This window comes from Carassius auratus, unplaced genomic scaffold, assembly GCF_003368295.1.
Source record: "Carassius auratus strain Wakin unplaced genomic scaffold, ASM336829v1 scaf_tig00041487, whole genome shotgun sequence".
Taxonomy (NCBI): Eukaryota; Metazoa; Chordata; class Actinopteri; order Cypriniformes; family Cyprinidae; genus Carassius; species Carassius auratus.
In genome coordinates this window covers 76,870-148,958 of record NW_020526652.1, presented here as the reverse complement: position 1 = coordinate 148,958, position 72,089 = coordinate 76,870, and the positions used below count along the sequence as shown (strand labels likewise).

At 40.3% G+C, this 72,089-nt stretch overlaps 2 protein-coding genes and 1 pseudogene across 2 annotated transcripts in view; all 3 read right to left on the bottom strand.

Moving 5' to 3' along the window:
* The window catches only part of LOC113085425 (beta-1,4 N-acetylgalactosaminyltransferase 2-like), a 10,979-nt gene extending 1,227 nt beyond the window's left edge, over positions 1-9,752 (bottom strand). Inside the window, exons 1-6 of the mRNA XM_026255127.1 lie at positions 9,700-9,752; positions 9,496-9,602; positions 9,031-9,068; positions 8,515-8,695; positions 3,034-3,120; positions 1-170 (exon numbers count right to left, since the gene is read on the bottom strand). The exon at positions 1-170 is cut by the window's left edge and continues 12 nt beyond it. Coding sequence (XP_026110912.1) covers positions 1-170; positions 3,034-3,120; positions 8,515-8,695; positions 9,031-9,068; positions 9,496-9,602; positions 9,700-9,752 — 636 coding nt within the window. The remainder of the gene's footprint in view (positions 171-3,033; positions 3,121-8,514; positions 8,696-9,030; positions 9,069-9,495; positions 9,603-9,699) is intronic.
* Positions 9,753-15,266: 5,514 nt separating this feature from the next.
* LOC113085424 (sialic acid synthase-like) lies at positions 15,267-42,986 on the bottom strand (annotated as a pseudogene).
* A 27,985-nt stretch (positions 42,987-70,971) lies between these two features.
* LOC113085423 (beta-1,4 N-acetylgalactosaminyltransferase 2-like) overlaps positions 70,972-72,089 on the bottom strand; it is a 22,497-nt gene continuing 21,379 nt past the window's right edge. Inside the window, exons 10-11 of the mRNA XM_026255126.1 lie at positions 71,573-71,798; positions 70,972-71,221 (exon numbers count right to left, since the gene is read on the bottom strand). Coding sequence (XP_026110911.1) covers positions 71,040-71,221; positions 71,573-71,798 — 408 coding nt within the window. The 3' untranslated portion in view covers positions 70,972-71,039. The remainder of the gene's footprint in view (positions 71,222-71,572; positions 71,799-72,089) is intronic.

The following is a 72,089-nucleotide window of genomic DNA, read 5'->3' as shown; positions in this document are numbered from 1 at the left end:
CATTATGTAGTGCTCTATATTGTCACCGACCACCTTCTCTGGGTTCAGACTGTCATCAGCAACAATGATCTTTATTTTTGGGTAGTTCACACGGATACTGTTGATGAGGACATTTAGTTCTTTGTAACGCAGAAATGCTTTTACTAGCACAGTCACCTGAGAGTTCACATCTACAGAGAGAGAGAGAGAGAGAGAGAGATAGACAATTATTATGGTGTTTGTGTTCACATGATAAAGACACTGTGATTACACTGTAATATCAATAAAAATGACAGAAAGTCCATAACAAAATCACTAAAACTAAAATGAAAACTGAATATAAAAATAAATGCTATTAAAAATATTAATAAAACTATAATAAATAAATGATAATAAAATAACTGTTTAGAAGCACACACTGCACTCTATAAGAACGGTGTAAAAATATTGATGAAAAAAAGTTCTGTGATCTAAACTTAATATAAAAACTGTAAAGATTTAATTGGGATGTTTTATGTAATTAAAAAAAAAATGGCTGTGAAAAAGAACAAGACCCAGAATCCCTTCTATGAAATTTCACAATTAATGGTTTTTGATTGAGACATTTTTTATTATTATTATTATTATTATGTACATTTAGGTTTTTTGTTAGGGCTTTTGTTGTTAAATTGGACCCTCTTTATTAAGTGTCCCTACCTGTGTGCTAACACAGTAACTGCATATGTCCGTAGTATGTAACCATAGTGTAAGTACACATAGGTACATAGCATATACAGCTGTAATATTTCTGTAGCAACATCCTCAGATGGTTTGTGTAAGTACAAATGTGTAACAGGACATTGGTCACAATACTTTTTTTCACTTCACTAAGTACTTGTGTAACAGGAATTTTATAACTACATTTTGTAACAACAATATTTATAAGAGTAATTGGAACCATTTAATCCAAGGGGTGGAAATGGGATCCGGGGGGTGGAAATGGGAAGGTTTAGGGGTGGAAATAGGATCCGGGGGGTGGGAATGGGAAGGTTTAGGGATATGTAAAGTAAGAGTAGTTGGATCTCGAGTTGGAGTTGGTGCACCACTGTAATACCAGTGTACTTGCATGGTAACTCCTCATGAACTGTACACTTAATATAAAGTGTAACATTTTTGGCACCAACCACAATTTCTATGTAAAACCTAACTTACTGGCTGCTGCTGTGTAACATCAGAGTAATTACATGATACATTTAATGTAAAGTGTAACACTTTCTTTACCAAAATGTGCTGTTAGTCATGTTACACATTTGTACTTTCATTACCAAAAAGTGTTGTTACCAATGTCCTGTTACACATCTGTACCATTCAGTGGCTTGTTACATATGTGTAGTTAGACAAACATTACAGCTATTTTTACTTACACTGTGGTTACATAATATGAACACATCTAGTTACTATGTAAGTACACAGGTATTAGGGACACAATATAAAGTGGGACCAGGCTAAAGATTTTGGTAAAGATTATGCTGCATGAAGATATCTTGTAAATTTCCTACTGTAAATATATAAAAACTAAATTTTTTATTAATAATATGCAATGATAAGAATTCATTTGGACAACTTTTCTCAGAGGCAATATTTTTTTGCACCCTCAGATTCCAGATTTTCAAGTAGTTGTATCTCTGCCAAATATTCTCCTATCATAACAAACCATACATCAATGGAAAGCTTTCAGCTTTCAGATGATGTATAAACATAAAAAAATGGACACATAAGACTGGTTTTATGGTTCAGGATCACATATAGCTTTCTCAGTATCACCTGTGGTTTTATGGTTGGTACATTATAAAGATAGGTTGGTATATTAACATCATATCAGTTAATTAAATGTACCGTATTTCAATGTAAGTCCTACAAATTGTGGCTACCATATTTCTTCAGGTACATTTCTGCTGGTTTCCCATACCATAAATTTCACAGATTATTATTATTATTATTATTATAAGTAATAGTTCTGTTTTATTTTATTTTATTTTATTATATATATATATATATATATATATATATATATATATTATATATATATATATATATATATATATATATTGTTTTATGGTGTCTCCTTTATTTATACACCTTTTACCTGTTTCTTTATTATTCTCAGGTAGGTAAGGAAAGTCGACCCTGGACAAAACTATAAGCATTTCAAAAATACTTACAACTTGCACAGTAGACTTCCCTGTGGTCAGTTCTTGCTTACGGCTCTTAAATTACTACTCTTGCAGACCATAACTTGTCAATAATAAAATACAAGTTTTATTAAAATTAACAAAAGTTATATCAAAGTACAATAGTAAAGTTACAAAATCAAGGTATAATCAGCTGGTATCAGGCGTCGAGGGATACTGTGCTTGTTCAGTATTTTTGAAATGCTTATAGTTTTGTCCAGGGTCGACTTTCCTTACCTACCTGAGAATAATAAAGAAACAGGTAAAAGGTGTATAAATAAAGGAGACACCATAAAACATGGCGCATGGTGTCTCCTTTATCTATACATAAAGTGGGGCGCCATGTTTTATGGTGTCTCCTTTATCTATACACCTTTTACCTGTTTCTTTATTATTCTCAGGTAGGTAAGGAAAGTCGACCCTGGACAAAACTATAAGCATTTCAAAAATACTGAACAAGCACAGTATCCCTCGACGCCTGATACCAGCTGATTATACCTTGATTTTGTAACTTTACTATTGTACTTTGATATAACTTTTGTTAACTTTAATAAAACCTGTAATTTATTATTGACAAGTTATGGTCTGCAAGAGTAGTAATTTAAGAGCCGTAAGCAAGAACTGACCACAGGGAAGTCTACTGAGCAAGTTGTAAGTATTTTTGAAATGCTTATAGTTTTGTCCAGGGTCGACTTTCCTTACCTACCTGAGAATAATAAAGAAACAGGTAAAAGGTGTATAGATAAAGGAGACACCATAAAACAATATATATATATGTATATATATATATATAATAAATATATATAATATATATTTTTTCTACAGTGTAAGTATTTGAGCTCACCTTTTCCCATGTCAAACAGAACAGGAACTGACAAACGTCTGATCTCAATCGGGAATATGACCTCATGATTCTCAAAAGAGAAGTACGCTAAGGACATGAATGCATTTGTAAAGTCAGTACATTCAGATTGATGTTTAATGAAAAAAAGTATATGTCTTATGAAACTTAATAGTATCATAAAAGTTGTCCTTGTGTGAATCATTATATTCCAAGGGCTTGTCGAAATACCACATTTTTGGTCTTGGCCATTTAAGAGCATGCGCATGCAACTGGAAATAAAACAACAAAGTGCAGCAGCCTTAATGCATGCTAAATCTACACTTGAATCTTGAATACTTCTCTGGAGCGGTATTTGAGTCTAAGAGTATCATATCGTGCATCATGCTCTGGAAATAAATCATGAGACTTTTGCAGGGATCTCAGAAGGTTTTGCGGAAATCTTTACAGTTAAATGTGATAGATTATTAGATATTAATTTGGTAGTAAAACAAAGTATTGCACATTTTAGGATGAGTATGTTTATTTTGTACAACATTTGCAACTGCTTTTTATCACTTAATTAGAAGCACCACTATTACTAAACTGAAAAGACATTTACAGGTGCTGGTTATATAATTAGAATATCATCAAAAAGTTGATTTATTTCACTAATTCCATTCAAAAAGTGAAACTTGTATATTATATTCATTTATTACACACAGACTGATATATTTCAAATGTTTATTTCTTTTAATTTTGATTATTATAACTGACAACTAAGGAAAAATTCCAAATTTAGTATCTCAGAAAATTAGAATATTGTGAAAAGGTTCAATATTGAAGACACCTGGTCTTCACAATCATGGGGAAGACTGCTGACTTGACAGTTGTCCAAAAGATGACCATTAATAATAATAATAATAAAATAAGCTTTCTTAAACCGAAAGCGCTACAGTAATTAAGTAATAAATAAAATAAAACAAAACACCAAAAGCAATACAACAATTCATTAGAGAAAGACAGTCTTGAATAAATGTGACTTAATCAACTTTTTAAAATCACACAACATTGGTGCATTTCTGACCTGCAGAGGAAGTACATTCCATAGCTAGGGGCTTTATATGAAAAGGCTCTTTCCCCCATGGTCTTTAGCTTACATGATGGCTGGTGAAGTGAAAGAGTTAAGGCTGGTTCACACGGCAGGATAATTAGGCCGATTTTAGCCGCTCCGATCTCAAATTGGGGATATCCAACATGTTGGATTTATTTGGCCCGATTTCTTCTCGTGTGTGGTGTCTCCCGAGGACAAACAATCACGCAGCCTGTGGAATGTGGCGTGTAGCCAATCAGAAAGCGAGGTGACGAGGCGATGAGGAAGTACCGGGAAACAAAATCAAAACAGCCGGCGTATATAATATAACAAATATAACAAATACAAATAAAGTCGATGGGCATAACTACATCCACAACTGCAGTCCACCAGAGTACATGGAAACGAATATATGAACGTTTATTTCAACGGTTATTAATCTGTGTAGTACGTAACAACATTTCTATGAGATAAAACAACAACTTACCTCCATATCATGATGTAGCAAGTATAGTCCATGCTCGCGTTGTCTCCACCTCTTTGACCATCGCCTTTTCTTGTTTTTCTTATGTTTTTTTTCCGTTAAAAACAAAGCACAAACTATGGCCACTGCATCCTCTTCGTCCGCCATGATTGTTTACTCTGAAGTCACGTTTGATCTCGAGGGATTTTGCGAGATTTCCTGTCTGACCTGGGAATGCTCGGGAGTCAAATATGTTCGTGTGTGATGTGTTGATTTTGCCGTGTGGCTGCACACCACACACTGAACGACCAAAACTGTTAGACCCGTGATTTTTTTTATCGCCGTGTGTTGGGTCTCTCAGGTTTGGAAAATCGGCCGACAATTTTAAAATTGTCCCGTGTGAACCAGGCCTTAGTAGAGCGAAGAGAGCGTGATGGAATATAAGGACTGATGAGATCACAAAGATACTCAGGTGCAGTCCCATGAAGTGCCTTGTATGTTAAAATAAGAATTTTAAAATCAATTCTCGCATTTACGGGAAGACAGTGTAATTGTGAAAGAACCGGTGTAATGTGTTCATGAGAAGTACAAGTGAACACACGAGCGACAGAATTTTGCATATACTGAAGCTTGCTCAACGATTTAGCTGGAAGGCCAGAGAACAAGGCATTACAATAATCTAACCTAGTTGTTATGAAGGCATGTATAAGCCTTTCTGTGTATACAAAAGAGAGAAAAGGTCTAAGTTGAGCTATGTTTCTCAGGTGGAAAAATGCAGTTTTAGAGATGTGTTTTATGTGTGCTTCAAATGATAATTGTGGATCAAAAATGACAAAAATGAAGATTTCGCACCTGTGAAGTGGGGATTACCGTACAGGAATCAACAATCAAACTGATCTGCTCGGCCTTACGAGTAGCTGCAACTGTACCAATCTGCATCAGTTCAGTCTTGGAGCCATTCAGCTTCAGGAAGTTGTTATGCATCCAGATACTGATCTCTGATAAACAACCACGCAAAGCTATTAATGAGCAATGGACATCAGGACTAGTGGTGATGTAAATCTGCGTATCATCCGCATAGCAGTGATACCCAAGACCATGTTTCCTAATGATCTGCCAAAGTGGAAGCATATAAATATTAAATAATATTGGACCCAATATTGAACCCTGAGGAACTCCCTGTCGAACAGGCACGGTATCTGATTTGTAGTTACCCAAACCAACAAACTGGGAACAATTTGTTAAATAAGACCGAAACCAATTGAGGACAGCTCCAGAAAGACCCAACCAATTTTCCAGCCTGTCAAGCAGAAGAGAGTGACATATAGTGTCAAAAGCAGCACTGAGGTCTAACAAGATCAAATACTGCATGCACCTGAATCAGCCATGATAAGAAGATCATTTACGACCCTAATTAAAGCGGTTTCAGTACTATGCCCTCTTCAGAACCCATATTGGAAAAGTTCAAAGAGACTGTTCATAGCTAGGTGATTATTTAACTGAACAGCCACAACATGCTCAAGAACTTTAGCCATGAATGGGAGGTTAGAAATCGGCCTGTAATTGGATAAATCAGATACATCACAACCAGTCTTCTTAGGGACTGGTGTAATGGCAGCTATTTTTAGTTCTGGAGGAACAATTCCAGAAGTCAATGACAAGTTCACAATTGAAGTCATAAAAGGGCAGATTGATGCAAGGCAGTTCATGATGACCGAGCAGGGAACCGGATCTAAAATACTGGTTGTAGAGTTCATGGACTTCACTGTACTTATAATAAAATAATCTCCGACCATTTCAAAGTTTGAAAAGGTAGTAGTTGGGAAGTTTGAAGTCTGGATATTAACTAGCTCAAGAGGAGTGATGGTATTTAAAGTGCTATATATACCCTCAACCTTACCAGTGAAATAATGAAGAAACTTATTACACTGGTCAACAGAGGAATGAACAATGGCCTTAGTTGGTTTGAAAAGATTGTCAACAGTCTTAAACAGCGATTTAGAATTTGTTGTAGCGATACCAATGATGCTTGAATAGTAGCTCTTACGTGCAGTATTCAAGGCAGAATGGTAAGCAGACTGTTGTTCAGTGTAAAGAAGCCTGTGCACCGTCAGGCAAGATTTTTTGTACTGCCGTTCTAATTGTCTTCCGGCAGCTTTCATTAAACGTAAATCCAGGGTAAACCATGGACAGGGTTTCCTAAAAGTAACAAGCCGTTCTCGCACAGGTGTGAACTCATCCAAAAGTGAGGAATTATAGTGCTCCACGGAGTTAGTAGTGGGAAGCCCAGAGACAAAAGTCGAAAAAAGAGTGAAGTCCATGTGCTGTGATGTTACGGAATTTGATAGTGCGCTCAGAAATGGATTGTGAGGACTTAACATTTATATCAAAAGTAATAAGTCTATGGTCACTTATACTCATATCCAGAGATTGGATACCAACACCAGCAGAACATACCACATCCAATATATGGCCCAGCCTATGGGTCGGAAAAGTAACATGCTGTTTAAAGTCAAAACCATCAAAAATGTCCAAAAAGGTAGCAGTTTTGACACTGTTTGGATTATCAATATGGAAATTGACATCACCAGTCAAGACCATAGACGGACAGAGTGGACTAAGAAGTGTCAGCAACTCGGTAAACTCAGAAAAAAATAAAGGATTAGGTTTTGGTGGACGATAAATGAGCAGCATAAGAACAGTTTGGTCTGAGTGGTCCAAAGTTATGTTCTCTGATGAAAGTAAATTTAGCATTTCCTTTGGATATCAGGGTCCCAGAGTCTGGAGGAAGAAAGGCACACAATCCACGTTGCTTGAGGTCCAGTGTAGAGTTTCCACAGTCAGTGATGGTTTGTGGTTCAATATCATCTGCTGGTGTTGGTCCAAGGTGTTTTCTGAGGTCCAAGGTCAACGCAGACGTATACCAGGGAGCTTTAGAGCACTTCATGCTTCCTGGTGCTGACCAACTTTATGGAGATGCAAATTTAATTTTCCAACAGGACTTGGCACCTGCACACAGTGCCGAAGCTACCAGTACCTGGTTTAAGGACCATGGTATCCCTGTTCTTAACTGGCCAGCAAACTCGCCTGACCTTAACCCCATAGAAGATCTATGGGTATTGTGAAGAGGAAGATGCGATATGCCAGACCCAAGAATGCAGAAGAGCTGAAGGCCACTATCAGAGCAACCTGGGCTCTCATAACACCTGAGCAGTGCCACAGACTGATCGACTCCATGCCACGCCGCATTGCTGCAGTAATTCAGGCAAAAGGAGCCCCAACTAAGTATTGAGTGCTGTACATGCTCATACTTTTAATGTTCATACTTTTCAGTTGGCCAAGATTTTTTAAAATCCTTTCTTTGTATTGGTCTTAAGTAATATTCTAATTTTCTGAGATAATGAATTTTGGATTTTCCTTCGTTGTCAGTTATAATCATCAAAATTAAAAGAAATAAACACTTGAAATATCAGTCTGTGTGTAATGAAAGAATATAATATACAAGTTTCACTTTTTGAATGGAATTCAAATCAACTTTTTGATGATATTCTAATTATATGATTAACACCTGTAGAATGCAAAGTGCTGAAACACTGTAAACACTTGGATTTTTGTAAACACTATAAGAGTGACCCATCGGGGTAATGAAAAGCTCTACACACATGTCTGGTCTTCATGCTCACTTTAACACTTGGATCAAATACAGGAAATATATCATGCATGTAAACAAGTGGTCAAGTGCAAAGACCTAAAGTGTGGGTTTTTGGACAAGCCCCAAGTCATTTTGAAAAATTAATTTTTTTTAGTTGGGTCCAATGTTTTTTGGAACCTAAAAATCTTCAACAAAAATCTGTGTTCCGCAGAAGAAGTCTAAACAGGTATAGAATGACATGACAATAAACAATGATAAAATTCAGGTGAACTATTCTTTAGGTCACAGGTTACGTACCGAGGTCTTCCGTCTTGATGTGGTAGATGGTGCTGGTGTAGGTCAGTCTGCTCAGCAGGTCGTTGAGCTGTTGGAGGCTGCTGGATGAGATGCTCAGATGTTGCTCATTCTGGCCCTCCACCTGCTCTCCTTCCTGGACATTCATCACTGAAAGCACTCCTTTATGCACCCTTAGAGAAACCTGGAGAGATTTCATATAATTTGACCTCATTTTATACATTTCACACGTGATGAATCCTTTTGAAAAACACCCAAAATAAAGGCAGGGTAGGTGATTTGGTTCAAAAACATGCTGATTGAAGGACTCTTAATGTCCCAATAGTAATCAATAGTTAAGTGGTCTAAATGTTTTAACAGCCTTTAACAGCTTTAGATCAAAAGCTCACAAAGCATCAATTAAAAAAAGGAAAAACAGCAGACCCCCATTCAGAGACCGTCTGAAACAAACCAATGATTACGATCAATATAACAAAACCCACCACCTTTAGTGAGAACACCATATTCAGCAGGACAAACCTTGTAAACCGCTCTCTTTTGTGTTTGCAGGGCTAGACCTTTAATAGTGATACATTTCTTGAATTAATTAAATGGTTAAAGATGAATAAAACAACTGACAGTCTTATATTGTATAGGTGATCGAAGGATTTGATGAACAGAACATTCAAAAGAGGAGCATTTATTTTAAATAGGCTTCTTTTAAAAAAAATCATAAATGTTGGTACTTTTAATGAATCAATTTAATACAACCTTTATAAATTCCTTTTCTTTTACTTTTTTAAACTTGCTTAGCCTAAACTATTTAATGGCAGCAAATCAGAATGATTTCTGAAGGATCATGTGAATAAGAATAAGAGACTGCATTCAGAACCATTTTTTAAATCTGAGAGGTTGTGCATGTCTCTCTGTAATCTTCTGGAGATGCATTTAAGAAACCTGAGATCATTAGCAATCAAATAAAGGACAGACAGAAATCAGACTCACCAGGAATGAGTGTTTTATTCATGGGAGTCACTCTGAATCCTCTCATCGGATACTGGAGCGGTGTGTTGGCCGGGACGAGAAGAAGAAAATCATTTTCTTTACCTGATCTGAAAGACACATGCCATTTTTTTTTTACAAGCAGTTCATTCAGTCTGAGGAATAAGTGTGTGCCACACTAAAGAGATCTGAGGAATTGTGGGTAACCTGATCTGGTGTTGTCTGAACTCTTCTGCCCGGCGTTTCTGCAGGTCATCCATATCGTCTTCTGACACAAACTGGTTTGCTAGATTAGTGTTTTGGCAAGTACAGGGTGCTGGATTCTCATTGCGAAAAGGCCCGATACTGAGATGTGTAACAAGCAACAGGTGAAAATAAACAAGGAATTCACTGCTTCAGGGTCATTCATAAAAATAAATTGTATCTACTTACTTTGGTTTGGGAAAGTCTGGGATCTCTGAAACATGCTGACAATTTGAGAGTCTTGAGAAAGTTGTGTGAGTGGGGGAAAAATAAATAAATTTGAGAACAGTTTGCATGGACTTATTGTCTATAACCAAACTTTAAACAGGAGTGAATTTTATCAAATATCTTCCCACACCAGAATTTAATCACTTTTGTTGTATAATAAAGATAATAAGGGTTACCTGTAAGAGTTAACATTTTAATTAATGAGTAACATTTTTATTTGTAGCCTATACACTTTCAATCTCCTGGGTTAAAACTGCCTAATTTGGGTTGTTTTTAGTCCACAGGCTTGGTAAATATGATACAGAATGCATGGTGGGCTAACCCAAAAACTTGAAATATACAAAGATGATATACAAATATTACTAAGAGTGGAACAGTTTTGTTCAGTTCAGTTCAGTTCCCCCCATCAGGTCTCCTCTGTAAGAATAGAGTTAGCTATGTGGTACTGTCACAAAAAATAGAGTCCTAGAAATGCAATCCTGCAAGTCTCCGGTATTGCAGGAATACCCTACTCGTTCAGTCAGTGTACGTGTGGTTAAAACTGCTCATATGCATTGGCTGGACTGAGGTGTTGCAAATATGGCTTTCGAGTGAACAGACTTTCTTTTAAAGGGCATTTGGTTTCACTCAAAGCCAAAAGTAGCTGTGACCGACACTGATACCCACTGCCCATAAATAAACAGTGCAACTTATCGATGGAGCTGAGTTGCTATCTCCTGAAGAGGATGCAAAATACCTGCACTCAACCGGCTGGGTTACATACCGGTGGAGGAGGGGTGAATTTGTTTTCGGCTGTCTGTGAGACTGACCAAGCACCTGACTAACACAAAAACTACCCAACATTGAAAAAAAAAAAAAAACAGCCCCAAGAATGACCCAACAGGCTCAACCCAGTTTTTGGGTTGAAAAATAACAGCATTTTTGATATCATAATATGGTGCCTGTATACTGTCAAATAAAATAAAAATCCATAAAATTTACAGTAAAAAACTGGCAGCTGTGGTTGCCAGAGTTTTAACTTAAAAAAATACAGAATGCACTTGTGGGTGTTGCAAGTCCTGCGTGAGAAGGTTCAGTCAAACACTCCCAAATATGAATGAGAAAAGAGAAGAACTACCAAAAAATAAAGTGGAAAGTCAGTAAAATTTGTTGAAAAACAAAACAACACCATTTTAATAATAAAGTAAAATAACAAAAATATATTTGATCATTATTAACAATATGAAATATTAATTAAAAAAATCAAATGTGATACAAACTTGTACCAGTTAGACTAGTTGTACGTGTCTGCTTTGATATGACACAGCTGTTCCATTTGCAGCGCTAACAAAATTCATGGTTTAGTTTCAAACACCAGTGTAATGTTACAATTTATCCTATAGTTCAGGTTAGTTGTAACATACACAGGGTGAAATGTAACATTATGAAATAAGCATTACGAAAAAAAATAATTTAATAAATAAATGGATTAAAGTTGTATGTATGTGCATGTAAGCATGTTTCTGTCATTAATGGCAACTGGCCATAATAAAAGTGAAGTTTGTTTGGGAGCATGTTTGCTACTTTCATTTAAAATTCAAAATGCTGAGAGACATCACTCAGTTTGTTTTTCTCTTCCAAGCCTTAAAAGAAAACCTACTAATCAAACTAAAACTTGCTTGGGGTAGGTGGCAAATCGTTTCATTGATGTTACAACTAACCCCAAGCCCTGTAGCAATGAAATAGCTCACCTTAAAGCTAACTACATTAGCATTAACAACTTGCATTAAACATAACTTCAGACACTCTAATCCTAGTTTAGCTTTGACGAGTTCAACTACAAAGCAGGCTTTTCGGTCACAAAATAAGGACTAAGCTTAGCATGAGTCGAGTGAATCTGATTTGTGACTTGTTCCTGATTTGAGAAATAGGAAGTTTTACAACTGATCCTCATTAAAACCATCCCACAAGCTGTTGCATTTAAAACCATAGCATCATGAATAACCCTTTTATACTGACTTGTGTCTCTCCACAATGTTATCTCAGGGATCTTTTGATAGTGTCTTGCCACCCACAGCTGACTGTTTGCTCCAGTTGCACTACCTTAAGTCTTTTTGGATATGATTTTGCACATCAGCATTTGGCAATTATCTGCCAATCTTGACTTCACCACTCACGCACATTTTCAGGTTTCTCCAGAAATGTTTGATTAGGTTAAAGCTCAGACTGTGGCTGCATGGGCCACTTAAGGACATTCACAGAGATAAGCCACTCTTGCTGTGTGCTTAGGGTAATTTTCCTATTGGAAGGTGAACCTTCTGCCCAGTCTGAGATTCGGAATGCTCTGGACTGGGATTTCATTAAGGCCATCTCTATGTTTTGGTGTATTGAGCTTTCCTTTTACTCTGATGAGTCCCTCAGTCCCTGCCACTGAAAAACAGTCCCTCAGCATGAGGCTTCTACCACCACACTTTACTTTTGAGATGAGCAGATCTGGTTTCCTCTAACATTATACATGGATTTGCATTTCATCAGACCAGAAAATCTTGTTTCACTACTGTATGGAGTGTAAACTGATGTGGAAAAAAGTAATTTAAAGCATTATAACATAAGGCAGCAAAATAACAAAATGTGAAGAAAAAAAATGAAGGTGAATTTTTTGTAACTTGTAATGGAGTCATTTTCACTGTATGATATCTGAACTCAATTATGGTTTTCAGGTACTCTTCACCAGGCAGAACTTATCCCTCATGAGCTCATCAATGTTAAGTTGTTCTGGGTTTCCTGTCATTAAAAGGATGCCACGTCACTGTAATGGAAAATATTTTTTTTTGCCTTTGTCTAACCACTTGTGCGTTACGTTTTCTTTGTGCTTTAGCTTCGCAGGGCGTTGTTCATTCGTCGTGCACTGTTACCTTTCAAAGCTGGAATGAATATGAAATCTATTAAATAGTATCGAAAATATTTTTTTTAATTGATTGACACGGACTCTGTAGTATTCTGATAATGACGAGAAAAAAGGTACACTGTTTTATATATCCATATAGGCTACACAAAATATTTCTACGTTATATTAAGCATAAAAAAATTTCTCTATTACTATTAGATTAATTTAAGTCAGAAGTAGGCTATGACTGTATTTGACAGAACCATTCGAAATACAAGTGAGATACTATATGATTTTATTTGGCTGAATACATCAAAATACATTTGGTCACGACAGATAATTAAATAAATAAATAAATAAATAAATAAAGTTGTACAAGGCACTTACCTCATTACCGGTAGTGAATTTTTACTCCAAAAAACCATGCCAGCATAAAATAAGGCTAAAAGGAAGCCCATTAAAACAATGACGAGGAATAAAGTTCTGCGGGATCCGTACATGATTAAATCTGTCGCGATTAAAAACAATGTAATATATTTAATTATAGGCGGTCTATATCTACATCAAAATGAAACTTTGAAACTCAAATTACGCTAATAAGCGTCTAAATAAAGACAGGACTATTACAGATGCTGTATCGGATGCTACCTGTTGAAGAGTAACAGGTGAATGAGTGACAGAGCCTAGAGGACGGATATGTGACTGTTTGGAGCTACATAAGCGATCGCTTTTATTAATAAGAAAAGATTTTCACATAGAATTTCTGTAATTTGGGTGCGTCTTGCTTAATGTCAAGCAGTTTGCTTCGTGCATCCTCTTTATCAGCATTCAAGAGGTCCAATTTATTATTACGAACTGTGTATGCATTTTAAACACCTACATTATGATATACTTCCTCCTTCCATGTCTCTAAATGAGCGCCGTTTTATAAAAGCACATTTAATGCTCAGTGGTAGCCTATGACCCGTTTCAGGGGTGACCAATTACTATTCAAAATCATTGAGAAAATCAGTTCCACCTTGTTTCGACATCCTCCAATGAGGTCAATACAAACAATTAATTAGATTTGAATTAATTCTCTAGGACCACAAACATAAAAGCATAACATGAAAGATATAGGCAAAATAATTTTTTGTCAACTGAGTTAAAATGCTGTCATTATAAGAACATGACATATAGGAGAATATCTGGCTTAAATAATAATAATAAAAAACCTTCAGAAAGATGGTTACTTCCAGCCTTGACACATTTACTTTACATGTGGGAACTTACAAAAAATAGCTTATATGTGTATATAATGTATGGATAGTTTTTTTTTAGGAATCTGTTAAATACAAAAATAAATAAATAAATAAATAAATAAATAAACTGTAGCACCAGCCCTAAACCAGAATTGGCACCCATTTTGTCCAGAATGACATTTAATAAAAGACGTATTTAAAACATTCTGATGAAGTTTCCACTTGACTGGAAAACCATGCATATCAATAACCTGTCAGACCTGTCCTTCTCTACTATCCATCTGTGACTAATGCATCATAAAAAATACTTCCCAAAGAAAAAAACATCTAAGGCTTTGACTGTTAAATACATGACAAGTTTGGTGCTTTTTATTTTTATTATGAATTATTAATGCCATAACCAAGAACAATACAAATGAGAATTATTCATTGCAAAACAGACAAAGACCGAGACCAAAAAACAAAACAAACAAACAAACAAAAAATACAATAAACCAGTGCCGTTTCATCTGAATTAAATGTTCCATATCAGTCCAGAATATTTTTGTATATAAGCAATGAAAAACTAGATGAAAAATAGTTTCCTTTTCACATTTACAGAAATGACAAGAGTAATCAATATCTAGTTAATTCTCTTTAATATATAATGGTTTGTTTTTGTACAAAATAGAGAGCTTGTTTATGAAATTTAGCAAGTATAATAATTACACTTTAATACAAATCAGGAAATTAAATCTTCCTCAGTCATTTTACCTTCATCTGAAATATTGTTTAAAAAGTCATTCATATCAGAATTTACAGAATTTGAAGTGTATAAACACTGTAAAACTGAGTAACAGTGTGATATCTTTTTAACACTCTCTGTGATTTTATTATTAATTAACAATTTACTTATAGAGGTTAATTCACCATTTCTATATTAATGTTCACGTGCAATATTATCATTCTATCCACGGCTTAGTCAGGACCTGACACATGAAATCTCCTTTTAATATAGCGACCCCTGCAGATCCAGTATTGCAATGTGAAAACCATATAATTCCTCCAGAACTTTATATCTTCTAAGAATATAATAAAAATCAGTCCCTCACTAAAATATTGAAGAGTGATTTAAAATCTGCCATATATATACTGTATTGTTATTAATATTTAATATTTTAAGACCCCTTGGGAGTGTACAATGGAGTGTACAATCATCAGCCATTTATCATGGCATCAGTGATGGTGCCATCTTTTTCCAGGTCCTCTGTGATTTTCTTGCAAACCAGTTTGAAGATGTTTTCTGGTCTCACACCCTGCGGTTCGGCCACTTTTACTGTCAGCATGTCGAGAGTTAATATCTCGCCCTTCTGCAATGGTTTCCGGGCCACTACCGACTTACCCAACTGCAAGAAAGGACACACACTGTTATATTAACACATCTGATCACTTCAAACGCCTTCTGCTGCTAAATCTGTCACAATGAGGGTTGTGTCTGACCTTGCTGTGACAGGAAGCCTCACAGGGCAGCATCTGTTTGATTGGCGAGCCCATTGCCATCTCAACCGTCCTGATGGCTCTCACCAGCTCCGCCAGCTCAGCCGGCTCCAGTGATGCTGCGTGGTCACTGCCTTTCCAGGTCTTATCCAGGGTCACATGACGCTCCAGGACCTTCGCCCCGAGTGCCACAGCAGCCACAGACACATGGATGCCCGTCTCATGTCCAGAGTATCCAATGGGAATGTCCGGAAACTCCTTATGGAATTTCTGCAATAGGAAATATGAAAAGGAAAGATTCCAAACTACTCATTAATTAGATAGAATTCTTGCTATATAAGGACTCGATCAGTGGGTCAGTACTCAAGATCAAGACAAATATTGCAAAATAAATGGCAAAATAAATCAATTGTATGAACAGATGTGCTATAGATGATATAGAGTGAGATGCAGGGAATGTACTAGTATAGAGGTGGTAACATATAACATGACCAAGATGGCGGCGCGAACACATCGCGAGGCTCAGCGTCTCTCCAGTTTTTGCAATTTTGCAGTATTATTCCTGCTCATCTCGGGTCTGTTCGTACTGAACAGCTTTGCTTTAACATCATACACCCGACAGGAGCTTTTGGATATCGGTGAGGACTTTACCAGCAGTTTTATCACCAATCTTCGACTCATCCCTGAGATCGCTACACTGTAAAAAATTTCTTGTTGTTTTTACAAAAACTTTTTGGCAGCTGTGGTTGCCAGAATAATTTTGTAAAAATACAGAAAACTGTAAACACATTTACGTCAAAAACTGTTAATTTTACAAAATAAAGCTGTAATTTACAAACAAGAAAATGTGAATATAAACCAGTAAATTCAACAACACACAAAATTAAATCTGTTTTGTACCTTGCAAAAAAACTGACAACCACCATAATAATAAAGATGGTACTGTATAAGAGAAAGCCACATGAAGTATCAAAGCTCATCACAAGTAGCTTCACCACAAGCAGAAGTATATATTAACATATAGAAGGTGCACATTTATGGAAACACAAAACACCATCATGGTAACACACGTGATACTTAAATAATGCAAAAAACTTTCATTAAGCAACAGAAGATGTAACATAAAGCTCAAATGTACATAACTGATAACAAGAACTATTTAAAAACATGATTATTTAAACAAAATACTTTCAAACGTGGAGTGTCACGCAGGGAATTCTGGGAATATCAGTTTACAGTTTTAGACTGTAAATTATACATTGATTTGTTCTTTTTTTACTTCTAAAAGCTGTATAATTAACAGAATTTTACTGTAAATTTACATTAAATGCTTTGTTAGATCTTTTACAGTTTTTCCCTGTATATAGTACGGGAACTTACTGTTAACCTATTATCAGTTTTTTTCCGTAGCGTTTTTACAAAATTTTACAGTTAAAATTACACTTATTTTTTACAGTGTAGAACACCCGAGGCTACGCACTCTACCCAGCCGGGCGGAAGTGCTCGCAGGTGGCGTCGAGATCGTAAATAAAGGCGGGGGAAGCGCGGAGGTCTAAGAGTCAAGCTAAAGCTAACACCGCTCCGGCTCTCTTTACCCAGCATTTTCCTCGCTAATGTGCGGTCACTGGTGAACAAAATAGATGAGTTACGACTCCGCATCACCCACAGTAAGAGACTTCTGGACTGCAATGTCATGGTTTTCACAGAAACATGGCTACACAGCGACGTACCCAACAATGCTATTGAGCTAGCCGGACGCTACACGCTCCGGGCAGATAGAACAGCAGATAACTCCGGCAAGACAAGAGGTGGTGGATTGTGCATTTATGTCAACAAAGCTTGGTGTACGAACACTGTCATTGTTGGGAGACACTGCTCAGCTAACCTAGAGTTTCTCATGGTTAAATGTAGACCTTTTTATCTGCCACGGGAGTTCACTTCCACCATAATAACCGCAGTCTATATTCCACCTGATGCTAATGCCAAGCTTGCTTTGAACGAACTTCATGCAGCCATTAGTAAACAACAGACTGCTCACCCGGAGGCTGCTTTTATTGTCGCGGGTGATTTTAATCACTGCAAATTAAAAACAGTACTCCCCAAATTTCATCAGCATGTTTCCTGCCACACCAGAGGAGACAAAACTTTGGATCATGTTTATACAAACATTAATGGAGCTTAAATCGCGAGCCCCCTCCCCCACCTCTGACAGTCTGATCACCTTTCTTTGTTTCACACCCCTAAGTATTCAGACCTCATCAACCGTGTGAAGCCATCAGTGAGGACCATCAAAGTGTAGCCAACTGGAGCAGACTCTTTACTTCAAGACAGGTTTCAACACACTGACTGGAGTATGTTTGCTTCACAGGCTGCCTGTGGCTCTCACACGGACATTGATATCTACACCTCCTCTGTACTGGATCACATCAACTCCACCATTGACAGTGTAACAACAGAAAAACAGATAACAACATACCCTAATCAGAAGCCATGGATGAACAAGGAGGTGCAACTTCTGCTGAAAGCCCGCAACACTGGCTTCAGGTCAAACGACACTCAGGCCTACAGTAAATCCAGGGCTAACCTGAAAAGGGGCATCAAAAGGCCAAGTACTGCTACAAGCTGAAGGCAGAGGAACACTTTTCCAACTCTGACCCCCGACGCATGTGGCAGGGCATCCAGATCATCAGTGACTACAAGTCAAGCAACTCCACACCAACGGTCACGGATGTCTCCTTCCTTAACGAGCTAAATGACTTTTATGCTCGCTTCAACAGCGACAGCAAGGAGACGGCCACCAAAATCTCAGCCTCAGCAGACCACCAACCTCTCAAACTCACCTCCACAGATGTCCACACTGCACTGAGCCGGATCAACGCACGCAAGGCTGCTGGCCCTGATGGCATTCCTGGACATGTGCTTAGGGCACGGCAGAGCAGCTTGCAGGGGTCTTCACAGACATTTTCAACCTGTCCCTCACCCAAGTAACTGTGCCAACATATTTTAAGTCCACATCCATTGTGCCAGTACCGAAACACTCCTCCCCAACGTGCCTCAATGACTATCGCCCCGTAGCACTCACACCCATCATTATGAAGTGCTTCGAGCGACTGCTCCTAGCACACCTCAAAGACTGCCTCCCACCCACACTGGACCCACACCAATTTGCCTACCGCAGAAATAGGAGCACAGAGGATGCAGTATGCACAGTGCTGCACTCAGCACTCACACACCTGGACCATAACAACACATATGTTAGGATGTTGTTTGTTGACTTCAGTTCAGCATTTAATACCTTCACTCCCTCCAAGCTGACCACAAAACTTGGAGACCTGGACATTAACACCTCCATCTGCAACTGGATTATGGATTTTCTGACCAACAGGCCTCAGCATGTTTGGTCAGGCCACACCCACTCCACCACAATCACACTTAACACTGGCGTACCACAGGGCTGTGTCCTGAGCCCATTCCTCTACTCCCTCTTCGCCCACGACTGCAAGCCTGTGCATGGATCCAACTCCATCATTAAGTTTGCAGACAACACCACGGTGATTGGCCTCATCACAGACAACGATGAGACTGCCTACAGGGAAGAGATACAGCACCTGGCCACATGGTGCGCTGACAATAACCTGCTCCTTAACACCAATAAGACTAAGGAGCTCATTGTGGACTTCAGGAAGAAGAAAGGAAGCACTCATGACCCCATCCACATTAACGGGATGGTTGTTGAACGTGTCTCCAGCTTCAAGTTCCTGGGAACCACTATCTCGGAGGAACTGTCCTGGGCCACAAACACCTCCAGCCTGGTCAAGAAGGCTCACCAGCGCCTTTTCTTCCTCAGGACACTGAAGAAGAACCAGCTTTCTTCAGCAATCCTGGTGAACTTTTACAGGTGTGCGATCGAGAGCATCCTGACCAGTTGCATCACAGTCTGGTATGGGAACTGTTCAGTGGCTGACCGCAAGGCACTGCAGAGGGTGGTGAAAACTGCCCAATGAATCACAGGGACACCGCTTCCTGCTCTTGAGGACATCCAGAGGAAACGCTGTCTATGTCGAGCTCGCAGCATTCTCAAGGACTCCTCTCACCCTGACCACGGACTATTTAACCTCCTCCCTCCGGGAGGCATTTCAGGAGCCTCCGGACAAGGACCACAAGATTCAGGAACAGCTTTTTCCTTAAAGTTGTCTCCTTGCTGAACTCTGCCCTCTGACACCCCTCAACACCCCCCCACACCACACACATAGACTCCTCCCCCTCTTCAACACTCTGACTGATTTATATATTTATTCACTTCAAGCAAAAAACAGTAACTTGTTATTACTTGCACTACTGCCTGTTCATCCAGGAACACTGTATGATCCATTTGCACACTTAAATATTTTCTATGCACTTTACTGTCCATTGCAATACTTTAAATTATGTTAGTAGTTCTGCCTATAGTGTACATACACTTTTACATAGCCCATCTGTATAGTATGTTCATAGTACACCTATCTGTATATCGTGCTTATAGTATTTAATATCTGTAAATTATGTCGATAATACTTACCTGTATAGTTATTGTACATATTATAGACCTTTATTCTGTACTTACTGCTTATTGCACTTCTGGTTAGATGCTAACTGCATTTCGTTGCCTTGTATCTACATGTGCAGTGACAATAAAGTTGAATCTAATCTAATCTAATCTAATATAAATATAAGGATATAAGTGGGGAACATTTAACTGTTCATGAGGTAGGTTGCCTGGGGGAAGAAACTGATCTTGTGCTTGTTTCTTCTGGTTATTGATAAAAAATATCCTTTCAATTTAGTCAATATCTGATTTTACTAAATTAAACCAAATATTTAAACATTTAAAAAATTCAATTTGCATATCATTTTTTCTGTCTTACAGGGATCAGACTGAGGTTGACGTGCTCTATCGGCAGTGGATAAGCACTGGTGCACTGCAAGAAAGTGAAATTGGGATTGTGCTTCTTAACAGTTTGGTAAACACATGGTCTCCATCGACTGCATTCCACTAGATATCACCATACTATGGCGTTACATTTTAGTCAAATGTTATGAGCGTGTAAGACATGCTCACGAGCACATTATGTTATTTCACACGCGCAAAAATTAACCTTCAGCTGGCATGATAAAAGGACTCGCGCACAAATTCAACAACCGAGAGGTGTACATGTAGCTGCGAGCGAGCGCCTGGCATACTCGCATAGGTTATCTCTGCTTGTGCAGTGGAATCCTGCTCGCGCGCAGCGGGCTTCTGCTCGCGGAGTGCTGTTTTGCTCGCTCAGCTGATTTCTGCTCGCTCGAGTCTACATGACTTTTGACAATTTGGGGGCGGAAACCAAGGAGGGCACTGACCCTCTTATGATTGGTCACTTTCACACAGGGACATCCTTGTACCTTGATTGACAGCTCTCATTACAGGAAGCACGGAGTTGGGTTAAGTTACCACCGAAGAAGAGTGGGAATGAATTAGAATGAGTTTTCTAATATACATTAAATGTTTCTGCACATAGTTAAATCAATTACCATCGATGTATATATTTGCGTTTTGTTAAGTTAACATTGACGTTACATATTTTTGAGCAACAAGTAATGTAACTAGGTAGCCTATTCGTTCTGAAGCTAACGCCTTAGCCAACACTTGTGATGCTGATCGACAGACACTCATTTTAAAACTTTTAATCTTTAAAAACTGCATCTTAGACAACTAACGTTAGGCTAACTGAATCATAACAATTGTTTTCACATGTAAAAGTACATGTGAAAACAATTATGTTATGATTCATTTAGGAAATATGTAACGTTAATGTTAACTTTCTTAACAAAACGCAGGCTTCATCGTTCGCTAATGCACTCTAAAAAAAGCTGAGTTAAAAATAACCCAATTGGCAACCCAGCGCTGGGTAAATATTAGACAGAACAGCATGCTGGGTTATTGAGAAAACCCAAGATTGGAATTTTTACTCTTTGTGTGTTTGCATTTTTTTGGTTCTGGGTTATTCTTGCTGGGTTATTCTCATAATTTCACTTTTGCTTAACAAAGCAATCATGGATTAATAAATAATGAAGAATACAGGTTATTTAGACTGTTAAAAATAATTTTAATGGAATCTGACATTCACAAATTTGTACCACTGACAAACAACATGCAATTTTCCCTTTTTTTTGTTTCCAGCAAATCCAAAAAAACAACAAAAAAAAAAAACAAAAAAAATACAGTTGCAATAAACAAGAAAATTATTTCGGAATGACCGGTGTCTAGCTGTTTAACTATTAAATTTGTACATGTTTAGCTATTTAAATACACAGTGAAATGGCATTGACAATTAACATTTTTTACATTTAAATGTAAAATCATTTAAAGATGTCCTAAAATGTATATTAATTATAAAAAATTTCGAGAGCTTTCAGACCAGGGTGAATAATTAATGACAATTTTCATTTTTGGGTGTACTATTGTCAAACACTTAAGATTTGAAGCAAAGATCTACACCTGAGAGCAGTGTACTCTGCTATAGAGCCTGTCAACGGAAGGATAATTTTCAAAAGGAATTGCAAATTATATTTTCAATTGTGTTTTCCACATGTGACACATTGTGACATAATCCAAATACAATTGCAAATCTTGAACAAAAACACTGTTTCAAAAACACTGAACAAAAATTACTGTTTCCGTTTTCATGAATGCACAGGGACTGCCAAATTTCAAATGGAAAAGCAAAGTCCGTTTGCAGCTGTATTTTCCATGTATTATGACTAATAAGCCTGTCATATTAAACAAATACTGCATCATAGCAGCTTTACAATATTAAATAGGAAAATAGTGTGTAATAATGCAAAGGGACAACAGTAAACACTCAGTTTTCAGTTAAGGTCAGTTCATCATTGATTCAGTGATGTATCGTCCCTCTGTGCAATCAAGTCAATGACATCGCTTGATATTAATTGTCCCCAACTAAGGAAAACCAAGGAACTAAAACTCCATCGGTGACAGAATGGAGAAAAAAACCTTGGGAGAAACCAGGCTCAGTTGGGGGGCCAGTTCTCCTCTGACCAGACGAAACCAGTAGTTCAATTCCAGACTGCAGCAAAGTCAGATTGTGCAGAAGAATCATCTGTTTCCTGTGGTCTTGTCCTGGTGGTCCTTTGAGACAAGGTCTTTACAGGGGATCTGTATCTGGGGCTCTAGTTGTCCTGGTCTCCGCTGTCTTTCAGGGATGTAGAGGTCCTTTCTAGGTGCTGATCCACCATCTGATCTGGATACAGACTGGATCTGGTGGCAACAGTGACCTCGGAATAAGAGAGAAACAGACTAATGTTAGCATAAATGCATCATAAGAACAAGAACATGAGGTTTTATGAATTACCATGTCTGTTTTTTCACTGTGTCGCACATGTTACCTGCCAAAACTCAAATGGAATTGCAATTACTTTAGCATCTGAATTTCCAATGCCTCACATTAAAAGCTGTCAATTTTTGTCAGAGGTGGGACCATACTATGGAGAATGTTTGTATTGGGAGGTGACGTTACTCAAAGACAATTGTGCAAAATGCTTTTCACCTGATGAATAAAATATAGGGTAAGATGCAAATAGGTAAATCAGAGTAGAACTGCAATGTTGTTTTGCTGACGTGCATCAGAGTGGAAACAGTGAGAGATTTGGGGTAAAAACTACTAAATATCTCCCAATACAAACATGCCCCATTTTATAGTCCCACCCTTGACACAAATTGACATTCTCAAAAATTGAGATAGTCGTATTCACTTATTTGAACTCATTTGACTCACTTAAATGTACACAATGTCACAAACTAATTTTCCCTCTATTTTCACAGGTATTCGCATATTTCAGCCATCCGTCACTGTCTGAAACTTAATAAAACTGTATTAATCTGTCGTCTTAGATACCTTAGCACGATTATGTGAGTAACGTTACGTAGGTTGCCCGTTTGAGGTAAACTGTTCATCATTTAACGTAAATAATGTTGGCCTATAGAAGTTTAACAGTAATGTTGCCGCAAAAAAAGTTATAATTCTGCCAATTTAAATTAATTATTACAGAAAACATTAAATAAACTTACCTTAAAACCGTTGAAAGCCGTGGCTTTGCCCCGTTGTTCTTCCAAAATGACAGTTGGGGAGCGATCTTCAAGGCGCGTTAAATAACCCCAGCGCTGACCTGAAACAACCCAGCGACGCAACCCAGCAGGTTTAACCCAACACGTAGTAAATTTGAAACTACCCAAAAGTTTTTAAAAAGAAATAAAATAACCCAACAAAATGACCCAACCGTTTCTAGAGTGTATATTCATCGATGGTAACTGATTTAACTATGATCAGCGCAGCATTTTATACGTGCAGATACATTTAATGTATATTAGAAAACTCATTCTAATTCATTCCCACTCTTCTTCGGTGGTAACTTAACCCAACTCCGTGCTTCCTGTAATGAGAGCGGTCAATCAAGGTACAAGGATGTCCCTGTGTGAAAGTGACCAATCATAAGAGGGTCAGTGCCCTCCTTGGTTTCCGCCCCCAAATTGTCAAAAGTCATGTAGACTCGAGCGAGCAGAAATCCACCGCGCGAGCAAAACAGCACTCCGCGAACAGAAGCCCGCTGCGCGTGAGCAGGATTCCACTGCACAAGCAGAGATAACCTATGCGAGTATGCCAGGCGCTCGCTCGCAGCTACATGTACACCTCTCGGTTGTTGAATTTGTGCGCGAGTACTTTTATCATGCCAGCTGAAGGTTAATTTTTGCGCGTGTGAAATAACATAATGTGCTCGTGAGCATGTCTTACACGCTCATAACATTTGACTAAAATGTAACGCTATACTATGGGACGACCTACAACAAACAAGCCAAAAATATTAGCTTGGTTATGCGCAGTCATCTGCAGAAACTAACTGAAAAATGAAATGAAAATCCAGAAAATCTGCCCCAGGATTTGTAGGTTTCATTCTCTCAGCTCTCTGGCCAATCAGCACTAAGAGATTTTGCTGGTAGCCTTCTCCAGAATAACTGACTTCAAAATGCACATGGGAAGCTACTGTTATTCAGTTCTCTGTTTCTGCTTGAACTTTTCTTATATTCGCACAGTTTGGATAGCTTCTTGTGACATTTAATTAATCTGAGGAACATCAATTTCTGAAAATCTCTACTGATTTTTCATTACAAAAGGCTGTCAGCTTCAGTGAGTTTTACCTTTTTTGGCAGTTTTCTCCAGGTAAGGGATGTTGTTGGTGTCTGCAAAGGCAACTTTGAACAGACAGAGATAGGGAGAGGAAAGGTTAAGAGACGTATTTGAGTCTACTTGGTTTTGGAGGGACATTTGCAAATAACCACATGCATATATTCTCTCGCTTTAAATTTGAAAATGTTCTGCATTTGTTCATCTCATCCATCCCTGATGCTGTAAAGAAGATGCCAATGTCATTGGCGTACTGCTGCAGTTCTCTGTACTGCTGGTGACTGAACTCCAGATGATGCTTGTGAGCCCCATAGTTCGGCCCCCAGGCGTGAGGGGACGTGTATGGATGCTCCAGAGCGTGTTTGGTGAATCTGTGTTCAGACATCCTCATTTTTTCCCTGATGTGTCCTGAGCGGGATTTCTAAAATGCCTTGAATGTCCAAAGTTTCCTATCGACGTGCTCTGTATAGTTAGGGTCTGTATAGCTTACATGTTTTTACTCGTACTTTGCATTGCTTTGACAGTTCTCTGTAAATCTGTAAATGATATACAATGCCTGCACGCTATTGGTCAAAACTACTTTTCAGTCATTGAGAATATAGGGAAGCAAGTCGAAACCGAAGCATATTAGACTGCAAAATCCCACTTTTGGTACCTTTCTCTTTTAGTGTATAAGAAATGGAGTCTTAAACTTGATGTGATACAATGTGTGACTTTTACAGCTCAAGTCATTGATCTGTTTAGGGAATATACAGTATATATATATATATATATATATATATATATATATAGATAGATAGATGATAGATAGATAGATAGATAACAGAGCATAAAAAATTTAGAAAAACCTTTAATTTCCCTTTTTACCCTTCCCTTTATTTTGAAACTTGTGAAGAACTGTTATCAACCCGCTATCAGACTGTGCATCTGATAAAGCATTACTTTACCTTTGCCATTCTGATCATTTTTTTGGCAATTTCTATGTCCCCTCGATGGTTCTGTCCAATCTCAGCGATGATAAAACAAGGGTTGGAGCAGAGATGTATAGTAACGAAGTAGAACTACTTCACTACTGTACTTAATTATTAAAAGGCGGTATCTGTACTTTACTAGAGTATTATTTTTTCTCCTACTTCCACTTTTACTTCAGTACATATTTTCGCTGAGTTTAATACTTCTAATCCGATATTTTTTTATGTGCTGCATCGTTACTCGTTACAATTCTAAAAATGTTACGAATCATTCCATTACAAACCCACATTACCACTGCCAGAACTGTAGATGGCAGGTTTGATTAAGCTGGCACATCATTGAGCGAATCAAGCGAGACTGCGCGTGCTGACTGAACTGCTGTGAAGAGAGAGATGAACACCAAGCCGAGCCAGATAATGACTCGTTCACGAGTCAAGAACCGGTTGCATCAGTTTTTGGATCACCAGTAGTTCTTTCTGACAGTTCGATTCAATAAACCAGTTGAAGAAAACCGTTCACCGATTCTTTTGCGCTCGACGTGATAGCGTCATTGGCGTTGACTGCAAGCCTTCGCTTTACCTTGGCTCATAACATTAGCACAGAATCAGTTCAGAATCAATCACCAAAATAACCAGTTCGGTTCAGACGCTCTGTGTGTCGGCATAGACAGTAAAAAAAATGGACACAGCGACCCCCATTTTTTGCGTTTTTTAGCACTTCCGTTTCTGACGCGCAGACTCAAACGAAGCTTGACGACGTCAGCAACCTGTCTGACAGATGTAAATCTTCTAGTAGCTGTGCGTGCAAACTGCCATCATTAATCTTGCAGAGACAGGAGCTTGAGCGGGGAGTTCTTTGGCGTGAGTGAGCAAGATTAAGTATTCTGATTCATTATTTTGTATAGTATTTTAAAATGTAACGCCAGTACACCATATTAAGTTAATTGCCTGCGAGCTTCTCCTCCTGTCTGTACGGTAATGCGACAGAGAGTCGAGTGGTTATGACGCAATCGTTAGCCTATTTTTTTACAAAAACTGTTTATACGGGGCTATAATGTAACATAGAAGGTAATGGAGCCCTTTATACATTGTCATGTATCTTTAGTCTTTAAATGCCTCAGATGTAAAGTTATTCGCTGTCAAAGTGACGCCAAAATGAATGGGAGTCAATGGGAATGCTAACGCAAGTGAAGTTCTGCTACAAGATGGCAGCTCGCAGCCGACTTCAACTTCCGGTCGACTTCCTTGCTGCCTGTGTGTCGGTCTGCTTCACGCTGAATCACACATGCGCAGTATCATCAGCTCCTCAGTTCTCGAATCGGACGCGTCTGACAGAAATGGTTCTTGACTCGTGAACGAGTCAGTCTGTTGTTCGTTATCTGGCTCGGCTCGGTGTTCATCTTCAGTTCTCGCTTGACACATCAGTTCAGTCAGTGTACTGTTTGAGTAAATGAATTACTCCGGGATATTGGTTTGTTTTAACTCTGAGGGAGTGTCGGACACATTAAACAAGTTAACAGCTTAAGTAATTTGTGGATTAATGCGTATTGGAGACAAGAACCATTTAAAACAATTCAGTTCGATTTGGTGAACTGTTTCAAAAAGATCCGGTTACATCGAATGATTAGTTCGCGAACCGGATATCACAAACTGCTCTGTTTTTAACTGTCTTACAACAGAAACGGAAGAGAAGACAATGCTGAATAAAGTAGTAGTTTTTGCTATTTTTGGACCAAAATGTATTTTCGATGCTTCAAAAAATTCTAACTGACCCTCTGATGTCACACTACTTTGATTCCGTTTTTTGTTTACAAAAGTTAGTCAACGGAATTGTGATTGTCCTTTAGGTTAATCATTTGAAATAGTAAAAACAGTTAATAACTAATAGTTAATAACTACATAACACAATACTTGTACTTTTGTTTTCAGCACTTGAGTAGTAAATGTTAAAATAGACTACTTGCAATACTTAAGTACAAAAAATGTTGAATACTTTAGTACTTCTACTTAAGTGTGGTGCTTAAAGAGCACTTCAACTTCTACTCAAGTCACTTTTTTGTCAGGCACGATTGTGGTGTGTAAAGACACAGCCGCCACGCAACTGACACGCAGCAGAGGGAGGCCGCCAACAGACCAGGATCTTGTCTTCATGACAACAACATCAACTTTTTTTGCACACCTACGCCTACTGATAAAGGACACCGTCAACAGTATTGACGGCAAAATAGACTATGTTTGACAGGTGCAATATTTGAAAATCAACAATTATTTAATTATTTTTTAAATTACATTTATATCTGAATTTATGTCAACCTATAGACTTTCAAATATCAAAATGACATGAATTAATATGTATTTGTGTACAAAATGACATATAAACATATTTTCTTATTATATTTTGCCTGGAAACGCTTCCAACCCGCGTGCGTGTCGCGTGAAAAATAGGCGTCGGTTCTATTTCTATTTCTATTTCCCTTTCGAAGGGAACTTCGACAATACGTCATCGATGTTATGGGGGAACACCTCAGGCGTGACAAGTGTCTGAAATCAAATATCAACTCACAGCAATCATGCTGACCGGCGACAGCCATGAATCATCAGCTTGAATGATGAGCATGCGACCTGGATATATAAAAAGGGCGCCTTGAAACATGACAATATCCTTTTCGTCTTCAGGGACAGTTTTGTCTGATTTAAACGTCTGCTTACTGCGAAAATGAAATACACATCTAAGGCAAGTCCTAAAAATTTGTCGCCGGGTGACACTCACGAGATGTGTGTGTACTGTTTGGGTGAAGAGCACGCACAGGTTGCTCTTGAGGGAGCGTCCTGTGCAAATTGTGAGTGTTTTCCTATGAGAATGCTCCGCTCTCGTTGGGCTCTCTTCTCGAGGGAAGACAGATCAGCATCTGGTCCTCGTGGATCGACGCGCTTCATTGGGCTCCCAGATGGAACTCGCTGACAGTCTCGAGAGGGGCGTTAACCTCTTGAACGCGTCATCGGCTGACGAGAGCGAGCTGTAGGTGGATGACGGAGACGATTCTCCTACTGATACTGCAGCGAGTGCTCTTTGGCCTGGGCAAGAGATGGCTGAGGAGGAGGATTAAGATCCTCAACCTCGTCAGCCATCCTGCCCCGTGTACACAGAGTTGGTGGAAGTTATGAAGCGCCACTGACAAACTTCAGTTGCCATGGTGGCGCGCTCAGTGAGAGATCGTTTGGGGTCGTTTGTACGATCGGTTTCTCCCTGAACATAGACCACCAGCTCAGCAGATCCTTCCATTCCTCCCTGATCTCCATTCAGAGATCGAGAGGGCATGGAAGAAACCGTACTCTGCACGTATTCATCGACATCAGCGGTGTAATTTCGCTGATGTTGAGGGGAACGGGGAGTATGGTTATGTGTTGATGCCCCAATTGACGAGACGTTTGCGAACTATCTCGTATCTGGGTGGGTGTCGACACTAAAAGCTCCGACTCTGCCATCCAAGCCACTTAAAACCACGGCTCGCTTGAATGGCAGAGCATACACGGCAGCAGGTCAGGCTGGTGCTGCCCTTCATACAATGGCAGTGTTCCAAGCCTACCAAGATAACCTGCTGCAGGATCTCGACCAGGGGGCAAGGCTGTCGAGTTTTTTGCAACGAAAATACAGGGATTATGAAATCATGCTAGCCCCGCATATTTTGCTTTCTGAAATCGGCAATTTATGCACTGACTGACTGATTTGTATTTCTCTAAAGACCTTGTTCCCTGTATAGACCTAGGGGGTCATTCTTAGAGGAGCAATTAAAGTATTGGACTTTAGGGCCCTGAAGCCTCCCCCAGTTGGTGGTTAGAACGAATTGGGGAGAAGCTCAAAGAAGATTTGGCTTCCGTGCTGAGTATGATGGCCTTCCTGTCATAACATTTTATATGCGTGGTGGGCCACCGCTCATTTCTGTTTAGCCTCAGGGCTATTAGCCACCCAGGGTTAGAGTAGTTGGTCTTCCTAAAAAAGAAAAAAGGAGAGCTTTTTTGCTTTAGGTTTAGACTGACGCTGGCACTTCAGATAGATCTTCAGATAGATGTTCTGCCTATTGGTTTGTGACATTGGTATCCTGAATACTCGCTCCCCTGAGCTATGTAAGGTTTCAGTAGGTTGAGTGTTTCACAGCCTCTCACTCAAGTAGGCTGTGGCTCCTCCGAGCCCTCAGGTAGATCTATGCTTGTAGGTCGTCCCTTACCTGGGCCGCCTCTGTACCTTGCCTAGGCTATGCTAGGGATATTTGATATTTACATGCCTTCCTGCATGTACTGTCAAGCCTCTGCAAATGATCCAGAATGCAGCAGCGAGGGTTGTCTTCAATGAGTCAAAAAAAAGCTCATGTTACTCCTCTCCTCATCAGGTTACACTGGCTACCAGTAGCCGCTCGCATCAAATTCAAGGTACTGATGCTTGCCTACAAGACGACCACTGGCACAGCACCAACTTACCTAAACTCACTGGTTAAATCCTATGTGCCCTCCAGAAGTTTGCGCTCTGCAAGTGAACAACGCCTTGTGGTGCCATCCCAAAGAAATTCAAAATCACTCTCACGGACCTTTTCCTGGACTGTGCCCAGCTGGTGGAATGACCTTCCAATCTCAATTCATTTTCAAGAAACATCTAAAGACTCATCTTTTTCGCCTGCACTTAACCTACAAACACCAGTACTTTTCCTTTTCTTGTCTTTTTCATAAAAAAAAAAAAAAAAAATTCCGCCTCCTCCCTTAAATGGGGGTTGTTGGCCAAGGCCCGCCCCTTTCTCTGCATTCAGGGGAGATGCAGGGTGGTAGCTGAGGGAGGATTAGTCTGGCAGGGTTAGGCCATCTTTCGCTCTGCAAAGTGACAGTTTTTCAGACCCTGCCGGACAGAGATGTTTGGGCCTCTAGAGCTGGCTCCACTCAGCCCGTTGAGCTAATCGCTCGACCGATGGGTTGAAGTGGGTTGGCTTGCAATTTAGCCCCCGCTCCCCTAGTCTGAGCGCAGGACAAATCCCTGTCACCCTTTGGAGCCACTTGCAGGCCCGCTCCCTGTCTAACATTGCAGGGGCATATGGTTCTCAGCTCTGTATTTATCTACCTCACACCACAATGGCTCCGGTTGAGCAGGGAGTTCTAAACTACATTTCTTTCTGGTTTTTGAACTCCGCTCCCATGAAGCCAGAGGAATGCCATGGGCTGACACCTATGCATTTAGTAGGTAGGCCCCTAATGGGGCCTTCACTAGTCAGAATGGCATATGTTGTACTCCCCTGCTATAAGTGTATTGCTTTTCGCTGAGTACACTGCATTTGGCAATGTGATTAGGTACCAGGATGCTGTAGTAACAGCTTTCTGCTACGAAGGCTACACGGTTAGGTAGTAGGCCCCAGCAGGCCTCGTTGACCGGATAGCCCCCAAATAGGGCTCCTAGGCCAGCTTACCTTCGGTGGTTGGCCCTGGTAGTTCGGGCAGAAGGCTCACTGCCGAGTAGTAGGCCTTAACAGGCCTCCTCGGAGGTGGGTCACAACATTGTGGAACATACACTTGGACAAAACTATAGAAAACGTTTTTTAATAGTATGGTTTCAGCGGTGTTCGTTAAAGTAGCAGAATAGACTCGCTATCAGCTAGTAGGCTCGACCAGGCCTCCCTGTTAGGTGAGTCCCCAGCAGCATTCACATCCAGCTAATTAGACTGTTTCAGGTAGTAGGCCTCTTCAGGCCTCCCTGAAGGTGGGCTCCCACATTTTGTAGTGGTCAGGTAGTAGGCTTTACTAGGCCTCCCTGAGGGTTAAATCCCACATACTGTGGTTACTAGGTGGCAGGCCCCACAGGCCTCCCTGAAGTTGAATTCCCGCTTTTTTGATTCCCTCTTTATCGTGCTACAGCCTGGTTGCCTACGAGGCAGATCTTATGCTCCCCTCACTGAGGGTCAATATGAGTATGTGGTCTCCTGAGTCTGGTCAGTCGGTTGTAGGCCTCTCATGAGGCCTCCCAGTTAGTGGATCGTGGATCGAGTAGAGAAACTCCCCTCGCTGGCAAGGGCTGTAAAGCACTATGCTGAGTCATACTCTCCAAGATATCCCATCTCTGAGATCCGGGCCGAGTGGTTCACTGCCTGCTCCGCAGTTCCTCGGGTTGGATGCCTTCCTAAAGGCAAGTTTCCAGACGCTCTGTCTTCGGACAGACAGGAAGTGGCCAGTCTGTAGTGTCTTATGTAGTGACACCAGGTCAGGCCTGCCTGGTGGCATTTCAGGTGGCATGTTCCCCTGAATAGTGACTGGCTGGGGTTCCCTCGGGTTCCCTAGCCACATTCCCTAGAAGGGACCCCTTCTAAGAAGTTGAAGTTCTGGTCCTAAGCCCTTGAGCAGGCCCAGGTAGACCTTTCACTAAACTATGTTTATGGAGGTTTTCTGTGGTATCATATAGCTTGGGCTATGACAGTAGGGAGTGCTGTCACTGACAGCCCAGTGTGACCTGAGGGTGAGTGGTTCTAGCGTTCATTAATTTGCTGGTTCTGACAGTTGTCACTGCCATTGGGCATGCACTCCCTTTAGCATGGCGGCGTGGGTATTTCATTCCCCATAACGTCGATGATGTACTGTCGAAGTTCCCTTTGAAAGGGAACGTCTCAGGTTACAAATATAACCTTTGTTCCCTGAGAACAGGGAACGAGACAATACGTCTCCCAGCCATGCCTCGGGGTCTGCCTGCCAGACAATCCCTTCAGACGAAATGATATTGTCATGGTTTCAAGGCGCCCTTTTTATATATCCAGGTCGCATGCTCATCATTCAAGCATGCTCATCATTACGTCACTTCCTGTTTGTTGTTGACGGCTGTACTGCGTTTGAGTTCCGTCACTATATTCTTTTCATTGACTATTTTTAACTTAAAAATCAATTTTATACATCATCGTTTCCGTTTATATAACGTGTGAATATATCCTCTATTGTATTCTACAACAAAAACAATCAGAGCGCCTCGCTATCACTAGTTTTATTTAGATCTCCCGGGTCCGCTATTAGCTTTTAGCCAGTTAGCATCAGCAAGCGTGGTTGCTGCTAACTGCGCTTACATTGCTAATACTCTATTCACACACATTACCACTGCTGTACTCAATGTTACTTGCTTTAATGGCGGATGAATGTATCCACTTTGTGCAGCTCGAGCTCGAGGCCGTGGGGAAGCAGATTCGCGACCTGGAACAGAAGCAGGCCCAGCTGAGAGAGCGCGCTGGAATTATCCCGGGCTGACGCTCACAAGTCTGGGGTAAGTATACAGCGTGCTGTTAACAGTCCCACCACGTCTACTCCGTGTGTTTCTCTGCGCAGGCCCGGTGCACCCAGGACGCGATCTTCCCAGATGTCCTTCACTGCGACGCCGGGACACCACGGACCCTGGGTGCATCCACAGCGGAGGGCGCGAGCTGGGTCCCGGGCGACGGCTTCTCCCCCTCCTGCCTTCGAGATCTCCATCCAGAACCGCTTCGCTCCCCTCCGCGAGACAGGACGCGACACTGTGATCATCGGAGACTCCATCGTCCGACACGTAAGTGCTACGTTAGCCGAAGGTAAAGTGCACACTCATTGTTTGCCTGGTGCTCGTGTTCTCGATGTTTCTGCGCAGATACCCGCGATCCTGAAGGACGACGAGAGCCCCAGAGCGGTCGTTCTTCACGCCGGGGTTAACGACACCACGCTGCGGCAGACGGGACTTCAGGAGCCTGATCGAGATGGTTCGCTGCACGACGCCTGCGGCGATGATCGTCGTGTCAGGACCACTGCCCACGTATCGACGAGGACACGAAAGGTTCAGTAGACTTTTTGCTTTAAATGAATGGTTGTTGTCATGGTGTAAAGAACAGAAACTGCTATTTGTTAATAATCTTTTCTGGGAGCGTCCTAGACTGTTTCGCGCTGATGGATTACACCCCAGCAGAGTCGGAGCAGAGCTGCTCTCTGACAACATCTCCAGGACACTTCGCTCCATGTGACTAGTAAGACAATTCTCAAATAACCATTATGATGAGTTTTGTTCCACCCGCTTAAATGATAAAAGTACTTGCGCTGTAAAAACTATTAAGACTGTGTCTGTTCCCCGAATAGTGAGGTCAAAATATAAATATAATGTAGGATCTAGAAAAAATCTTATCGTAATTAAACCAGAAAAATGTAAAGTAAATGAACAAAAACAATTTTTAAAGTTTGGGCTCATAAATATTAGATCACTCACACCAAAAGCAGTCATTGTAAATGAAATGATCACAGATAATAGTTTTGATTTACTCTGCTTGACTGAAACCTGGCTAAAACCAAATTATTATTTTGGTCTAAATGAGTCTACTCCACCAAACTACTGTTATAAACATGAGCCCCGTCAGACTGGTCGTGGCGGGGGTGTTGCAAAAATATATAGTGATATTCTCAATGTTACCCAGAAAACAGGATACAGGTTTAACTCTTTTGAAATACTTCTGCTAAATGTTACTCTGTCAGACATACAAAAGAAATCTAATGTATCTCTTGCTCTGGCTACTGTGTATAGACCACCAGGGCCGTATACAGAATTCCTAAAAGAATTTGCATATTTCCTCTCAGACCTTCTAGTTACAGTTGATAAGGCGCTAATCATGGGAGATTTTAATATTCACGTTGATAATGCAAATGATACATTAGGACTTGCGTTTACTGACCTAATAAACTCCTTTGGAGTCAAGCAAAATGTCACCGGGCCCACTCATCGTTTTAATCATACACTAGATTTAATTATAACGCATGGAATCGATCTTACTGCTATAGATATTGTACCTCAAAGTGATGATATTACAGACCATTTCCTTGTATCGTGCATGCTGCGTATAACTGATATTAACTATATGTCGCAGCGATGCCGTCTGGGCAGAACTATTGTTCCAGCCACTAAAGAAAGATTCGCAAATAACCTGCCTGATCTATCTCAGCTGCTATTTGTACCCAAAAATACACATGAATTAGACGAAATTACTGACAACATGGGCACTATTTTCTCTAATACATTAGAAGCTGTTGCCCCGATCAAATTGAAAAAAGTTAGAGAAAAACGTACTGTACCATGGTATAACAGTAATAATAACACTCTCTCAAGAAAGTAACTCGTAGTCTTGAACGCAAATGGAGAAAAACTAACTTAGAAGTTTTTAGAATTGCATGGAAAAACAGTATGTCCAGCTATAGACAGGCTCTAAAAACTGCTAGGGCAGAGCATATACACAAACTCATTGAAAATAACCAAAACAATCCAAGGTTTTTATTTAGCACAGTGGCTAAGTTAACAAATTACCAGACGCCACCTGATTCAAATATTCCACCAACGTTAAATAGTAATGACTTTATGAATTTCTTCACTGATAAAATAGATAACATTAGAAATACAATAGCGAATGTAGATTCTACAGCGTCTAACACTTCAGTTTCATCCATCGCACCCAAAGATAAACTGCAGTGCTTTACAACCATAGGACAGGAAGAGCTAAATAAACTTATCACTGTATCTAAACCAACAACATGTTTATTAGATCCTGTACCCACTAAATTACTGAAAGAGCTGTTACCTGTAGCAGAAGAACCGCTTCTCAATATCATTAACTCGTCGTTATCTTTAGGTCACGTCCCAAAACCATTCAAGCTGGCGGTTATCAAGCCTCTTATTAAGAAACCAAAACTAGATCCTAGTGTACTGGCAAATTATAGGCCTATTTCAAATCTTCCATTTATGTCTAAAATTTTAGAAAAAGTAGTGTCTGCTCAATTGAGCACCTTCCTGCATAAAAATGATCTGTATGAAGGATTTCAGTCAGGTTTTAGGCCCCACCATAGCACAGAAACTGCACTTGTTAAAATTACAAATGACCTGCTCCTTGCGTCAGACCAAGGCTGCATCTCATTTCTAGTCTTACTTGATCTTAGTGCTGCGTTCGACACCATCATGACATACTCATAGATAGATTACAAAACTATACAGGTATTCAAGGGCAGGCTCTAAGATGGTTTAGATCCTACCTGTCCGATCGCTACCATTTTGTTTACTTAAATGGGGAGTCATCTCATTTATCATCAGGTCCCCTTCTATTTTCAATATACATGTTGCCCCTTGGTAATATTATTAGAAAATACGGAATTAGCTTCCACTGTTATGCTGATGATACTCAGCTATATATTTCAACGAGACCAGATGAAACTTCCCAATTATCAAAGATAACGGAGTGTGTTAAAAATGTAAAAGATTGGATGACAAATAATTTTCTCCAATTAAATTCAGATAAGACAGAGATACTAATTATTGGACCAAAAAACACTACACAGAATCTTGTAGGTTACTTCCTCTACAGTCAGAAATCTGGGTGTTATATTAGACAGCAATTTGTCTTTTGAAAATCATATTTCCAATGTTACAAAAACTGCATTCTTCCATCTTAGAAACATTGCCAAGCTACGAAACATGTTATCTGTTTCTGATGCAGAAAAGCTAGTTCATGCATTCATGACCTCTAGACTGGACTATTGTAATGCACTTCATGGTGGTTGTCCTGCTTCGTCAATAAACAAGCTACAGGTAGTCAAAATGCAGCAGCTAGAGTCCTTACCAGGTCAAGAAAATATGATCATATTACCCCAATTTTACAGTCTCTGCACTGGCTACTTATTAAGTTCCGTATCAGTTACAAATTATCATTACTTACCTACAAGGCCCTAAATGGTTTAGCTCCTGCATACCTAACTAGCCTTCTACCACGTTACAACCCATCGCGCACCCTAAGGTCACAAAACGCTGGACTTTTGGTCGTTCCTAGGATAGCAAAGTCCACTAAAGGAGGTAGAGCTTTCTCACATTTGGCTCCCAAACTCTGGAATAGCCTTCCTGATAATGTTCGGGGTTCAGACACACTCTCTCTGTTTAAATCTAGATTAAAAACACATCTCTTTCGCCAAGCATTCGAATAATGTATCTTTTTAATTGTGAGTGTAGTTGCATCTGATCAAAGGTGCATTTTTATTCATTACCTTAGGTTAAACTAATCTTACTTTGATGGATCAGCAGCTATGCTAATGATGTCTGTATTTTGTTTCTATGTTTCGCCTAGATTTACATCCCGTGGTAACTAGGATTTACACAAGCTCCAGTCTGGATCCAGAACACCTGAGAAGAGATGATGCTGACCCTGAATCAACAAACAGAACTAACAATTATTGCTAAATGTGTGACTGCATCATATAATAACTTAATTAATAATATTGATAGTTCATCGTCTAGCTGACTACGTCTTGTATTATTATTATTATTTTTATTTTTTCTAAAATCCTGTCAAATGTGCACAAACTACTAGCTACTACTAAATATTGTAGAAACATAATTTTCTGTAAAGTTGCTTTGTAACGATTTGTTTTGTAAAAAGCGCTATACAAATAAACTTGAATTGAATTGAATTGAAGCTGATGATTCACGGCTGTCGCCGGTCAGCATGATTGTTGTGAGTTGATATTTGATTTCAGACACCTGTCACGCCTGAGGCGTTCCCCCATAACGTCGATGACGTATTGTCTCGTTCCCTGTTCTCAGGGAACAAAGGTTACATTTGTTTTCCGCGCGTCTGACTCAGACAGTCTGCAAGCACTAACCTGTTAACATGGGAGCCAAATTAAAAACAGACACACCACGCAGCTGAGACGTTTGCGCCATGCATCCAGTGTGTCGCCGGCCTAACAGCTTAGAGCTTGCAGACTGCCTGCTTGAGCCGCGCAGAAAATGCGTGCATGTTAGAAATAGAGCCTATTTTTCACGAGACACGCAAGCTTGTTGGAAGCGTTTCCAGGCAAAATATAATAGGAAAATATGTTTAAATGTCATTTTGTACACAAATATATATTAACTCATGACATTTTGATGTTTGAAAGTCTATAGGATGACATAAATTCAGATATAAATGTAATTTAAAAAATAAATAAATAAATATCGATTTTCAAATATTGCACCTGTCAAACATAGTATATTTTGCCATCAATACTGTTGACGGTATCCTTTATCAGTAGGCGTAGGTGTGTAAAAAAGTTTATATTGTTGTCATGAAGACAAGATCCTGGTCTGTCGGTGGCCTCCTTCTATGTCACCTACAGCAGCAGCAGCGCGTCAGGCACGCTTCTGGTGTGTAAAGACACAGAAAACGCGAAGCAGCCGCCGCGCAACTGACACAGCAGAAACGCCACACAGCCAGTTCAATTCAATTCAATTAAAGTTTATTTGTATAGGGCTTTTTACAATACAAATCGTTACAAAGCAACTTTACAGAAAATTATGTTTCTACAATATTTAGTAGTAGCTTATGGTGGTGACTGTCAGTTTGTGCACGTTTGACAGGATTTTTAGAAAAAAATTAATACAAGACGTAATCAGCTAGACGATGAATATTATTAATATTATTAATTAATAATTATTATGTGATGCAGTCACACATGTAGCAATAATTGTTAGTTCTATTTGTTGATTCAGGGTTAGCATCATATGAGGTCCTCTGATGGTCAGCATCATCTCTTCTCAGGTGTTCTGGGTCCAGAATGGAGCTTGTGTTAATCCTAGTTGGCAAAACATAGAAACAAAATACAGACATCATTAGCATAGCTGCTGATCCAACAAACAAAATTAGTTTAACCCAAGCTAATGAATAAAAATGCACATTTGATCAGATGCACTACACTCACAATTTAAGAGATACATTATTCGAATGCTTGGCGAAAGAGATACGTTTTTAATCTAGATTTAAACGGAGAGAGTGTGTCTGAACCCCGAACATTATCAGGAAGGCTATTCCAGAGTTTTGGAGCCAAATGTGAGAAAGCTCTACCTCCTTTAGTGGACTTTGCTATCCTAGGAACTACCAAAAGTCCAGTGTTTTGTGACCTTAGGGTGCGTGATGGGTTGTAGCGTGGTAGAAGGCTATTAGGTACGCAGGAGCTAAACCATTTAGGGCCTTATAGGTAAGTAATGATAATTTGTAACTGATACAGAACTTAATAGGTAGCCAGTGCAGAGACTGTAAAATTGCGGTAATATGATCATATTTTCTTGACCTGGTAGCTACTGTGTTTTGGACTACCTGTAGCTTGTTTATTGACAAAGCAGGACAACCACCTAGAAGTGCATTACAATAGTCCAGTCTAGAGGTCATGAATGCATGAACTAGCTTTTCTGCATCAGAAACAGACAACATGTTTCGTAGCTTGGCAATGTTTCTAAGATGGAAGAATGCAGTTTTTGTAACATTGTAAATATGTTTTTCAAAAGACAAATTGCTGTCTAATATAACACCCAGATTTCTGACTGTAGAGGGAGTAACAGTACATCCGTCTAGTTGAAGATTGTAATCTACAAGATTCTGTGTAGTGTTTTTTTGGTCCAATAATTAATATCTCTGTCTTATCTGAATTTAATTGGAGAAAATGATTTGTCATCCAAAAATTTAACATTTTTAACACACTCTGTTAGCTTAGATAATTGAGAAGTTTGTCAATTGCCAGTGTGTCACCGGCCTAAGTGTGCACATCAAATTATCCTGACTGAACCTGGATCGAATATGTGAGATGGAGTGAATTTAAATGGTCGGCAACAGTTTAAAAGTAGTCCAACCTGTAATCCTGCTGCAGCTAGGTAGTTTTCTCGATTGCTTTAACATTTCTTGAAACTCTGCCTCTTATTCTAAGAAAAGTAAACACAAATCCATAACATCTCACCCAGTGGCGCAGTTTTGCTTTAAAAAGTGGTGGAACACCATGCAACTCTGCTAGTTTTTTTATTTAATAAACTCATTTATTATAGAGGACTGGGTTTAGAGTTGGAAAAACAAAATTTTAGCCTTTGAAAAATACATTAATGTACCAGGGGCAGCGCGAGACAATTTTGAAGGCAGGTGCTGATTCACTGATGGGGAGATGGGCAATTCAGCACTCCAGACTCATTATTCCCACTGGTCGAGCTTTCTGAGTTAGTCACAATAGAAGGTTTTTGTATTGTTGTATTATTATTAATATTATTATTATTATTATTATCATTTTTTGCTACAACATACAATTCATGCTGATTAATTTTTATCATAGTTTATATTTATATGGAAACGAAAGCGGTTAATCTTTCTTTTTTTTTATCAGTAGTAGGGACAGTATCGACCCTGGCAAAAAGTAGTGGGGACATGTCCCATCTGAAAATTACACCTTTTCCCCAAACATCCTATTTTCAGGTCAAAATGAAGCTCTACTCTATGAAGCTGACTCTTCAAGTCAGGTTTTGCACTTTTATCCCCAATTTTCTTATCGTCTTTTATGAAACAGCACCCTGGAGTTATATTTGTTGACAAAACAGAGCAAAAACAATCAAAATTGTGTCTAAAACATAAGTGTATTAATATAATAAATTCTTGTTTTTTGAACTGCTGCATAAAATCAATATCACATCAGTAATCATGCTGCTTTTTGGTGGAAAAACTTAGCATGATACCAATGAACTATATGAAATGATAAAAATATATACATTTCTGCCCCCATATCTAAATGCATAAAAAACTGAATCATGCAGTGTGAGTGAACTAAAGTGAACCAATCTAACCTATTAGACTTCCTATTGCCTTAGCTGAACTTTAGCTAACTTACACGATAGCTCTCTCATGAGTCAGGGATGTTAGAAAGACAAATGAACTATTTTGTCTTTTGGATAATTAGCTGTAACTTCGAGGCACAGGTAGCTTAGTCTGTTGTTCATCACCACTCACCTCCACAGCAAGACAAAGACAACTGAAAAGAGAGAGAAGGCTTCACTTCTGCGGCCGTCTGTGACTGTGATGTGCATGTGCCAGTCACTGAGGCACGGAGCATTTCTCAGCATTTCCTGACCCCACCTGATATTTAGATTTTTATTTGTCTGACAGGGAAAGCTGTGCACAAACAGAAACACACTATACAACATGCCTATACATAAAAAAAAACACTCCCCAGAAAAAAGGTCACTCTCTTTAGAGGAAGAAAAAGAGCAGGTGCTCAAGGCCCTTTGATGTGTGCATGTGCCTGCTTAGCATTCTGTAACTATTAAAATTATAGTGCTCTCCTGACAGCCTATTATGTTTCCATACAACAGCATTATTGAATTACAGCAAAGTATTTCTCTAACTGTTCTGTTAAAGTTGCAAAGATCAAAGCATAGACCATAACAAAGATGCGCCTACCATTTTAACTCTGAATAAATAAATATTCTATTTGACAATCTGTGTACTGCACTTTAACTATCTTGTCTGAATTTTTAATTTTCAAAAAGCAATCCTTCTGTGGAACTGAACCTGCATTAAAGATTTTGTACTACAACACACAATGGCATTAAAAGCCTTTGTTAATTAGCTATAATATTAGCTAGATTAGTTATAACATGTTCAGACGTAAATAAAGAACAGACTAAACAGATAAATCATTTTTGCCGATATTCTGCCATCTGCCATAACTGTTAGATTTACATGTAACCGATGTTTTCCCGAGAGAATGAAAGAAATCCCAGTGCAAATCAACTGGAAGACACTTTGACAAATTTTTCCATTAGACATAAATTATATATATATATATATATATATATTGTGGCGGGGTGAGGAACTACACGACAACCGATGGACAGAAAAAGTCCCCGAAGGGTGGATTTATTAAGTAAATGGTGCTCTGAGTGAAGGCGGTGCTCTCCGTGGTGCTCCAACTCCCTCGTGCTCTCTGTGTCCTGAGTGGTGGTTCCCGTGCTGTGCTCTCCTGGTTGGGGCTGACGGTCACACGCTGCTCTCTAAAACAGAGGAGGCAAGGGTTAGTGTCTGAGTCGGGAGACATTCCTCAACCACACTGCTTTCCTCCTCTGCCTAAGTAGGCGCCGCTTGACGAGCTGCAGGTGCAGCCGCTCAGCCCGTGACGAGCTAGTGCCGGTGACTCCACTGTGTTGCCAGGGCGACGCTGACGAGCGCTCGGGACGCATGTCACACTCCCCCCCCCTAAACGTCGACCTGCACCTGCGGAACAATGGGGAGATATGGGGAGGGTGGGGAGTGGAGCCTGACAGACCTGCGAAAGCTGCCCCTATCCTGGAGAGGCCGTCCGCGTTGGCGTTGGCTGTCCCCGCCCGGTGTTGTATGGTGAAGTGGAAGTCCTGGAGCGCAAGGAACCACCGGGTCACCCTGGGATTGGTGTCCTTTGCGCGGGCCATCCACTGCAGTGGCGCATGATCTGTCAGCAGGGTGAACCGGCGGCCGAGGAGGTAGTAGCGAAGCTCCAGGACTGCCCACTTGACGGCCAATGCTTCCTTCTCCACGGCGGCATACCGTTGTTCGGTCGGGGTCAGCTTCCGGCTAATAAAGATCACCGGGTGTTCCTCGCCGTCCTGGACCTGGGAGAGAACGGCTCCCAACCCGGTGTCCGAGGCGTCGGTTTGCACCAGGAAGGGGCAGTTGAAATCGGGGGCTCGCAGGACTGGCTCCGTGGTGAGGGCTGACTTCACCTGCTGGAACGCCTCTTCCGCTTCTGGACTCCAGGCTACCTTCTCAGGTTGCCCCTTCCTGGTCAGATCTGTCAGGGAGGAGGCTAAGGAGGAGAAGTTAGGGATAAAACAGCGGTAGTATCCCGCCAACCCCAAAAAGGCTCGTACCTGGGTCTTGGTAGTGGGCCGCGGTGCCGAGAGGATAGCTGTCACCTTCTTTTCCTGGGGGCGGATGAGGCCGCGTCCGACGCAGAAGCCCAGGTACTTGGCTTCGGAGAGAGCCAGGTGACATTTCCGGGGGTTGGCGGTGAGCCCCGCCCGGCGGAGGTCCAGCAGCACCCTCCGGAGCCGCTCTAAAAGCTCCCCCCAGGTCTCTGAATGGATGACCACGTCGTCGAGGTAGGCCACGGCGTAGGCCATATGGGGCCTCAGCAGGACATCCATGAGCCTCTGGAATGTGGCGGGGGCCCCGTGCAAGCCAAAGGGAAGGACCCGGTACTGCCAGTGGCCACTGGGGGTTGAGAAGGCTGTTTTGGGCTTGGCATCCTTAGACAGGGGGACTTGCCAATAACCTTTAGTGAGGTCGAGCGTCGATATGAACCGGGCCCTTCCCAGTCGATCGAGGAGCTCATCGACCCGGGGCATGGGGTAGCCATCGAATTCAGAGACCTCATTTAGGCGGCGGAAGTCGTTGCAGAACCTTAGGGTGCCATCGGGCTTCGGGACCATTACGATGGGGCTGGACCAGGGACTCCGCGAGGGCTCAATTACCCCCAACTTCAACATCTCCTGTACCTCTGTCTCGATTGCGTGTCGCCGAGCCTCCGGGACACGATAGGGCCGCTGCCGGACGATAACTCCTGGTGGTGTTCGGATTTCGTGCTGGATGACGGTTGTCCGCCCTGGCAGAGGGGAGAACACATCCAAGAACTGACCGACCAGGTGCTGCAGTTCCGTCTTCTGGGCCGCGGAGAGATTGGGGTCCATGTCCACAACCACGGGAGAGGTGGTGGCGAGGGCCGAGAGCTGGGGCCCGGTCCCCACCCAGCGCTTCAACAGATTTATATGATAGAGCTGCTCCTCTCTTCGGCGATCGGGTTGGAGCACTTTGTAGGTGACGGGTCCCACCCGTTCGGTGACCGTATATGGGCCCTGCCAGCATGCCAGGAACTTACAGGCGGAGGTGGGGACCAGAACCATGACGTGGTCTCCCGGCTGGAACTCCCGGGGTTGGGCGGCCCGATTGAAGAGGCGCTGCTGGTCTTGCTGGGCCTTGGACAGATGCTCCCGGACCAATGGCATGACCCTGTCGATCCGCTCTCTCATGGCCTTGATGTGCTCGAGGGTGGTCCGACATACCGCAGGCTGTTGCTCCCAGGCTTCCCGGGCGACATCTAGCAGCCCTCGGGGTTGGCGGCCGAAGAGGAGCTCGAAGGGCGTGAAGCCGGTGGACGCCTGGGGCACCTCCTGGATCCCGAACAGCACATACGGGATCATTTGGTCCCAGTCGCGTCGGTCCTCGGCCACGACACGCCGCAGCATCTGCATAAGGGTCTTGTTAAAGCGTTCCACGAGCCCATCGGTTTGTGGATGGTACACGCTGGTCCGGATCTGTCGGACTTTGAGGAGTTTGCAGAGGTCAGCCATGATCCGGGACATGAAAGGGGTGCCCTGGTCGGTCAGGATCTCCGCTGGTAGGCCCACCCGACTACTCAGTAGGAAGAGCTCCTGTGCAATGTTCTTGGCGGTGGCCTTGCGGAGGGGAATGGCCTCTGGGTAGCGGGTGGCATAATCCACGATAACTAGGATGTGTTCATGCCCCCAGGCGGACTTCGGCAGCGGCCCCACCAGGTCCATCCCGATGCGCTCGAAGGGCACCTCAATGATCGGCAGCGGGATCAGCGGGCTAGGGGGAGGAGTATGTGGCGATGTCCGTTGGCACGTCGGGCACGCTTGGCAGTACCGCTTGACATCCGCCTCCAGTCCTGGCCAGTGGAAGCGATCCCGGATCCGTTGCACAGTGTTTTGAGCACCGAGGTGGCCAGCCATCGGGTGGGCATGGGCGAGCTCCAAGACCGCCTGGACTTTGCTCCGCGGTACCACCAGCAACGTCTTTTCCTCCCCCCTCCGCTGGCCGACACAGTAAAGCAGGCCGTTTTGAATGACGAAGTGGGGCATGGGGTGGGGAGCCGGTTGTAGATCCTCTCCTTCCGCCACCCGCACTTGAGACCAGCAATGTTTGAGGCGCTCGTCCCCACGCTGCTCTTTGGCGAGCGTCCCCCCCCCTGCTATCTGCTGGAAGACATCGAAGAACAGGTTAGAGTTTTGGGAGGGGGACTCACCTCCTCGAGGGCGCCTTGCTGGACTCCGGCGTCGGCGGTTCCTGGCCAGGCTAGCAGGCTGGGTGCTGGAGGTGAGGAGTTGATCGAACCCCGGCCAATCCCGGCCGAGGAGAACGGGTACCGGCAGGTTCTTTAGGATTCCCACTTCGACGGGCCAGGAACCAGGGGTCGCGGTGATGGTCACTCGCCGGGCCGGCACGTGTCTGGTATCCCCGTGCATGCACGTTATCGCCAGCCGGGCTCTGGAACTTGTTTGGGCGGAAGGACAGTCGGTTGTATCAGGCTTACCCCGCTGCCCGAGTCGAGGAGGGCGATGCACGGCCGGCCATTGATGCGCACCTTGGCTCGCGGTGCCTTCGGCGGTGGACCGTGAACTGAACAGCCTGCTAGCCATGTCTGTCCTGGGGAACGCGGCGGCTCGGTGGACATCGGCTCGTCCTGGGGGCCGGGAACCGCAGGCCTGCTCACGGGTCGCTGGGTGCCCTCCGGCGAGCGTCGCTCCTGGACCACCCTTCGGGGAAAAGGCGAACCTCCCGGTGTTGGGCGGCCTCCGCCAGCTCAATGGCCTCCACGAGCTCGTCGAGATCGGTGGGATTCCTCATGCCAGCCGCCTGCCTCAATGCGCGGGGGAGGGCGCGGAGGAGTCGGTCGATCACCACACGCTCGGCTAGCTTGTGTGCGGAGGGATCCCCTATCAACAGCCAATGTTGGGCCAACCGGGTTAGTTCTGCCGCCTGGGCGCGAGCGGGCTGTCGAGCTCGATATTCCCAGTCATGGAACTGCTGCGCCGCACAGATTGGGGAGAGGCCTACTCGGCTCAGGATCTCCTTTTTCACCTCTCCATAGTTCCGGCTTCTCTCGGCCGTCATGGTGAAATAGGTCCCACTCGTCCTCTGGCCACGCCTCCCGGATCGCGGTGGCCTCAAACATTTGAATGTACATCTCCACATCGTCGTGCGCTGTCATTCGTGGCATCAGCTGGACGGCTTGGACACGGGGATCAGGCAGCGGCGTGCGGTGGGCGGCGGCGCGGAGGGCGGCGAGCTCACGTTCGGCGTCTCCTTGACGTGAGGCCATGTGCTCCATTATCTGCTGCTGGCGGATGCTCACCTCGGTGAGGTGTTTAAGCAGCTCTTCCATGCCGGGGGAGGAGTGGCCGCCTGTGGAAACAGAGCAGATACAAATGACAGGGGGGAAAAAAGGAAAAAAAACAAATGGGTGACTTTAACGATCTCCTCGGGGGTCGGTTGTCGGTGTCCACCTCACACCTTTGCCCGCATTCTCCTCGACTCGGGCAGCGGGGTGAGGAACTACACGACAACCGATGGACAGAAAAAGTCCCCGAAGGGTGGATTTATTAAGTAAATGGTGCTCTGAGTGAAGGCGGTGCTCTCCGTGGTGCTCCAACTCCCTCATGCTCTCTGTGTCCTGAGTGGTGGTTCCCGTGCTGTGCTCTCCTGGTTGGGGCTGACGGTCACACGCTGCTCTCTAAAACAGAGGAGGCAAGGGTTAGTGTCTGAGTCGGGAGACATTCCTCAACCACACTGCTTTCCTCCTCTGCCTAAGTAGGCGCCGCTTGACGAGCTGCAGGTGCGGCCGCTCAGCCCGTGACGAGCTAGTGCCGGTGACTCCACTGTGTTGCCAGGGCGACGCTGACGAGCGCTCGGGACACATGTCACAATATATATATATATATATATATATATATATATATATATATATATATATATATATATATTAGGGGTGTAACGATACGCGTATTCGTATTGAACCGTTCGGTACGACGCTTTTGGTTCGGTACGCGGTACGCATTATGTATACCGGTTCGTTGGACTAATTAATTATATTTAAAAAAAAAAGAGAAATATAATGATATGCGTTCAACAAGGTAGCCCAATAACCCAAACGACGTAACAGGCAACGCCCCTGAGACTCCCGAAGAAGAAAAAAACACCAACTTATATGTTTATGTTAGGCTACTCAGTCAGGCGCTCGCTCACTCAGTACGCGCTGAAGGCTCGTTGCAAAATGGCCAATGCGTTTAACAGACCAGAAAAAAGAAGATCCTCCAGTAACCAACAGGTCTGGTGTTTGGGTGCACTTTGGATTCCCTTTAAGCTATAATGGTGATGGCAAGAGAGTGGTGGATAAAAAAACAACGGTATGTCGCATCTGCAACATGACAGGGTACACCAGCGGGAATACAAAAAAAAAAAAAAAAACACCAGCGGGAATACTTGAAACATGTCAACTCATTTACGCTGACATCACCTTAGTGTACAGTATATGGGAAAAGACGAAAAAAAGGAGAAACAAGCACGCAACAAACTATCCCTGCAGCATTTAGACACCGGTATTATAGCTTACAGGGAATACAAAGTGCACCCACACCAGACCTGTTGGTTATTTTAGGATCTTATATTTCTGGTCTGTTAAATGCATTAGACATTTTGCAACGAGCCTTCAGCGCGTGCTGAGTGAGCGAGCGCCTTAGGGGCCATTCACATATGGCGCCTAAAAACGCATGGAAAACGCTAAGCGCGTCTTTCTCCTCCTTTCCAAAGCGCTCGGGCAGAAGCGCTCATGAGGCGTCTGTCTTTGCTAAGCAACAATGACGTGCTCTCTCCATGAGACGCGGAAATTTCAGCGAAGGATAAATTGATTTGCAGCTCTAAAAATCGCTTGCAGTAGCTCTGCTACTAAATTTATTTCAAAATTGCAATCCATATACAACTATGATCAGCTGTTCCTTCATCTTGGCTGAGTTTTCAACGTTGTTACGGGAAAGGATGAAGCTGATTGGTTAGTTCTTGTCACATGATCCGCGGTGCGCTTGCGGCATTCTGAAAAGTTTAGATGTTTTTACATTTTGCTGTATCTAAAACGTACCGAACCGAACCGAACCGTGACATCAGTGTATCGTATCGAACCGAACCGTGAATTTTGTGAACCGTTACACCCCAAATATATATATATATATATATATATATATATATATATACATAAAACACCTTCTGTGAGACTCCATAAGATACTCTGAAACATGAGAACACAAAACTAAACTGATGAAAGCATAAACATTCCTAACTCGTCATAGCGTAATATCATGCTTTCAGTCATTATATTTCATGAGGAAATTATGTTTGCATTTTCATTTATTCACAGCCTATTGTTGCTATACAGTTTAGTTCAAAGTGCCATTGTTTAAAAAGGGGGGTTGAAATGCTCATTTTCACTCAATATCCTGTTAATCTTGAGTACCTATAGAGTAGTACTGCATCCTTCATAACTCCAAAAAGTCTTTAGTTTTATTATATTCATAAGAGAAAGATAGTCTGTACCGATTTTCCCCGGAAAAACACGACCGGCTGGAGGCGTGACGTGTGGGCGGAGCTAAAGAATCACGAGCGCGAGTAGGCTTTTGCGTTGAGCGCGTCTGGAAGCTGTGACACCGTGAGGACAAAACCAACCAAAACAAACCATGGCTAACAGTCAGATTCAGCGTATATTTATGATCCAGAATCAGATCCAGAGGCTGAAATTTAACAAGAGCAGCATCAGCAACAATGTCTCTATGTGGTATGTACTGAAACTGTATATATTTGCTTAGCGGTTTTGACACCGTGAGGACAAAACCAACCAAAACAAACCATGGCTAACAGTCAGATTCAGCGTATATTTATGATCCAGAATCAGATCCAGAGGCTGAAATTTAACAAGAGCAGCATCAGCAACAATGTCTCTATGTGGTATGTACTGAAACTGTATATATTTGCCTAGCGGTTTTGGAAAATGACTAAGTTCCACTTTGTCGTCTTTTTTTTTTTTTTTTTTTAAGCTGTAACGTTACATGTGGAAAGTGCAGTTTGATGACAACATCGCATGTTGTTTACTTGATGTGCTTACTCGCCGATAGCTAAGTTAATAACACAGAGATATTTGAAGCAGTTTTACTCACCGCCTGCGGTTCCAATACACGATCGTGACCCTTTTTCGTTGGGACTGCATTATCCTTAAGAAATAAACCATATGCAAACCCGGCGTCAAACGGCGTCAAAGCATCTTCGAAATGCAAGGGAAAAAACAAAAACACTTTCACAACTCCGTTGATGCTCTGTAAAAATAAACTCCATCCACTGGTCCCTTAATGCTGTTTCTCTTTTGGTAATCTGTGCAGGGTTGTCTTGCCCTGGCAACCAAAAACACACTTCTTTTGTGACATTTCGCGACGCTCTCGCTCTGATCAGTGAATGTCTGTGCTCTCAGTGCTCTGCTATATGGGAGCGTGCGCTCTTCCGGCAGAAGTGCCCTTAGGACCCATATAAGGAAATTCCGCTCCATCTAACGTCACACAGAGCCATACTCGAAAAAAACTTTCCGAAACTTGTGACAAACCGGAAGGAGTATTTTTGGAACAGAAATACTCCTTCAAACGTACAACTTAATTTTTGAAACTTTGTCCATGTTTAGCATGGGAATCCAACTCTTTAACAGTGTAAAAAACTCAGTATGCATGAAATAGCATTTCACCCCCCCTTTAAACAAAATGCTCTATTGAATGACGTTGACGTTTCATACACGTTCAGTTGTTATGCTTTCAAATTTGATGCCATTAGTATTTTAACAATATGTATATACACCTCCTGAATAACTATCAGTCAAAATTCTATAATGGTTATTCTATAATGGCCAATGGTTTGTGTGTAATGTGTGTGACATTTATTTGGTATGACATTAAAATTCCTTTTAGAATAATAGTGCATAAATAGGAGAGGCAAAACATACAGCATGTAATTATTTCTGAATTTTCTATAGCTTTTATTTATACCTACCTGCAGGCACGGAAATAACATACACTTTACAGTAAAAATATTTTCCTTAAAAAACTTATTTTCCTATATAATATAATCATATAAATAATCCACGCAACAGTTTAAAAGTAGTTCAACCTGGAATCCTGCTGCAGGTTGTTTCTTGAAACTATGCCTCATATTCTCAGAACAGGTAACACAAATCCATAACTTCTCACCCAATTGCCCAGACATCCTATTTTCAGGTAAAATGAAACTCTACACCACTACCATTCACTCTTGCTGAAAAAAACCTCCAAACTTTTCCCTCATCACACACAAGCCCTCAAAAACACACAACAACATTCACTCAAAAAAAAATTTGTTGAACGAATTTAATTAAATTAAGGAAAGGTTTTCCACGAACTTGAATTACATTGTTCCAACAAGATCTAATTTGTTTGATATGATTTGTTGTGATCTTGTTGTATGAACTTGAATTCATTTAGTCAAGACTTCTAAAAAAATATGTGTTATTCCTACTAGATAAAGTTTTGCCATCCCTAATAGAGAAAATCTTTTCAGGTTAACTAGGTCTAATTTTGCCATGCCAACTCTAATAAAAAAAAAAGCCCTGTTAACTACATTTAATTGTGTCATGTCTAATATATCTAACAAAGCCATGTCAACAATTTTTGTCGTGCCTACTAGATAAAATTGCCAACATTATAATGAAAAAGTGAAAGTGAGAAAGTTACATGACATTCAGCCAAGTATGATGACCCATACTCAGAATTTGTGCACTGCATTTAATCCATCCGAAGTGCACACACACACACACTGTGAACACACACCCGGAGCAGTGGGCAGTCATTTATGCTGCTGCGCCCGGGGAGCAGTTGGGGGTTCGATGCCTTGGTCAAGGGCACCTAAGTAGTGGTATTGAAGGTGGAGAGAGCACTGTACATGCACTCCCCCCACCCACAATTCCTGCCGGCCTGAGACTTGAACTCACAACTTTTCGATTGCCAGTCCGACTCTCTAACCATTGGGCCGCAACTTCCCTATTTTTATAATTTTAGCTAACTTGGCAGGTCCTCAACCCAACCACAAGCTCCACACTTCACCACAATGGTAGCTCGCACAAAATACACCAATATGAAGTCTTTTAAAGGGGGGGTGAAATGCTATTTCATGCATACTGAGTTTATTACACTGTTAAAGAGTTGGATTCCCATGCTAAACATGGACAAAGTTTCTGTTCCAAAAATACTCCTTCCGGTTTGTCACAAGTTTCGTAAAGTTTTTTTCGAGTATGGCTCTGTGTGATGTTAGATGGAGCAGAATTTCCTTATATGGGTCCTAAGGGCACTTCTGCCGGAAGAGCGCGCGCTCCCGTATAGCAGAGCACTGAGAGCACAGACATTCACTGATCAGAGCGAGAGCGTCGCGAAATGTCACAAAAGAAGTGTGTTTTTGGTTGCCAGGGCAAGACAACCCTGCACAGATTACCAAAAAAAACAAAAAAAACAAAACAGCATTAAGTGACCAGTGGATGGAATTTATTTTTACAGAGCATCAACGGAGTTGTGCAAGTGTTTGTGTTTGTTCCCTGCATTTCGAAGATGCTTGTTTTACAAACAAGGCCCAGTTTGACGACGGATTTGCGTATCGTTTATTTCTTAAGGATGATGCAATCCCAACGAAAAAGGGTCACGATCGTGTGTTGGAACCCCAGGCGGTGAGTAAAACTGCTTAAAATATCTCTGTCTCCTTGTTAGTGCGTCCGTCTCCCATGACGGAGACCCAGGTTCGCGACCCGCTCGGAGCGAGTTGTTGCTGCTGCTGCTCTCGTTCAGTTTCAGCCTCAGGATCTGATTCTGGATCATAAATATACGCTGAATCTGACTGTTAGCCATGGTTTGTTTGGGATGTTTTTTCCCTCAAGGTAATGTCACAGCTTCCAAACGCTCTCAACGCAAAAGCCTACTGGCGCTCGTGATTCTTTAGCTCCGCCCACACGTCACGCCTCCAGCCGGTCGTGTTTTTCCGGGAAAAATCGGTACAGACCATCTTTCTCTTATGAATATAATAAAACTAAAGAATTATGAAGGATGCAGTACTACTCTATAGGTACTCAAGATTAACAGGATATTGAGTGAAAACGAGCATTTCACGCCCCCTTTAAAATGCCCACATAATAGAGCATTAGACATGAAAAATTCTCCTTATTATCACATTTTACTAAAAACAGCATAAAATAACTCTTTATTTCAACATTTTCTCTCCCCATATCCAGTCCTGTGCAAAGCATGATGGGAAGTGTAAAACTTGTTGAAACATGTTCTTTCAAAATGAAAACTTTATGTTAAACCAACGAGTGACAGTTTTAAGTCAGTTTAACATGACACAATCATGTTGAACTGAAAAATAGCCAAAATGGCATTAATTCAACATGAATTGTTCAGGTAAAGTGAACAAAACTGAAAAATAATTTTTTTGAGTGTTGTCTTACACACTGGTGAGATATTCAAAACAACATTTCCAAAACTGGTAAGTTATGTTGCCTTTTTATGTTTTAATGTTAATGTTTTTACCAATTGTCTCCGTGTCCTTGCCCTCCCCCTTCTTTATTCTCCTCCTCCACCTCGCCCTCATTCTTCACCAAGTCCTCTTCGACCTCATCCTTAATTTCTCTGTAAATCCATTGTTCCAAACTCAGTAAAGTGATTCAGGCCCTTTTATCTGTCTATAGAAGGATATGATCAATGTGTGTTCGGTTTTGACTCTAAGTGTTTCTACCGGGGTAATTGTGTGCTAACTGAGTTCAAGCTATGCTGACTTGAGTGAACAATATTGAATGCTAGTGTTTTTTAAATGACCACATGGTGTAGACAATGAAAAATGAAGAGATTTGGGTGTAGAATTTATTTAGTGACCATTTAACAAATATGATTCATGTGTCAAAAGGTGTCTGGTTATTGTGTTTAAGCAATCAAGAAAAACTGTGATATATAAATTCTTAAAGTGTACATCAGATGCTGATTTTCCAGTTGGTATGATTATTTAGGATGTCTTTGTAACAGGTAGTATATATTTCATAGTATTAATTACACAATTTAGCTGACATGAACATGTCATTAAGACAAAGTTAATACAGTAATAATTCTGTTCAACATGCAAAACCATGTTTTAATTTGTTTAATAATTTGTTTAATGTAAAGTTATTTCGTTTTAACATTAATTGTGTTTGGAACAGGGTGGAAATGAAATGGGGAAAATATTCACTTAATGAATTGGTTTATTCTGTGGTATTTTTACCAGGTAGGTAGAATATAGGTGGTGATTGACAAAAGAGGCCTGATCCATTCATCTGAAAACAAAGGCAAGATCACGAGAGTTTCCTCATACGAGTAAATGTTCTTATTCAGGAAACATTGCAGTATCGTGTTTCTTCCTGTTTTATCAGGTATATCAATGGAATGATTATAATGCATTTCTAAGTTGAGGCAAGGCAAGGCAAGGCAAGGCAAGGCAAGGCAAGTTTATTTATATAGCACATTTCGTAAACAATGGTAATTCAAAGTGCTTTACATAAAAGAAAGTAAAATAATAATGATGAACAAGAATAAAACAAGCAATTTAAAAACTTTTACAATTATAAAAAATTGACTTATTTAAAATGAATTTCAAACAGTTAGAAAATGAGAGAGAGAGAGAGAGAGAGAGAGAGAGAGAGGGGCTGGGACCTCGTGGGCGATGCTGGGAGTGACAATGACCAGAAGTCTGAGTTATTTAGTAGTATTGTGCAAGGACATGCTGATCGCGCTTGATGCGCACTATTGTTTATTGTTTTTATAATAAAATGAGGATCCTAGCCTCAAGCCGACCCCTGTCTTCTTCCTTCTTGATTATAACTGAGTCGAACCTCATCACAACATAAAACAGTGAAAATATAGTGCAATCAGTTTGGACATTGCACAGTGCTCATTCAATAAATGCACAGCTAAACAGATGAGTTTTAAGTCTAGATTTAAATGTGACTAGTTTTTTAGCACATCTGATCTCTTCTGGAAGCTGATTCCAATTGCGGGCGGCAGAGTAACTAAAGGCGGACTCCCCTTGTTTTGTGTGAACCCTTGGTATTTCTAACTGACTCGACCCTAGTGATCTGAGTGCTCTGTTAGGTTTATATTCAGTGAACATATCTGAAATATATTTTGGTCCTAGGTCATTTAATGACTCATATACAAGTAAAAGTACTTTAAAATCAATCCTAAATGTAACTGGAAGCCAGTGTAAGGACCTGAGGACTGGTGTGATATGCTCTGGTTCTTGTCAGAATCCTGGCAGCAGCGTTCTGGATGAGCTGCAGCTGTCTAATGGTCTTTTTGGGAAGGCCTATGAGGAGCCCATTACAATAGTCCTCCCTGCTGGTGATAACGGCATGAACAAGTTTCTGCAAGTCTTGACTGGAAACAAAACATCTAATTCTTGCAATGTTTTTTAAATGATAGTATGCTGATTTAGTTACTGCTTTTATTTGACATGACTACTGAAACTAAGGTCTGTCTCAAGAATCACACCAAGATTCCTGACTTGATTTTTAGTTGTTTGACCCCTAGAGTCAAGGTATGCATTCACCTTGAACACTTCATCTTTGTTTCCAAATGCAATGACTTCAGTTTTTTCCTTGTTTAACTGAAGAAAGTTCTACCAGAAAGATTTGGGAGATAAAATGATGTACGAAGCATACATTTATTGACAACTCGGCAAGCATAATTATACATTTCTTTGGCGGAAGGCCCCGTCCATGGTTCGTAATCCGAGGGTAGCGAATCTGCATTTCCTGCCTGAAGACGAAGGCAGGGGCGCAGCCGACCCCCCTGGAAGGTAAGGACAGGACCATCCTGGTGGTGGTGGGGAGGGTGGAGGTTGTTGTCACGTTCGGCATCTGCGAACTCAAACATGTGTAAGTACAATCTTTTATACCGAACTACAAAGACGTGATTGGATAATGATGAAGGTAATTAGTGACGAAGTGATTGAGTCTTCCTGGCAGAACTTAGGCTAAAGCTTTCATTTCTGGCACATCCAACTATTTATTTCATCAATGCATTGGCAGAGGGAGTCAATGGGGCTGTAGTCATTTGGAGATAAGGCTAGGTAAATCTGGGTATCATCAGCATAGCTGTGATAGGCAATTTGGTTCTCTCTCATTATTTTACTTAGTGGGAGCATATACAGGCTAAACAAGAGCGGTGCAATAATTGAGCCTTGTGGGACTACGCATGTCATGGACGTCCACTCATACTTATGCTCTCCTATACTCACATAATAGCCTCTCCCTTCTAAGTATGATCTGAACCATTTGAGTACCATCCCAGAAAGCCAGACCAAGTTTTCCAGTCTCTGTAGAAGTATGTTATGATCGACAGTGTCAAACGAAGCACTGAGATCTAGCAATACCAGCACCGATATTTAGCCAGAGTCACAATTTAAGCGAATATCATTTTTTATCTTAATGAGTGCTGTCTCTGTGCTGTGATGCGGTCGGAAACCAGATTGAAAATTGTCCAGGTATCCATTTGAGTTTTAAGTATTTGTTCAGCTGATTAAAAACTGAGTTTTTTACACTGTTAAAGAGTTGGATTCCCATGCTTAACATGGACAAAGTTTCAAATATTAAGTTGTACGTTTGAAGGAGTATTTCTGTTCCAAAAATACTCCTTCCGGTTTGTCACAAGTTTCTGAAAGTTTTTTTCGAGTATGGCTCTGTGTGACGTTAGATGGAGCAGAATTTCCTTATATGGGTCCTAAGGGCACTTCTGCTGGAAGAGAGCGCGCTCCCGTATAGCAGCGCACTGAGAGGCTGAGCACACTGATCAGAGCGAGAGCATCGCGAAATGTCACAAAAAAAGTGTATTTTTGGTTGCCAGGGCAAGACAACCCTGCACAGATTACCAAAAAAAAAAAAAAAACAGCATTAAGGGACCAGTGGATGGAATTTATTTTTACAGAGCATCAACGGAGTTGTGCAAGTGTTTGTGTTTGTTCCCTGCATTTTGAAGATGCTTGTTTTACAAACAAGGCCCAGTTTGACGCCGGATTTGCGTACCGTTTATTTCTTAAGGATGATGCAATCCCAACAAAAAAGGGTCACGATCGTGTGTTGGAACCGCAGGCGGTGAGTAAAACTGCTTAAAATATCTCTGCCTCCTTGTTAGTGCGTCCGCCTCCCATGCCGGAGACCCGGGTTCGAGCCCCGCTCGGAGCGAGTCGTTGCTGCTGCTGCTCTCGTTCAGTTTCAGCCTCGGGATCTGATTCTGGATCATAAATATACGCTGAATCTGACTGTTAGCCATGGTTTGTTTTGGTTGGTTTTTTTCCTCAGCTTCCAAACGCTCTCAACGCAAAAGCCTACTGGCGCTCGTGATTCTTTAGCTCCGCCCACACGTCACGCCTCCAGCCGGTCGTGTTTTTCCGGGAAAAATCGGTACAGACCATCTTTCTCTTATGAATATAATAAAACTAAAGACTTTTTGGAATTATGAAGGATGCAGTACTACTCTATAGGTACTCAAGATTAACAGGATATTGAGTGAAAACGAGCATTTCACGCCCCCTTTAAAATGCCCACATAATAGAGCATTAGACATGAAAAATTCTCCTTATTATCACATTTTACTAAAAACTGCATAAAATAACTCTTTATTTCAACATTTTCTCTCCCCATATCCAGTCCTGTGCAAAGCATGATGGGAAGTGTAAAACTTATTTTGAGGTACTTGATTGAAACATGTTCTTTCAAAATGAAAACTTTATGTTAAACCAACGAGGGACAGTTTTAAGTCAGTTTAACATGACACAATCATGTTGAACTGAAAAATCGCCAAAATGGCATTAATTCAACATGAATTGTTCAGGTAAAGTGAACAAAACTGAAAAATAATTTTTTTGAGTGTTGTCTTACACACTGATGAGATATTCAAAACAACATTTCCAAAACTGGTAAGTTATGTTGCCTTTTTATGTTTTAATGTTAATGTTTTTACCAATTGTCTCCGTGTCCTTGCCCTCCCCCTTCTTTATTCTCCTCCTCCACCTCGCCCTCATTCTTCACCAAGTCCTCTTCGACCTCATCCTTAATTTCTCTGTAAATCCATTGTTCCAAACTCAATAAAGTGATTCAGGCCCTTTTATCTGTCTATAGAAGGATATGATCAATGTGTGTTCGGTTTTGACTCTAAGTGTTTCTACCGGGGTAATTGTGTGCTAACTGAGTTCAAGCTATGCTGACTTGAGTGAACAATATTGAATGCTAGTGTTTTTTAAATGACCACATGGTGTAGACAATGAGAAATGAAGAGATTTGGGTGTAGAATTTATTTAGTGACCATTTAACAAATATGATTCATGTGTCAAAAGGTGTCTGGTTATTGTGTTTAAGCAATCAAGAAAAACTGTGATATATAAATTCTTAAAGTGTACATCAGATGCTGATTTTCCAGTTGGTATGATTATTAAGGATGTCTTTGTAACAGGTAGTATATATTTCATAGTATTAATTACACAATTTAGCTGACATGAACATGTCATTAAGACAAAGTTAATACAGTAATAATTCTGTTCAACATGCAAAACCATGTTTTAATTTGTTTAATAATTTGTTTAATGTAAAGTTATTTCGTTTTAACATTAATTGTGTTTGGAACAGGGTGGAAATGAAATGGGGAAAATATTCACTTAATGAATTGGTTTATTCTGTGGTATTTTTTACCAGGTAGGTAGAATATAGGTGGTGATTGACAAAAGAGGCCTGATCCATTCATCTGAAAACAAAGGCAAGATCACGAGAGTTTCCTCATACGAGTAAATGTTCTTATTCAGGAAACATTGCAGTATCGTGTTTCTTCCTGTTTTATCAGGTATATCACTGGAATGATTATAATGCATTTCTAAGTTGAGGCAAGGCAAGGCAAGGCAAGGCAAGGCAAGTTTTTTTATATAGCACATTTCGTAAACAATGGTAATTCAAAGTGCTTTACATAAAAGAAAGTAAAATAATAATGATGAAAAAGAATAAAACAAGCCATTTAAAAACTTTTACAATTATTAAAAAATTGACTTATTTAAAATGAATTTCAAACAGTTAGAAAATGAGAGAGAGAGAGAGAGAGAGAGAGAGAGAGAGAGAGAGAGAGAGAGAGAGAGAGAGAGAGAGGGAGGGGCTGGGACCTCGTGGGCGATGCTGGGAGTGACAATGACCAGAAGTCTGAGTTATTTAGTAGTATTGTGCAAGGACATGCTGATCGCGCTTGATGCGCACTATTGTTTATTGTTTTTATAATAAAATGAGGATCCTAGCCTCAAGCCGACCCCTGTCTTCTTCCTTCTTGATTATAACTGAGTCGAACCTCATCACAACATAAAATAAAATAAAAATAAAAAACAGTGAAAATATAGTGCAATCAGTTCGGACATTGCACAGTGCTCATTCAATAAATGCACAGCTAAACAGATGGGTTTTGAGTCTAGATTTAAATGTGTTTTAGCACATCTGATCTCTTCTGGAAGCTGATTCCAATTGCGGGCGGCAGAGTAACTAAAGGCGGACTCCCCTTGTTTTGTGTGAACCCTTGGTATTTCTAACTGACTCGACCCTAGTGATCTGAGTGCTCTGTTAGGTTTATATTCAGTGAACATATCTGAAATATATTTTGGTCCTAGGTCATTTAATGACTCATATACAAGTAAAAGTACTTTAAAATCAATCCTAAATGTAACTGGAAGCCAGTGTAAGGACCTGAGGACTGGTGTGATATGCTCTGGTTCTTGTCAGAATCCTGGCAGCAGCGTTCTGGATGAGCTGCAGCTGTCTAATGGTCTTTTTGGGAAGGCCTATGAGGAGCCCATTACAATAGTCCTCCCTGCTGGTGATAACGGCATGAACAAGTTTCTGCAAGTCTTGACTGGAAACAAAACATCTAATTCTTGCAATGTTTTTTAAATGATAGTATGCTGATTTAGTTACTGCTTTTATTTGACATGACTACTGAAACTAAGGTCTGTCTCAAGAATCACACCAAGATTCCTGACTTGATTTTTAGTTGTTTGACCCCTAGAGTCAAGGTATGCATTCACCTTGAACACTTCATCTTTGTTTCCAAATGCAATGACTTCAGTTTTTTCCTTGTTTAACTGAAGAAAGTTCTACCAGAAAGATTTGGGAGATAAAATGATGTACGAAGCATACATTTATTGACAACTCGGCAAGCATAATTATACATTTCTTTGGCGGAAGGCCCCGTCCATGGTTCGTAATCCGAGGGTAGCGAATCTGCATTTCCTGCCTGAAGACGAAGGCAGGGGCGCAGCCGACCCCCCTGGAAGGTAAGGACAGGACCATCCTGGTGGTGGTGGGGAGGGTGGAGGTTGTTGTCACGTTCGGCATCTGCGAACTCAAACATGTGTAAGTACAATCTTTTATACCGAACTACAAAGACGTGATTGGATAATGATGAAGGTAATTAGTGACGAAGTGATTGAGTCTTCCTGGCAGAACTTAGGCTAAAGCTTTCATTTCTGGCACATCCAACTATTTATTTCATCAATGCATTGGCAGAGGGAGTCAATGGGGCTGTAGTCATTTGGAGATAAGGCTAGGTAAATCTGGGTATCATCAGCATAGCTGTGATAGGCAATTTGGTTCTCTCTCATTATTTTACTTAGTGGGAGCATATACAGGCTAAACAAGAGCGGTGCAATAATTGAGCCTTGTGGGACTACGCATGTCATGGACGTCCACTCATACTTATGCTCTCCTATACTCACATAATAGCCTCTCCCTTCTAAGTATGATCTGAACCATTTGAGTACCATCCCAGAAAGCCAGACCAAGTTTTCCAGTCTCTGTAGAAGTATGTTATGATCGACAGTGTCAAACGAAGCACTGAGATCTAGCAATACCAGCACCGATATTTTGCCAGTCACAATTTAAGCGAATATCATTTGTTACCTTAATGAGTGCTGTCTCTGTGCTGTGATGCGGTCGGAAACCAGATTGAAAATTTTCCAGGTATCCATTTGAGTTTTAAGTATTTGTTCAGCTGATTAAAAACTACCTTTTCTATAATTTTGCATATAAAAGGAAGATTAGATATTGGTCTAAAATTGCTCAAAATGTTGTTATCAAGATTGCTTTTTTCAGGAGGGGCTTAACAACTGCAGTTTTTAAGGAGTTTGGAAATGTCCCAGAAAGAAGTGAGGCGTTCAAAGACCACTTCTAAAAGATCTGCTTCTAAGCATTTAAGCACACTTTTGAAAAAAGATGTGGGAAGTGTGTCAAGACAACAGGTTGACGATTTTAGGTGCTGCACTATGTCTTCCAGAATATTGCTATCAATTGCTTCAAAAATAGACATAGTATCTTTTTGATACTGTGGCCTAATCTGTCTGACCTCTGCATTTCTTTAGGATGTGCCAATCGCCTTCCTGATATTGATGATCTTCTCAGAAAAGAAGGATGCAAACTCATTGCATTTGCCGTCTGAGAGCATTTCACTGGGAATCTGACTTGGGGGGGTTTGTCAGTCTCTCGACAGTGGCAAAAAGAGTACGAGTGTTATTTAAGTTACTGTTTATAAGGTTTGAGAATAAATTATGTCTAGATGTGGCTAGTTTCACATTAAAATCATGAAGGCTGTCTTTATAGATGCTATAGTGAATTTCAAGTTTTGTCTTCCACCACATCCGCTCTGCTTTTCTGCATTGTCTTTTCATAGTCTGAACTGCTGTTGATCTTCTCCAAACTGATTTCTATCTGTTTGTTTTCTTACTGACTATTATTGGTGCAATATCATCAATTACATTCTTAACTTTTGAGTTAAAGGAATCAAGGAGAGTATCAATAGAGTCTGCAGAAATGCTTGGGTGTTAAAAGATATAGCCTCCATAAATAGTACACTTGTGTTCTCATTAATACATCTCCTTCTGACAGAGACCAATCAAGATTCCGTTGTAGCAGACATCAAAATATCAAAGAAAATGCAGAAGTGATCAGATAGTGCTATGTCCTTAATTACAATGGATGAAATGTTTAGACCCCTACTGATGATTAAGTCTAGAGTGTGTCCACCTTTGTGTGTGGGTCCATGCACATGCTGAGTCAGGTAAAGTGTTTAGAACCGTTTAGAATGATTTTGAATGATAAGTGTATATGTTGGTAGTCGTTAAACGAGAAAGAGTAAAGTTTACGTGCAATACATGCAACGAGTGAAGCACACGGTGGCCGGGCCTAACACATGGCTGTGTAATAGATTTCCTCCATGCTATAAAATCTAACAGTAAACATGTATTTTTGTATCCTTTTATATTGTTAATTTTGTAACTGTTTGAAGTTTGTGAGAGTATACTTAACCACATTAGTGTTTTATTTACTATTAGTGGGAAAGAGAATGAGAAGTGTTTCAAAGAATGTTTGCATGTGGTTAATAGGTTAATATATTTGCAATACAAAAGGAGTATGCTACTGTAACCGATCGATTGGCAAAATAAGTTGTATAGTGTGTTTGATACGAGTAAATGTTCTCACTCAGGAACCATCACAGTATCACTCGTGTGATTATTTCTCCTGGTTTTCTCAGGGCGTTACATCTACATGAAATGTCTGTAACATACTTTGCTTAAAATTCCGCTATGGTCATGTAAAACAAGTCTTTTATTACCTTTTCAAAATCAGGGGGTATTCCAGAAAGCAGGTTATGTGGCATACCCAGGTACTGTATGTTTAAAGGTCCTGTTTTTCATGCTATTTTGAAACTTTGATTGTGTTTACAGTGTGCAATATAACATGTGTTCATGTTTCGTGTGTAAAAAAAAAAAAAACAGTATTTTTCACACAATTCACTTTATCTGTATACCACTGATTTCACTGTCATAAAAACGGGCTAATGATTTCCTTGTTCTATGAAGACCCTCCTTTAGAAATACGTGACGAGTTCTGATTGTGCTAGTGGTTCCTGTGTTGTGATTCGACAACAGCTGAGCACGTGCGGCATTCCTGGAAACGCGATTGGAATAGTTTTGAGAAGCAAGTTGGCAGGAGCATGTGCTGGAGATGTACTTATAATCACAGGAGTATTTTTACTGACGAGATGTGCATGAAAATCGCATTCGATTTTTTTGCACAGCCCTAACATCTAGTTAACAAAGCTAAACAGCGTTGCCCTTTGTGTAATAAGTTACAGAAACTGTTAAATGCACCAATTTAAATATTAAAATACACTTATCGGTTGTGGTCCATAAACAACGCCTTCTCCAAGGCGCAAGCAGTTTTTTCCAAATTTTTTTATTCAAATATTAATTTTCACCTTCATAAATTCATTTAATGTTTTTAAAACATACTGTAAAAGCATTTAGACAGATTGGGGATCGGCACATTCCCTTCTAAACGAAAGTAACAATAATCCTCTGCCTCTTGCAGCGGCTCAAATGTCAGGAGTAAATGACAACTGCTATGATCATTATTACATCCAACAAAAAAAATAAAAACTCTATTGCTTAATCGGAGACATTCTGGTCTTCAGAGAAGAAACAATGACAGAAAGCTTATTACATATTGATATCAGTGCTTCATAATTAACATATCTAATATATATTATGCAGCGTTCACACCAAATGTGAATAGAGCGTCAAGTTTGTGTCTAGTTTGCCGCTTGAACATTTTGAATGTGGATTTTCGTCCAAGGCAAAATCCACTTCTTGTGGGAGGGGCAAGTGCTTGCTGGTTGTCTGTTTGCAAGATGACTGATGTTGATCGAGCATTCAGGGCTTTTCCACTATTTCCTCCACACGTCCTCTGAATTCAACACATTATCTTGTTAGCGAAAAGTAATTGTAGGCTATATTGGGGGAAAATAGTTGTAAAAAACGGTGGGAAGGCAGTGGGTCAATAAACGTGTATGTGACTCAAAAGTTAAATGTGTATTTACAACACACTCTTCCAAGCGAGGTCTTTTTTATTCCTGAAATATCAAATTGTGTATGATACTTGTGTCATAGCTCGCACACTGACAAAATCTGTCATTCCTCCATGTTCAATGAGTGACTCCTGAGTAGGCTGATTGGTTAATGTGGTGTGAATTGACAGCAAAGTTACAATTTGCATCAAACGCGTAAATGCACAAATGCACCAATCGCGGCAGACGCTCAATTCGCATCATTCGTTCAAACTAGATGTCTACCGCGCCACGCTAAATGACTCATTCGCGCCGCAAGACCTCCAGACATGCATAAACGCATCTTTACATTGACTTGACATTGTAATCATTCGCGCCAGACGCTCTATTCGCTTTTGGTGTGAACGCAGCATTAGACATGTATTTGGTAATGCAATATATCAAGGTAATGAATGAGCACAATATTGTTATCGTGGGCACTTTAAATACCGTGAATAATTCCCAGACAGCAATATAGTGTGGGCCCAGATCCAGCCCACATCTGGCCCCCGTGAAATCCATTCGGGCTGGATCTGGGCTGACACTGCTTGCTGTCTGGGTTATATATTACAGATTATTCAGAATTTGGAGTGCATTTTAAGAATACTATTCCCATCAACTTGTCAAAATGTACAACACCCCTGTATATTGCTTGAAAGACGTGTGTGCTCTCTGATGTAAACAAACACACAGGAGAAGCACATGGAGGAACACAGAGACGTGTTGAATGAAAGCAAAATATTGCATCTGTGTTATTTAATGAGTTATCATGAATAAAGACTTGTAATTTCTAACAAAGATTAATAACTTCTGTAGCAAATGTAGCTATTGCTCATTGTTAATGTGACTGTTAATAGTTAATTGATGAGGTCTTATTGTAAAGTGTGACCTATTGGTCTAGTTCTTTTGCATTTTAATGTGTGTAAAACTTTTAACTTTATGTATTTTTCTTTATGCTTTATTGTATTTAAATGTTCAGTTATTTTTTTCATAAGAAAAAAGCAATTTAACCTGTTATACTGTATACTGTAAAATTTCTATACTGTGATAAAAGCATAAGCAATTAATCGCAAAAGGAAAATTTGATGCTGGCATATACCTAATATATAGGGAATATATATTATAGGGGACAATGAAAATTTCACTCAATGTCCCCTATAATGGGTTGTGTTGCAGTCACTCTTTAAAATTTGGTCCATTGTCTGAAAACAGAAATCTAAATGAGAACAGTGTTTTGGGGAATTGCATGATTTTAAAATACAGTACCCTATGTGAGCACAGAGAGTAGGAGAGAAGCAATCTAATGAAAAGGTGATGCAAGACATCAATTTGATAATTTAGCAAGTTGTCTATTGAAAGTATTTGGCAAGAGTGTATAGAGAGCATAATGTTATTGCTTTGCTCATAAAGCATTTAACATTCTTACATGTACTACTTTTAACTACCTAAGACAACCTTATAATTCAGTTATGTAACACAAGATGTTAATCGTTGGACTGGAGTGTTATGAGCATGTGAGCATGTTATACTGACCCAGATGTGGTCAAGTGTAAAACGGAACATGTAACCTCAACTGCATAGCGATACTATCAATCGTTAAGTGCACTGTAAAGCCTCAAATCCTCAGAACATTTAAAACAATTGTGTTAGACCACAGGGAGATTTTAAACTAGATAAAATAAATGAGTGCTCACTCTGTTTCACACTCAATTTATTCTTTTTTTTTCTTCCTTGAGCTCATTTGAATTTGATCCATTACATGCATTTCAACTAAAATTGAGAGAAATCATGCTCAAACAGTCCCTAAATCCCAAGATGCAAATGAACTGTTTTTATGCAAATATCTTAGGCAAATACTCATAGGCAAATATGAGGTGTTTCTCAATGTCAAGGAAGGATCCTCGAAGGCCAGTATTTCGAGGATGCTATGTCATCGACATCTGTCGAAGGACTGTTCCAATGTCGAGGATCCTCTGAATTTCAACCAAGGACTGAGTCCTTCGTTCGAAAAATATCCCATACACAGGAAAGGATGCATATGTGTATCCTTCGCGCTCTTCGCGCTCTCAAATCACCCAAAATCCTAGGCGCGCAGCTTTTCTATCTAACGTTAGTTAAAAAATGTTAAACATTAACATAGTCGGAGCGTTAACGGTTTTTATTTACGTTACCAAACATTTGTTATAACTGTAGTAAATATAAGTAAGGTTTGACGTTTAAATGCCAGTACAAATTACTACCGTATTGATATTGTAAATTATACAAATACAAATAGTTAACTGAACCGGACCTGTCATTTAACAATTGGTTGCGTCATCAGCATTTCTTTTATAAATAACTAGTTAAGTTGTCCAAAGTAATTTAATGATACCATTCACAGCGTTATTCAAACGGACCTTTTCACTGACGTAATGACGCAATTACGTGCACTTGCTAGCCTGTTCCATTTACGTGTTCTCCGTATGCTAAAGAGGAGTCTAACCTAGCCTCTGAAGGAAGTGACTTGGAAGGATCAGTCCTACCAAGGAAGTATCCTTGACATTGAGAAACGCCTATGGAGTGGGTGACCAGTACAGACAGAACAGAGTTCTACAGATAGCTCTCAATGATGTGTAGTTTGTCATGGTTTTATATATATATATATATATATATATATATATATATATATATATATATATATATATAGACGTTTTTAGTGTTTTATTGCATTTGGACTGGTTTCTATATTAAAAATGGGCTACCTAGTCTCATGGCATAAAATGTACCTGGGTGCACTTTTTAGCGATATGCAAAATACATAACAATAAGTACTAGGGCTGTGAATCTTTGGCAAGGCAGCGATTCGATTCGATTACGATTCATAGGTTTTCGATTCAATTCAAGAACGATTTTTGCAAATTTTGAACGATTCAATTCGATTTGATTCTGCATTCTTTAAGTGCATTCACGGGATTATTTAAATGCTTCTACTACATTTTTTAAATGCTTAGTCAGGGGGCAAATTACAGTAGCATTTATGGTTAGAGAACCATAGGTTAGAGAAAAAAAGAAAAAAAGAAAAAAAAAAACCTTTTGTGCATTGTTAAATGCTAGTTTAATGATGCGACATGGCATACGTAAAAATGTATGTAAGCCAAGTTTTTAAAAAAGAGCTTAAAGAGTATTATGTATAAGCTAACATTTTGTCACACCAGGGGCGTAGCCATAATTTCAGAAGTGACAGAAATGTCAAATACAATCATTTTATGTATGTAGCCTATATAATAATAATAATAATAATAATAATAATAATAATTATTATTATTATTATTATTATTTATTTTTTTTACAAGGAAATATCTTCTTTTTTAATTACTTTTAATTAGCTGTAATAAATCAAATACACTGCTGGACAATAATCAATCATTTGTAATCGATATTTTTTTCCTAATGGCAATTTTATGATTGTTTTATATACTAGGCTACATTTAATTAGAAATTATTTAAATTTTCTGCACAGAATAAGGTAGAAAATATACTTTATAGTTTCTCTACTGTAATAAATGTCAATTAGCACTGCATCATTCATAAATTTGTTTAATTGTGTTTTTTTTTTTAGTTTCATCAGTTCATTCTGCTTTTATTCAGTTTAGCTGCAGATATAGCCTGGCACGTCTATGAGAGCGAGATCGCTTCTCTTTCAGTGTGAAAACGTCTTCATCTCTATTGAACTTTTCCTCTCCATCAGCGAATGATTCTGAGAGAAAACGCGCCAGATGTCTGTTTGCTAATGAAACAAACGCTACTTTCATGCATCTGATTATCAGATAAATCTCGCGCTCTTATTTCAAGGTCGTTGTTAATGCTGTGGTTAATTTTAAAAGTTTCCTTCGTATATTTGATTCATATGCATTGTTTAAAAACATTTATCATTCAATGGATCTGCGTATGATTTAGACACTTACATTTCTGCTCCGTCTATGCAATAAATACAGCTGTCGATGGCTCCGGTAACTCCGTCGGTAAGATGCAGAGAGCCATTGACAAACTACAGAAAAATAAAACTACTTCACGTTAGCAGTACTTGCCACGAGTCAGCTGCGTCAGAGACGAATGGAGAGCGAGCGCAATCCTGTGACAGTCTTCAGGCGGTAAACAGATACAGCGCGTGAAGGACAGATAAGAGGCACGATTCACGAACACTCTTCAAGGTCTCCATTAATTCGTGCGTGTAGTAATTTAATGTGTATACATTTTGAAAGCATTGAATCGCTATAGAAATCGCGATTCATTCGATTCGATTACTGTCCAAGATCGGCGATTCACGATTCAAAAATCATGTTTCAAGATCGATGCATATGAATCGACAGGGTTTGTAATCAGGCGGCAAGGAAGTCGACCGGAAGTTGAAGTCGGCTGAGTGCTGCCATCTTGTAGCAGAACTTCACTTGCGTTAGCATTCCCATTGACTCCCATTCATTTTGGCGTTCATTTGACAGGGAATAACTTTACATCTGAGGCGTTTAAAGGCTCCGTTTGTCCATTATTTATTTCTAAAGATACACGACAAAAGATACACGCCAAAGAACTCCCCACTCAAGCTCGCCGTCTCTGCAAGATTAACGATGGCAGTTTGCACGCACATCTACTAGAACCTGTACATCTGTCAGACAGGTTGCTGACGTCGTCAAGCTTCGTTTGAGTCTGCGCATCAGAAACGGAAGTGCTAAAAAACGCTAAAAATGGGCTTCAATTGTCTCAGTTGAGTTCCAATGGGGTTGCTGTGTCCATTTCTTTTACTGTCTAAGTTTGTAATCGATGCATCGAGAAAACGAATGAATCGTTACACCCCTTCACAATTCAGGAAGCTACCATTTCCTCTTAGGACCCTGGGGTCAGGAGTTATAGCACACAGTCACACACACACACACACACACACACAGAACGTAAACGTCAGAGGAAGCACCATCGTTGTGTGTTTATTGACAACAGAACAGTGTGTAGTGAGAAGGTGGGTACAAAGTAATGGTTAGATTATTTTTGTGCTTCAGCCTGAGTCTGCCCTGACCCGATTCTTTGGCATCAAAACAAACACACCCATACCCCAACAGGACCTGCTGCGGTGGCCGAGAGAGCTAAACGTGCTGCAAATGACAAAAATACCTGCAAATTAAGACAGCATCTTCATCAGTTTGACAGCACTTGCTGCAAATACTCACAATACAAACAAATAAAGAAATGAGCTGCAAAAACACAGACCACATCAGAAATATTTAAGGGAACCGTAAAGTGACAAATATGGCTGGGACATAATATCAATTTTTGCTTTTGAAAAGATCTTTGTTTATTTTAACAATCCTGGTCATACGATTCCTTAGCTTTTTTTGTGTGGATATTATTAGCCTACTGTAAATAAACTGACTAATTACTGTAAATGTGAAAGGTTATGTAAGATGGCTAACTTACTTTTATAGCTTAGTTTACAAAAACTAACCATAGCCTGTGGTTTTACTATTGAAATGAATGAATAAATGCATTTATTATATAAAAAAGCAAACAAAAAATGGTTACTGTAATCATGCACAAATCAACCACTACTCTAACCATAGTTTAACCATGGTATTTGTACAACTGTGGTTATACAAATGGTAATCAATATTCAAAAAACAATTTAGCACTTGCAGCTTGTTTTTTGTATTCCATTGTATTGCGAGTATTTTCAGCACGTGTGCTGTCAAACTGATGAAGAACTTTTCTTAATTTGCTGGTGCTTTTTCTATTTGAATGCGTTTTGTGAAGTTGCAGCATGTTGAGCTCTCTCGGCCACCGTGCCTCGCCCCTATTTTGAAATCTTCACCCCACACATACATACGCAACCATGGCAACGACGACGGCATATTCAAACAAAAGCCAACATGGATAAGTTGTGTGAAACAACGCAAAATCAACGTTACTCACCTATCAAAAAGGAACAAAGAAACCTTGGCGTCCGATTCGAGCCCTTCCCAATCCTTGAGTTTCTCTCCACCGCTGGAAAGCTGCCCTGATATTTACCATAGACAGTAAAAGAAATGGACACAGCAACACCATTGGATTCAACGGAGAAAAATGAAGTCAATTAGAAGCACGCACTTCCTGGGGGTCGGGTGTACTGCACAGACTCAAACTGAGCTTGATGACGTAGTTGTCACGTGAGCAACCTGTACATCTTCTAATCGCTGTGCCAAGAGAAATCTGAATCACCCACCGAATCTTGAAGAGAAGGCGAGCGTGCTCAGGAGCAAGTTTTGGTAAGTATTCTGATTAATTCTCCCTTGACTTTATGCCTCCACGTCCACCTGATAACCTCATAGACAGTAAAAGATTGCCTGCGAGCTACTCCTGTCCATACAGTTATTTATCTACTGTGCGACAGAGAGTCGCTGGTTATGACACAATCGTTAGCCTATTTTTTACAAAAACTGCTTCTTCCGGACCATAATGTAAGATACAAGGTAATGGAGCCTTTTATACATTTTGTGTTTCTTTAGAAATAATTAATGGACAAATGGAGTCTTTAAACGCCTCAGATTTAAAGTTATTCGCTGTCAACGTGACGCAGGTGGGGGTCCGCTAGCCAATGGCGGCGCCCAGGGGTGCTTCAAAAAAATATGAAACCCTGAGCCCCTGATATTTACGTGGGTCCTGCCTCTTGCCTGATTGTAAACGCTCTTTTTTATCTGCCATCTGTCTCAGTCTCTCTCAAGTTGGTTTTGGGACTCGATCAGACACTGCGGTCAAAAGCGTGTTTTTTAGCGGCAGGAGTGGCGGGCCGGGTCGCTTCTGCTTAGACTAATATACATAGCGGAAACTCAGATTAATCCTCTGTTTACCAATAGAGCCTTTCAGTGAGAGAGTGAGGGGGATGGATCGGGTCACTATGAATCTGGGGAGGTCATGTCCCCCCCGTCCCTAGTGCCATCTGCGTGCCTGCCTTATTTTGTGTAACCTGAATGTTCGAAGCTTCCGGTGTCATTCGCCTGCAGTTGTTTTAGCTGTATAAAAACAGTCCGTTATGCTGATTGATATTGCAATGGAAACTGGTATGTGCTATCACAATATGTTAATGTGTTGTCCTAATCATGAACACATTGGTTTATAGCACAAGTTTAATGTTTAATGCACTTTGTTATTCTTCTAGCGATTTATCTATAGCAGCTAATAAATCGGAAGTCGGACATTTGCAGAAAATAGCTTACTTCTACAGTGGATACATAAGCTGAAGACTAGAAACAAATAAATAATTTTCTCAAAAAATAAAATGACAACCGAGCATTGAAACTTTATTGGCACTGCAATGTATTTAGTGACAATATTGATCCAGTAAACATGCAAAGATGAAAGACCGATGACACTTGACATTTTGGTGACAATGGTAACTTTGCAGGCCTGTTGATTTTATCAAATAAAATACAAATTTGACTCTTATATAAATAAGTAATATGCAGGTTACACCATCAAAATATATTTAAAAAAATATATTTTTCTACCTCAAGCAAAAATGAACAGCAGTTTAATTCTGCACTCTCAGAAAAAAACGCACAAAAGCGGTCACTGGGGCAGTACCAATGTGACAGTTTTTGTAAAAAACTATTCTGAGAGAGTGTACAGTAAACAGGTGATTTACAGGAACTGCAACACTTGTTTTCAGTTCACTTGTTAATGTGCTATCCCAGCTAACAAAGTAAGAACACTTTGCTAACACTACCATTGTTATGAACATTATTTCTGAATAAACTACCTTTGAATGTTCTAAAAATAAGCAATAACATTTAAAAATTTTGAAAAATGAATTCCCAGCATAAGCTGTAATATTTAGCAGTGTAAACTTTAATATACTTTACTTATGAAAATTGTGTATGATCCACTTATAAAAAAACAGGAATGTAACACTATCATTTTCACCCTCCTTATCCTGAAATAATTACCAGTTACCCGCTTGAACATCCAACCCATAGGCCATTACTTCATTTGCACAAATTAAATTAAGTAAAAAAAATAATAATAATAAAAACCCTTTTCGAGTGGATATGAAAGGAAAAGAAAGTCAAACCCAGTCAATCAGTTCTCACTGACAGACCATGAAAACATTAAGTTTAGTAAATATGTTTGGTCACTATATAATTCTCATTCTTCCATCTGTACTTTTATAGCTTTAATGACTTTGTAAGCATGTTTTCACCATGGACTAATTTAAAGGTAATTTAAATCTTGCAATACTGGGTTTCTATCTCACAATACACAATTTTGACTTTTTTCTTGTGATTTAGAGAAAAAAAAGAGTCATAATTTTCATATAGACTTACAATAAAAAAATTGCAAAAATTGTGGAAAAAAATAAAAAAAGAATACAGACTCAGAATTATGAGAGAAAAAAAGTTAAGAAATTTAAACTAAAAAAATCTGAAAAAAGGACAAGAAACAAAGTCTACATTTTGAGATGTAAAATCAGAATAGCGAAGAAAAAAAAATCAGAATTTTGAAAAATAGCAATTAGTTTTTTATTCCATGGTAAAAACAAGCTTTCTTGTGAATAAGTAGATCCAAACCTTTGATTTTCTAGAGTAAATAAAAATAAAAAAATCCAATGATTAATGAGGTGTGAGGCATGGCATGTTTCACCTCAAATGCTCCTTAGTATTTGATGCATTTCAGATGGTTCTTAAAAAAATGGTGGGTAATCTTCGCCTGTGAATCACTTCTGGGAGGATGCCTGTAGGAACCATACTTGTTCGTGGAACCGTGTTTTTGATGACCAATACTGAGACCTTTACAGGTGGCAACTAATAGATCCCCAAGCCCGTCAACGAAGAATTCTGTTGGGAATATAGAATGAAAACAGATTCTTGAATGAACACTTATTATCTCTGGCATCTCTATCTCTATAGCTGGCATGTAAATGATTTGTTCACCGTGGATCAAGAATAAGCTCCATTCACATTTCTCATTTGTCAGCTGTCATAAACTGTTGTTCTTGGACAATTAATCAAAATCTGTACCACACCCATTGCTTTGAATTACCTAAGACCTACATGCCAATGGATGAATATAGTATATCAAAGCGTATAGTTTCACAATAGTCAGGTCTTTGGGCAACTTTAATAACAGACTTAATCTAAAATAAATGGTTGACTTCATCTGATCTGAATGTTTTAAGATCCACTCACCAGTGTGAGCCACTCTTTTGAGGAACGGGTCAAAACCGACCCTCCGCACAGCCTCCGTCCGGCCCAGGAAGTAGTTGACGACTCCATCTGCAAAGAAGCAGCCATTGAAACCCGGCAGGGGCGCATGGGTACGAGTGACACGCGTGATACAGCCGCCTTCCTCGCTGTTCCCTTCCTCATATTGCAGCTGGAAGACAAACTGATTTCCTCCTACCTGACCACCAACCTGATGGAGAGAGAAAGAATAAGATCAGTCAAGGTCTTTCAGAAACATAAAAATAAGACACAATATTGGACACAATAAAGATCTTAATTAGTTTGAACTATTTTTTAGTGAACTATAAACATTTATTGCACATGTACATTAGAAAATTCACAGGTATAATTACTCACAGTTAAGTTAATTTTATTCAGCCAGGATGCATTAAAGTGACAGTAAGAGACATTTATAATGGTAAAAAAAGATTTAGATTTCAAATAAATGCCTTTGTTCTATTCATCAAAGAATCCTAAAAAT